Raw genomic sequence first — 72,089 nt, forward strand, 5'->3', positions numbered from 1 at the left:
GACTGGCTTCTCCTGCAGGAAAGGTGCCTGGCATCCTGAGTCTAAGCACCTGGAAGTATGCTCAGGAAACAGCAAGAGCTCCATCAATTAGGGGGGAATCTCAGATGAATAAAGGGTGCTGGGATTTTGAATTGGAGACTGAAGATTTTAAAAGCACAGTGACAGGTAAGGCAGAAGTCATGCTGTGACTCCCTGAGGAGAGAGGAGAGGGGAGAAAATAGGGCCAGTAGGAGGGAGCTGAGTTGGAGCTTGAACCCCCACCAGGATGAGGGCCAGGGCCAGCCAGGGGCAGGCAAGAGGCAAGCAGAGAAGCCAGGAGGCTGTGCAGCATCTTTGTCTTCTTGGAATCTCCCTGCCCTGCTCTGGGACCAGCTCCTGCCTTTTGGGATTCTCTTGTTTTGCTCACATTCTGTGTTCCAGGATCCCACCTCCCAGCTGGGGCCACCAGTTTCCAAAACTTGGTGGCATCAGGTTCCCCTGCTAAACCCCGCCCCGCGCAGAGAAACCCTCCCCTGTCACCTTCTGCACCACTGCCTCTTCTACTTGCAGCGCCACGGGATAATGACCTCTGAATTGCACGACCAGGACCCTGCGGGATAATGACCTCCGAATTGCACGACCAGGACCCTGATGCTGCGGTCAGGAGGGTTCAGCCTGGAGACTCAGCACTCGCAGAGATCTTTAATCAGCCCTGTTTGGCCGCAGGAAACTTCTGGGGAGGCGTCCTGGGTGACCTGCGACTCTGCCAGGATAGGACCTACTCAGGAATGGGTCACTATTCCCTCCTCCTGCCGCTGGGCTCGCCTTGGTGACCCACCCAGTTTGAGCTTCAGCATCTCCCCACACGCCAAGTGGAGCTGTTGTGCACTGCATTCTCAGGGAAACCGAAAGAAAAAACGAATGTCCAAAATCTACAGGAAGAGGCTGGGGCTGGGGAAGGACACAAAACCTAGAACTCTGGGCTTTCCTGCTTCCAGAAAGAAAGGCAGAATGAAAGGATGGGATTTTAAGGGAGGAAAGTCCTGTAAGTGTGAGCTCCTGCCTGACAGGAAGGAGGGATTCAGCTGGATGGATGTGTCTGTTTCTCTTACAGGCTGTTGGTGGGAATGTAAATTAGCTCCATCAGTATGGGAATGGTAGGGAGGTTCCTCAGAAACTAAAATAGGACTACCGTTATGATTCAGTTATATGCTCTTCTCCGTGTGTATGTGAAGGAATCAAAGTCAGCATAGTACAGAGACAGCTGCATCCCCATGTTTACCCCAGCACTGTTCACAAAAGCCCAGTTATGGAATGAGTCTAGGTGCCTGTTAGCAGTTGAATGGATAAAGACAATATTACACACACACACACACACACACACACACACACACACACATATATTCATATATATGCATATATATGGCTGAGTTTATTCAATCATAAAGAACAAAATAAGTTAATTTGCAGGAAAATGGATAAAACTGGTGATCATCATTTTTAGCAAAATAAATTAATCTCAGAAAAACAATATCTCACTTTTTTCTCTCCTATGTGGAATGTAGGTGGCAATAAAAACAGACATAAAAGTAGGGACTAATAGAGAAGGGGTATAGGACCAGAGGTAGTGCATGGGGTGACAAGAGAATTTAAGAAGTAGGGTGGATCTGGTGAAAATATGAATATGCTTGTATGAAATTGCAACAGAGAAACCCATTTTTTTTGGTATGATTTCTATTCACTCATAATATTTTTTGGTATGCTTTCTATCCACTCATAATTGTTTTAAAAATGTTTTTAAAAACTGTTGGTTCTAGCTCCTCCCCCACTAATTAGTACTAGTCCAGGACCCTCATAGGGAACACAAGTGTCCTAACTCTTAGCAACTGAGCTCTTTTCCAACTTCTGGTGCTCAGGCTGTGGTGCTGGTATATAATCAGCTCTACCCTTCTCTAGCAATGTGAGAGAAACAGATACTGAGTCAAATGGCTCAGGACATAACTTGTGTTCATCAGGAGGTACAGAGGCAAGGACCACTTTAAGCAAGTTGATTTAGTAGTTCATGTCATCCAAGAGCCACACTCTTCCCTGTCCCTCTTTGTATCAGCTTCATCTTCAGGCTGGAAGCAATTGGAAATATTTCATGTTGACATGTTGTTGTCCCCAGGAAGAGAACAGACGAAATGACTTCCTCTGAAGCAGGGAACCTTTCCCAGAAGCTTGTCCATGAGCAGATCACCCCACCTGTTTCAAATTAATGAAAATTAGTGTTCTCTCCTGAGGGCCAGAATTAGGGTGAGGCAAGACAGATGTTTACCACCAAACATTTAGGAGGCACACTTTCTTAAAATTTCTTAAAATTTTAAGGAGGCCCCAACTCTAGGTCCTCCTTATTTTTTTTTTTTCCTAATAACATATTTATTCCCAGGCACATGCTTGTAATCCCAGCAGCTAGGGATGTAGAGTTCAAAGCCAGCCTCAGCCACCTAGTGATGCCCTGCCTCAAAATAAAAAAATAAAAAGGGCTAGGGATGTGGCTCAGTGGTTAAGCACCCTTGGCTAAAATCCCCAGAACCCAAACATAAATAAATAAATAATTATCAAATAACACCTTTTAAATATATAACATGCATATCATAAAATTGATAAGAGAAGTATTCTGAGACATCCTGAATTAAGTTACTAGCAAGGTGGAGGAAAGGAAAGGTAAGAGTTTAATTGATAGTTTCAAGTTTAACCAAGAAAGAAAAGTAAAACTGCCTCACATTCCTTTCCCATATTTTCAAGATTAGCCATCATGATGAATTCCATGCTGCTTACAGACTCAACCAACCAAGAAACTACGGAAACCTGTCGGTACAGATTCTCTTCTGCTCCCAGGTCTCTGTGTACTTCATGTTGTCATGTTCCTCTCCTCTCTAGCCAATGTTGGGATAATGAAAGTCATCTGTTGCTGAGGTCCAGCCCCGGTGGGGGAGTGAGGGTCCAGGATGGTCCTGAAGGAGGAGTGGCATCAGGGAAAGAAGAGGAGTCTGGACGACAGGTTGCAAGTTAGGAGCAACCTCCAGAAGACATCTCCCTGCCCCTGGAGGGGCCTTTATTTTTATACCTTTTTTGCAGGTGTTTTTTTCAGGTAGATAAAGGATAACTTCAAAGCCTGAAACTCTCTTGATATACATAATTTTCCAGAATTACAATCTTTTCTGACATGCATTGATTACCTAAGATATTGAGTGCATTGTTCAAAGTATTTTTTCTGTAACCTTAGTCAATCATGATTAAGCTTTTAGGTTTTCACCTGAATCACTAGGTGCTAGGGGATGCAACTAGACTACACGACTCCTGACCAATATTCACTTCTAACTTTAAAGCATACCTATAATTATTTTATTAACCTTTAACTTTAAAGCATACTTATGATTATTGGTAAGCTTTCTTACTTCTAAAGTAAAATCCCAGTAAAACACACTTAAAGTAGTGAAAGTCTATTATTTAAAAGCCTACTACTCTGAAGTGCCTCTAAAATATATCTATGTTAATTTTACATTATTCTATTTTAACTTCCAAGGTAATTCCCCCTTTTTTTCATGTGACCTATTCAGCTGCTTTCTTAAAGAACTTCCTGGATCCTTGGTCAAAGCACACCAATTCTTATGTCTTTGTAATCTTTAAGTAAAGGGCAGGCTTTACACCTCAACCCATTTGTCATTTATATTAACTATGTGTTTTCCATTTTCATCATAAATTTCTGCGTAAAGCAAAGGAGGGTCTATTGGTTGGGGAATGTATTTTTATTAGCCTCTTGTCCTTGAGGGGATACCATAAGCTACATACGTTGGTCCTTGTACTGTTGGCACAGCAATATGTTTTTCTGTAGCTAGACTATTGTACAGGTTGTGGCTTTAGGATGGGGTTGGGGGGGGGGGCTAGTGTAAATTGTTAACCATGGGATAAATATTTCTTATTGTTTAAGCTTGAGGAATAATACCATTGTTTGTATCCTGAGAGACATTGAAATGCACCTCATGGCATGTCTCAATTGTATCCTTAGTCTCATTCTGGGAATTTTCCTGCAGTCTCAGGCAATACATCCTTTTATTATTGATTAACGTATGCCCTGTTATCCATATCATGAGTATCACAAACAAAACACTTAACATTCCTAATGGTTCCAGTTTCCAGATGGTACGGCCTTGCCTCAGCATCCCCTATGCTGTGACCCTGTCAGACATCGTGTGCAGGAACGCCTTCACCAATCTGTGCCTACTGTTCTCTGGATTTTTATTATAAAATATCCTTAGATCCAGTGGACATTTTTCCAGATGCTACTTAGCAATGCTGCTGGTGACTTAGGGAATTTTCCCTAGGACCAAGCTAACAACCTGCACAGCTATATAAAACCACTTATTTCAGGGATGTCACCATCTCAAAATTTTGGTTTAACAATATTTGTCCCTTTAAAGCATACAATTCAGGATATTCATAAAGATGTACAACTTTCACCACTGTCTAACTCCAGAATATTTTCATTACTTCAAAAGCAAATGGGCTACTCATTTCCCTCCTGCATTTCCCCCAAGCCCTAGAACCACTACTCCATGTTTTTTTTTCTCAATGCATTTGCCTACTGAGAACATGTCATGTAAGGAGTCATGATGTGGTATTTTACCACAGCTTTGAGTTGTCGACCTTCTCATGTGCTTTTTAGCTTATTATCTATCTTTCTCTAAGACATGCCCATTCAAATGCTTTTGCCTAGTTTTAAAATGGTTTAGGACTCATTTTACTTTTGAGTTTTTTGACATCAGGTTTTAACTACACGGGTTCTGGTTATTTCCTCATCTCTGTGGTGAATTCTAAATTTTCCCAGAGTTAAAATTCTTATCCACTCTGTAACATGTCAGGTGACTTACTGGACCACCTCTGTGAGACAGAGACTGATGGACCCATCTCCCCCCAACTCATGCACTTGGGAAGCCTCTTCCTAGAGTCTGAGTCTCTTTCCTATCACCTTTACCTGTTAAGGTGACTGCTTCTTTCATGTGTCTTATTCAAGGTCCTTTAATCAGAATTGATAAACCTAGACTTGATTGATTAAACACAGACCCTTTCTCAGGGCTGATCAGTTCTACGGATTGAAGACACCCTCCATTTGTGTTTGTACCTCATTTGTTTCTTTTCATAGAGTGACATGTTCTAACATTGGCCCTGAAGATCAATGATGGCCTGATGATTGAACTGTTTAGGTGCCTCAGCACCATTGAAACTGAGTACCAAGACTTAGTTCATCTTCAATACCACAGACGGTTTTTATTATAAAGGAAAGAGGTTCATTTTGGCTCACAGTTCTGGTCCAGGGTCAAGGGTCTTTACCTGGCAATGGCCTACTTAAGGGTAGAGTCCCAGTGCAATGCAAAGTATCCATGGTAAGAATCGAGGAGCACACTAGACACATGGCCAAACCAGCTTTTATATCGGACCCACTCTGAACCCATTAACCCTAAGTTAACTTGGTTTAATGGATTAATAACTTTGTTTATTAGGTTGGAGCCTAATCACCTATTAAGTGTCCCACCTTGTCCCATTGCTTAATATCTTACAATGAGGATTACATTTCAACATGAATCCCAGAGGGCACAGATAAACCCTACTCAAACCCTTGAGTACCATTAGGAATATTTGTATTTCTGTTAACATAGGAGACAGTAAAAAATAGAAGGTAGTGTTTCCCTTGGGACTGAGCAATGATTTCCCCCATTTCTTCATGGAATTTTTACCACTTATGCCCTCTTATGGCAGTATACTAGCAAATTAAATCTTAAATTGTTGACAATGTACCACTATCCAGAGGGGAAAGGAGTATGGGACTACTTTAAGCAGCTTGATATGTGTGTAATAGGTATTCCCTAGGGAAAAGGGAGACAGAATAAATATTTTGAAAAATGATCACTGAAATGTCCAAATTTGATAAAACTATAATCCTATTGATCCCCAAGCACAGGAAACAGGATGAAATATATCCTAAGACATGTCATAATACAATTGCTCAAAACCAAAATTAAAAAGTGACCTAGTAATGCATGACTGGTTTAATGTTAGAAGGTTAAGCAATGTAATTCATCATATTACCAATCTGGAAGAAAATATGATCATCTTGAAGATACAGAAATAGCATTTGACAAAATTGTACATCCATTCTTATTTTAAAACCCTCATCAAACTAGAAATAGAAGGAAATTTCATCAACCTGATAAAGAGCATCTACTAAAAAACAATAGCTAACATCATAAATAATTTATAAGACTGAGTGCTATGCTGTAGGCTCTACCCAGTGCAATCAAGCAAAAAAAAAAAAAAAGAAAGAAAGAAAGAGAAAAGGTGGTGGGGGTTATAGGAGGAGACTTTTAAATTGGAAATAAAGATGATAATATGTCTTTATTAGCTGGAGATAAAATTATATAGGAAATCAAAAGTAATCTCTTTTGAAAAGCTATTACTAAGTGACTTCAACAAGTTTACAAGGTTGAAATACAAAAAACACCGTATTTCTATATGCTAGCAACAAATACTCAGAAATTGAAATAAAAAATAACACCATTCATAACAGTATCAAAAAGCAGGATATCCTTAGGAATAAACCTGACTAACAATGTACAACACACACACACACACACACACACACACACACGTATATATATATTTTAAAAACTACAAAATGACACTCTGATAAAGTAAAAAACATGCTAAAAAATGGAAAAACATGTCTGCAGTGGAGTGAGATAAGGAGAAATGGAAAAAAGAATTGCAAAATAGGACTATTTTGAGTGTGATGAATGTGCTCATTTTCTTGATGGTGGTGATGGTTTTACTGAGTATATAATGTTCACAATTCATTAAGTTGTGTATTTTCAAGGGGAAGATGGCCAGCATCTCATTGGAGGATTCTTCTGCCCAGAGGAATCCAAGTCACCCTAAATAGCCACTCCAAATTTTAATATCTTAAATAATTAAGCCACCCTAAATATTAATATGTCCAATAATTAACAAATAAGAAAACACAAACACTCAGAAATATATTTACAAAAACAAAGCCTCTGATAGATCTAGTCCACATGAGTTCTTGAACTGGACAAAGACCAAATGGCTCCGGTATTTTCTTTAAGGGGGTATATTAAACGTAGGGGTAAGGTTTCAAGGGCAGAGTCTTGCTTCGTGATGTCTTGTGGTCAGCAGATTGATTGACATCTTGGCTGCGTGAGATCTTAGGCAGAGCTGGAGGGGGAGGTTCACCTGCATCAGGCCATCAGTCCCTGAGGGGGTGCTACAGGGAGTTTGCAATGCCAGACCTATCCCCTCAGGAGGTTGGTGTGTGCAACAGTCCACACACAGCCCATGACAGCTTGGGACAGTATATATCAAATATATGAAGTTTATCACATCAATTATACCTCAATAAGAATGAAACAATATATTTTTAAAATTAGGGGAGTAAAAGAATTAAAAAAAAAAAAAAAAAAAAACCTTGCAGGTACAAGCTGTGAAGTTCTGTAGATTTATTTTTTGCCAAGTCCACTTTGCAAAGCCTGTTCCTTGAAATGAATGTGGTCCTGGGGGGAACATGATCTAGCTTAAATTTTGAGTAAGAGCTATTTTGTGAATGGCTTCTTTAACAGGTCAGGAACTGTGAGTCCAAAATAGGAACCAGGAGCGGACACTGTGCAGCTCAGTTCATAAAAAAGCAGGCAGCAGTTAGTAGCGTCAATGGTAGTGTATGTGGGAGCGAAAATCAGTACAACATTTTGGAGACCAGCTTGGAAAGAAGCTTCAAAATATGCCCAACTTTAATCTCAACAGTACCATTTTCAGAGATTTTTTTTTTTTTAAATACAAAGGATATGAGAAAATATTTAGGACGTTCATAATACTCTAGTATATAATACCAATAATTGTAATTATCCAAGTTGTCCACAAGTTCATTAAGTAGATGATGGCAAGTGAGGAGGAAGGGACAGGAAAGTGGGAGGAGCCCTGAGGAGACCAAGGAGGCCCACTGCTTCCTGTTGTCTTTTCTTACTTCCTGCAGCAGTGACTTCAAACTCATTCCAACAATTTGGTTAAAACAGAATGTGTTGCTATGAAGTTCTAGGTGTGCAGACACATGCCTCACCCGTGGGTATCAAAAAGGCATAGCAGAAACGGGCACTAATGTGGCATGCAGAAAAAAAAAATCCTGAGAATAAAGAAGATGCAGAGAGAAAATTCAAACAAGTGGCTGAGGCATATGAGGAATTTTTCAGATGCTAAAAATGGGACACATATGTCAAATGTGGCAAAGAAGGAGGTGGTGGAAGTCATTTTCACAGTCTATTTGAATTTGACTTCACAATCCAGAATCAAGATGATGGTTTCAGCAATATTTTGGTGGAAGGGACCCATTGTCATTATAATCGTTTGAAGACCATTTGAGGATTTTGGGGGCTCCAAACCAGGAGCAAAGTTGTGGTTGTTTTTTCTTTTTTCTTTCTTTTTTTTTTTTTTTTGTGCTTTTGGGGAATTAACATCATTTGGACATGGATTTTCTTGGCTTCAACTTTTCTTCTAAGATAGAAATGACAGAAAAATCACCCCCAAAGAAAATTTTCCAGAATGGTGAAGAAAGGGTCAAAGTTAGAAAAGACTGTCAAAGTTCTTAATGATGGATGGTAAGAAGTAGCCACTATGCTTAGTTAACAAATAATCCAAATGCATGCATTTAATAGAAATGTTAAACTATCACAAGCATCCTTTGAGGACTAACAGGAACTTGTTCTTTAGACTATATTACAGGCCAGTGGCTTGCTAACAGAGGAGGCAGTCTCAGAACCCTCCTGCCCCACACTCATAGGAATTTCTAGGGGAAGCTTGCTTCAGAAGCCTGCAACCTGTGTGGTCCCCTTGATTTGACACTCTGCGGTCCACATCTTGAGAGATGGGGGGACCTTTGGAGGTGGGGCCTAGTGGAGGAAGTTAAACCATGGGTGATGTGTCTTGGAAGGGAATATTCAGGACACGAGCCACCTCCTCCTTTGATTCCAGGCCACAGTGAGTGAGCATCTTTGCTCCATCACTTACTGCCACCATGATGAACTGTCCTGACACAGGCCCAAGAGCAACCAAAGAGGCCAACCAAACCTGAAACCTCTGAAACTGTGACCCACGATAAGCGGTTCCTCTTTTATGTTGATTATCACAAGTACTTTGTCACAGTAATGGGAAGCTAACTATCGTTGGTCACAACTGTACAGCCCCAGAGAAAAGGCAGAGTATGAAATAGTCAGAATCTGCAAAAAATTCTATAAGGCTGGAGTGAAGGATTGATATGGAGAAATGGCAAAGGGGGATAGGAGAAAAGGTTAAATCAGGAACTACCTGGTGAGCTTTTCAAAAGGAGCTTAATCTTTATCCTAAAAGCAATGGAAAACTATTGATTCTGCTCACCAGAAGGAGGTCCCCCTCCAACCCCACTCCCCGAGCAGGAATGTAGCTGGGCCACTTATCCTAGGCTTTTTTGCAATCACCTGTGACATTTGTGTCAACTCTTCATTGCTTGTGGCAAATATCTGACCAGAATGACCAGGAGAAGGAGATTTCCTTTTGGCTCACAGTTGCAGAGTCTCCTTCCATGGTTGGCCAGCTCCAGGGCTCTGGACCAGGGATGAGTCAGAGTATCCAACACCATGAAAAGAATCACCTTTAGTGTGTTCATGATTTTGAAATAAAGATATGCAGAGAAATCGGAATCTCATACATTGCTGGTAGGAATGTTACATGGTTGGTGGTTCTTCAAAAAGTTAAACCATGCCTGTAATCCCACCAGCTCAGGAGGCTGAGGCAGGAGGATTGAGAGTTCAAAGCCAGTCTCAGCAAATGCAAGCTCTAAGCAACTCTGTGAGACCCTGTCTCTAAATAAAATACAAAATAGGTCTGAGGATGTGGTTCATTGTTTGAGTGCCCCTGAGTTCAATCCCCAGTGCCCCCCCAAAAAAATGTTAAAAAGAATTACCTTATGACCAACAATTTCATTCCTAAATCTGTATATGCACAAAACAGTGTATATAGGTATTCAAGCAAATTCACATACATGCACTTTCATAGCAGCACTATTAAAAACAACCACAAGGGGGCAAAAATCCAAATTCCTACCACTGGATGAGTGAAGAAAACAATTGCATCATATTCCAGGTACTGGAATATTATTCAGTCATAAAAAGGATTAAAATACAGATACATGCTACTAAATGACTCAACCTAGAACATATCACACTAAATGAAGAAGCCAGACACAAAAGGTAATATATTTCATGATTCAATTTACATGAAATATGCAGAACAGGTAAATTCATGGACACAAAAAGGAGATTCATGGTTGTCAGTGGCTGGAGGGAGAAAGGGATAAAGATTTACTGCTTAGTGGATATGGGTTTTTCTTTGAGGCAATGAAAAATTTGGGTGACATAGTAAAACTCATGTTTGCACATTATCTTTGCACAACGTATTTTGATGGCATTGGACTGTGTAAATGCAAGTGTCGTAGGGATAAAAATATCTAAAAGGAATAATAGAGTTGTTGATATTCAGCCACTTAAAAAACACACATTACAGAGGTCTTATATGTACAAATTATTTATTATTGCACTATAAATAGCATGAACACATGCAGTACATAATCATAAGCCTTGGCGAGTTTAAGGCCTAGTCATAACTAAGAATACAGACAATTAATAAATAAATAATGCAACTACCATGGGCAGTTATTGTGAAAGTTCAAAGATGTATATCTGATTATGGAGAATAGGAAAATGTCTTGAAGATGGTGACATTTGAACTGTTTTTTAACTTTGAGGGCTGAATGTCATTTAACTATTGGGGTAGGAGGTAGGGCAATGCAATACCATGAGGCAAGGTGTCCTGGCTGCAAGAGGATCACAGAGTAGTTCAAAGTTATACAACCATCCAATCTGGTTGTCATAAACACTATATTAATTGGGAACCCACGTAAAAAAAGCAGGGGTCAAAGGACCATGACTCTATCCCCTTGTATCCCCAGTGTCTAATTTAGTGCTTAGCATATACCAGGTGAATGGTGAAAGCCAAAGAAAGATAAAATTAAAGTGTGCATTAAAGTTTTTTTGTTTAAACTAGAATAGTAGTAATAGTAGACCAGCATTTATTACTACTGTGGCATTCAGGCTAAGGCAGGTGGAATTGCATTCCATGTGGAATGACTGGGAAATGTGTTTGGGGCCATCTGGGGAAAGTTTGCAAGCTATGCTATGGCATTTGTACTGCACTCATCCTAATACAACAGGGAATCAGGACAGCCTATTGGCCATGACCTGGTTCTATGGTACAAACGAGTGGGCAGTATGGGGACAGCTGAGTGTGCTGCATCATGAGATCACACTGGTAAGTTGTTTAGAAGGCTTAGGACCCTGTTCAGCTAAAGGCCCATCCTTATAAACTGTAGAGGAAACTTGGGGACACGGAAAGAGAACAACTCTCCATGCAGAGGAAGTACAACTCTTAGGGAGATGAGAACCTGCCACAGAACAGAACAGTGTTGGTTTGGTTATGCCTGATGAAGAAAAGGAAGGGGTGGTCAGCACGGAACGTTGGTATACATGCTGAGCAGTCTGCCACAATGACTATGCCCGTGGCTGCCGCAGCCTCAGTGCCTTCTTCATTCACCTCCACGACACTCTTGTGCACAACCTTGGACAGACACAGGTCTGTCTCAGTTGACATGGCAGAGAAGTCAGCCTGGCCCTCTTGAAAGACTTCGACCATTCCCAAACGCTGAAGCACAGACTTCATTTCATAATCCTCCTGCAGTTTAAATTTTGGAAGCAGAACTTCCACTTCAGTATTCTGCAAAGAGGCTGCCTCGGTCCAGGCTATGAATTTCTCAAAAGTAAGGTTATTTTCCACCTGAAAGACCAGAATCACAGGTTCATAGTCAGACTATGGTGGGTATCGACGGACACACAGACATTTGCATGAACATTCCATGTTGACTGTCCACACAGGATGGGCAGCTCCTTCAGCTGCCCGGAAGCTTGTGAGGGCTCTGACCTGTCCACCACCCCACGTGCTATCCCATATGTAACTTCCCTGCAGGAAGACTGTGGCTTCCCCTCCTTATCCATCCACTGTAGATGTTTCATTCTGACAAGTGTCCACGCCCAGTGGATGGTGCTTATCTAGTGGTATTTGTTGGTTTGAACGAGGCTTAGTTCTTCATCATAGTTAGGGAGCTGGAGAGAGGGAGAGCCCATGGAGGCCACTCTGCGCACAGAGATCTCTTAGGGTATCACAGTGCACTACCCCCCTATTGAGAGGATGGTGACTTTCTCAATATAGGGATCATACCACAAGGAAGCAAGAAGAGGGATGGGCCATTTTAAGCTGATGAATTGGAGATCTGGTGAAAAGGCGCGCAGGATATAACTGGAATCCTCCCACAGAAATTCTGAGTGCAAAGGACTGCAGCCCCTCCTGACTCACCAAGCTGAGATCCATACCATCGTCCGGGAGCAGAATGATCATGCTCAGCTCCTTGCCGGCATAGGGCAGCTCCAACACCTGTGTCTGCACCTCATTCACGTAGCCGATCTTAAAATAGGCTTCCTGACACATCATCTGCACAGGTCTTTCCTCCTTCTGAGAGGAATGAACAGATGAGCACAAATTTAAAATAGTACAAAAAGAGACAAGAAAATTCAACCCTGCTGTGGTCCAGCGCTGCTAGAAAGTAATAAATAGTTATCTGAAACATGCCTTATAAAGGGGAGGGCTTAATGCATACAAATTTCCTCATTGCATTAAATTATATTTTAAGGTATTATCAAATTTGGCAGACTACTCTCATTTCTACTTTAATTGAAGTTATACCTCACAGTCAACAAAGGCCTTTGCCACTCATTTTTAATAGTAGAAAGCAACAGATGCTGAATTAATAATGATAAGTTAGTACTAACAACAATTCAAATGAAAGTTTATTTTAATTTTTAAAATAATTGATTAAAAGGCTGGAATGGCTGGGTGTGGTGGTGCACGCCTGAAATCCCAGAGGCTCGAGAGGCTGAGGCAGGAGGATCATGAGTTCAAAGCCAGCCTCAGCAATGGTGAGGCACTAAGCAACTCAGTGAGACTCTGTCTTTAAATAAAGCACAAAATAGGGTTTGGGATGTGGCTCAAGGATTGAGTGTCCCTGAGTTCAATCCTTGGTACCAAAAAAATTAAAAATAAAAATAAATAAAAGGCTGGGTTGTAGCATGGTGATTCAGGGTTTGCTTAACATGCACAAGTCCTGGGGTTGATCAACAGCACTTCGAATATCACAAAAACAAAACCACGATTATAGAAATGTGACATCGTATTTCCTCTTTGTACCTTGCCTTATGTGTGAGATATATATGTGTATATAATATAATATTTTATATATATATATATATCACATTGTAAGAAAGGTAAATAGGGAGCCTACATCCTGGGAACAAATCTTTACTCCTCACACTTCAGATAGAGCCCTAATATCCAGAGTATACAAAGAACTCAAAAAATTAGACAATAAGATAACAAATAACCCAATCAACAAATGGGCCAAGGATCTGAACAGACACTTCTCAGAGGAGGATATACAATCAATCAACAAGTACATGAAAAAATGCTCACCATCCCTAGCAGTCAGAGAAATGCAAATCAAAACCACCCTAAGATATCATCTCACTCCAGTAAGATTGGCAGCCATTATGAAGTCAAACAACAACAAGTGCTGGTGAGGATGTGGGGAAAAGGGTACACTTGTACATTGCTTGTGGGACTGCAAATTGGTGCGGCCAATTTGGAAAGCAGTATGGAGATTCCTGGGAAAGCTGGGAATGGAACCACCATTTGACCCAGCTATTGCCCTTCTCGGACTATTCCCTGAAGTCCTTAAAAGAGCATACTACAGGGATACTACCACATCGATGTTCATAGCAGCACAATTCACAATAGCTAAACTGTGGAACCAACCCAGATGCCCTTCAATAGATGAATGGATTAAAAAAATGTGGCGTTTATACACAATGGAGTATTACTCAGCACTAAAAAATGACAAAATCATGGAATTTGCAGGGAAATGGATGGCATTAGAGCAGATTATGCTAAGTGAAGCTAGCCAATCCCTAAAAAACAAATGACAAATGTCTTCTTTGATATAATGAGAGCAACTAAAAACAGAGCAGGGAGGAAGAGCATGAGAAAAAGATTAACATTAAACAGGGATGAGAGGTGGGAGGGAAAGGGAGAGAGAAGGGAAATTGCATGAAAATGGAAGGTGACCCTCATTGTTCTACAAAATTACATGTAAGAGGATGTGAGGGGAAAGGGAAAAAAAAAACAAGGAGAGAAATGAATTACAGTAGATGGGGTAGAGAGAGAAGATGGGAGGGGAGGGGAGGGGGGATAGTAGAGGATAGGAAAGGTAGCAGAATACAACAGTCACTAGTATGGCAATATGTAAAAACGTGGATGTGTAACCGATGTGATTCTGCAATCTGTATTTGGGGTAAAAATGGGAGTTCATAACCCACTTGAATCAAATGTATGAAATATGATATGTCAAGAGCTTTGTAATGTTTTGAATAACCAATAAAATATATATATATATATCACTTTGTTCTGCTTTCCATCTAGGTAACTTGTGTCTACAGAAATTCTTTGTTTCCAGAATGAGGTTAAACCAATATATGCATGAGACTTAATCAAAAGCAGTTAAAGGTAATAAGATGCAAATCATAATAGATAGGAAATTATTTATTCATATGAATTTTTCTAATAAATTAAAAATTCATTCAGATAGATGTTAAGTTTGAAATTATTTTTAACCACTTATACCTTATGAAGTTAACCTTTTCTATTGAATTTTTTCATCAGATAAGCATGATTTTTTTTTAAGTTTTTCCTTACCTGGTTTATTTTAAAAGGCATTTCACACGTGCATGATTTGATAAATGGCTCATTCCATGTTCCTTTGAAGTAGATGGCATTGACAAGAACCAGCCTGGCCTGCTTATCAATAGAGTTCATTGGTAGCAAGTCTGGAATTTTACCTTTCAAAACAAGCACAAACTCTGTCAGTTGCTTTTTCTGAATCCGTGGTGAATTAAGCATGAGAACTATGTCTTGGAGATCCAAATATTCTGTTTTCAAACGTGCTGAGTTTGGATGATATGTATAAAAGTCAAAAATCTCAGTTATGACAGACACTAGAAGAGCCACCAAGTTGAAGATGGCGAATGACTTCTAAGTCACTGGAGGAAAGCAGGTTGGGACAAAGCAGAAACTTGACACCAGATTGGAGAAGACAAGTAGGAAAGGAGAGAGGGGCTGGGTAGGAGCTGATGTTACCTGCTGTGGGTAAGAGCAGTGTCAGGTCTAAAGCCCTGTGGTCAGGCCCAGTTCTAACACTGTACAGCTACCTAGCAAGATTCCTGGGGCAGCCGGAATGGATGGCTCCACACAAGGGGCACAGGAGGAGTTTCTGGAAACAACTGGAAGAGATATTATGATTGCATCCTCCTGGTATCCCTGGAACAGACAATGATTTGGGTAGGTGAAGGTACTTCCTTCTTACCCTGGATATCAAAGGGTATGTTTCCAAGAAATAAGAGTATTACCTGCTAATTTGCTGCCTCAAAAGGGCACAAGACATAAAGATTCCAAAAAGAAATAGTGGAAATAATTACCTCTATTTTTTACTATCTCATTTGTTAGCAGCAATAGGGATGTTCCTAGTGGTACATAGGTGTCTGACAACAAACATCAAACCATCATTGATCTTGAGCACCAAGGTTAGAATGTGTAGTTTTTACTCTACTCGGAGAGTGTTTTCAGTGTGTGGAATTGATCTGTGCTGGGAGAGGCTCCATAGTTGACTAATAAAGTCGAGGCTTCTCAGTCTAATGAAGGGCACTTAAGTGAGAGAGAGGAAAGAAGCAGTAGAAGTCAGGTTCACATGTAAAAGTGGGAGGAATGCAGTCCAAACGGACCCCAGGAAGAGGAGGGCCAAGGGCATGACTTGGAGAAGAGCTGGCCACTGATCTTCTCCCAGAGAGGACAGTCAGCTGCCATGTGAAGATTACAGGACAGTGACAGTATGTTCTAATGTAAAGTATTACTCGGGAAATCTGGTCTATGAGGGTTTTTTTTTTTTTTTTTTTTTTTTTTTTTACACTTTTATCAGTCACTTTCATCCTAGGAGAACAGACAGCATTGACCCTCTGGTTTTGAAAACCTGAGCATTCATCAGGTCTTCTGTGAGCCATTAAGGTTCACACACACCATGAGGCTCACCAGGCAACCTTCTTCTGACCTCCTGCAACACCAGTGACATTAGCAGTAAGGAGAAGAGGAAGAGGAGAGAGGCGAGGAGGAGAGAGTTGGGGTGGGAGGGGGGTAAATTAACTCATAATTCTGACCTTTTGTCTCTTTTGAGACCCAGGTGTTTATATGCTTCCTGGACTTCTCTGCAGCTTTGGCAAAGGACAGCAGCTCCAGCTTCGAATGGTAGAACTGAAGACAGGACTCCTTAAATGTCTTTGGAGAGAAAAGTGTGCAGTGAGGCCATGTTGTTCAATAAAAAATGTCAGTGAACTTCAAAACATTCTGAATGATATATATATATATATATATATATATATATATATATATATATATATTAATTAAAAAGAACAGGAATATCTCTTAAACCTAATGAAATTTTAAGCTACTAGTTGATAAAATATTGAGGTTTGTAAGGAGGTATGTCCTATTCCCTGAATAACCACAGATGAATAATGAAATGCAATAAAATTTTAGATGTGGCATAATTTGAAATAATATAAGGTATGATTATAGAATTTGGGTCTTTATAAAAAATAAAGTTTGCCATGTATTTCTCAAGTTATCTAGGGTTCTGTTCCTTTTTTTTTTTTTTGGAGTCCTGGGGATTGAGCCCAGGGCCTTCAGCATGCTAGGCAAATGCTCCATCAAGCAGCTATGTCCTAAGACCTTTTTCCATTTTATTTTTAAGACAAGGGTCCTATTAGGAGGCCAAGCTGTTCTCAATCTCACCAGCCTCCTGCCTCAGGCTCCCAAGTGTGCCATCCTGCCTGGTCTCTAGGGTCTCTCTTAGGGTTGTATATCACCAGGTATTTTAAATACAACTTTTATTGTTCTGCTGATTCAACTTACTGAGAGGAAATCACAGGTCTTCTCTCCAAAGAGCCTGTTGGCTATTCTAAGCAAGTACTTTGAGCCAGGCTTGTTCACTTGGGTGAGAAGCATCTGGAAGCCCTTATGGATGTCTTCCTCTGTGTTTAAAGACATTGCCTGTGAAGGAAAGCAAGAAAACTCTCTGAATTTTGGTCTCAATAAGCAATTTTTTTTTTCTCAAATACTCCATAAAATTCATCTTTTGATGGGAAGTTGTTCACATTGAGAAGTGACACTGGTGGGGTAGGTGGAGATAAGGGCCAGGAAACTGGTGAGTAAAAGATACGGGTTTTGTACTTGCACAGAGCTCTCTGCATAGTTTATAGATGAGCATTAGGAAAAAATTAAAAGGGGCAAGAGAGGTTCAGAAAAGGGACTATTCTTAAGTCCTGCATCCCAGGGAGAGCATAAATGTGTCAGAAATAGAAAAAACTTGCCTCCGTAATTCATCACACAAAAAAATATGCAGTTAAAAACACTAAAAATCCAAGAAAAAATTGGACAGGAATGCAATTATAACAATAATCTTTGAAAATAAATGAAAGTGTAAAATAATTGATATGATTAATAAGAACAAAGAATTCCTTTTTTTTACAATTTTACTTATACATTTATTTGTATTTTTAAAGATTTATTTATTTACTGCTGTGCTGGGAATTGAATCCAGGACCTCACCCATGCCAGGCAATTGCTCTACCACTGAACCACATCCCCAGCTAGAATACATGAGTTCTTAAACAGTACCCTTGAGAGATAATACAAGATTCTTTAATACTTCAAAACAATTGTCACATACTAGGCCATGAAAAGTTTCAATTGACTCTAAAATTACAAATTACACAGTTGACACAGTTTATATTCAAGGAGCTCAATGTAGTAAACTTAAAGTCAATAGCACTACAAATAAAATATCAACAATGTGGAATTTTAACCTACTAAGTAATTATTGAAAACACTTTCTAAAGAAATAACTCCTCTATGTAACAGCCAAATAACAAGTTGTTTATTCTAAATAAGTAATTCTCTTCTAAATAAATGATTCTAAAGAGTTATTTAAGTTAATATCCTAAATATATGACAGATGATTTAGAAAATAATAAAAACAAATATTATATTACCAGACCAAAGAATTTGACCAAAGATATTAAAACAGCATTGTTTTCATATTACTAAGGAAATAATGAAATAACAAAACTTCCAATTCATGATGTTAGAAAAGGTGCTGAAAAATTTCCCCTAAGTAATTTAGGGGAAAATATAAAATAGATAATGAGCCTAAGAACTGGTTCTTTCAAAGAAAGCACAAGTATCCACATAAAACAGACATAAGCTATTGAAAAAGATAAAGAAAAAAATTTTAAAAAATTACCCACAAGGAAATTATAAATGAAAAAGAAATTACACAGAAATGGATACAGAGGAAATGTTAAAATAATGAAAACCTAGATTATTTTCATCAAAGTGTAAATTATGAATCACCACATAAAAGCCCAGAGATATGAACATGGGGAAAGCTTGGTCAATGGGCATTGAGTTACCATTAGGAACAAGAGGTTCTGGTAGCTGAAGCACAGTAGGTGACTATAGTGAGAAGAATGTGCTATGAAATTAAAAGAAAGAATGTTCTATGCTTTCACTTCAAAGAAGTGATAAGCATTTGAGGTAACAGATCTGCTTACCCTGATTTGAACATTACACAATGTAACATTACACAAATTAAAACATCACACAGTTACCCCACAAATGGGTAAAATTTTCATGTTTCTGTGTATCATTTAAAAATACATTTTAATTTTAAAAATCCCCCCCCCAAAGTGTAAACATACAAAGAAGAAACAATGAAAGATAAAATTTTTAAATGGCTTAGATGATCTTTGGAAATAATTTTTTTTCTAATATTCAACAGCTATATTTCTCATATACTACATACACACTGTCTTATAGAAAAAGATAAAAAGCAATTAAATTCATTTCATAAAGTTTATAGATTATTGAGAAGAAAATATGTCAAGAAACAGAACAAATGCCACTGAATTGTAGGTTTAAAAATTATTTAGGTGGCAAATTATGTGTGTATTTTATTACAATTGAAAACTGAAAGCTGAAAGCGATTTGACCTGAGACTGTGATATCACTATTATAGTAACAGCTAATTCATGTTGAACATTTGCTTTAGATGAATCATCTCAATGAGTCCTCCCATTAATTGAAGAATATTTGTGAACATGAAGATACCATTGATCATCAAGTGTAAAATTTAAAGCCAAAAAGAGGACATGAAACTAGAAGAAAATACTTCACATTCTCAGATGGCTGTCTCCTCAAAGTGAGTCCACAGGGACTTTTTCTTTTCTAGTTTTCTTTTTTAAGACTTTCATAATGGTGGTAAGGATGTGGGGGTGGGGGGAAGGTACACTCATATATTGCTGGTGGGACTGCAAATTGGTGCAACCACTCTGGAAAGCAGTATGCAGATTCCTCAGAAAACTTGGAATGGAACCACCATTTGATCCAGTTATCCCACTCCATGGTCTATACCCAGTTATTCCACTCCATGGTCTATACCCAAAGCACTTAAAGTCAGCATACTGCAGTGATGCAGCCACATCAATGTTTAAAGCAGTCCAATTCACCATAGCTGAGCTATGAAACCAACCTAGATGACATTTGACAGATGAATGGATAAAGAAAAGGTGGTATATATACACAATGGAATATTACTCAGCCATAGAAAAGAATGATTTTATGATTATTGCCAGTAAATGGATGGATCTGGAGATTACCATGCTAAGTGAAATAAGCCAATCACCAAAAAACAAAGCCTAAATGTTCTCTCTGATATGTGGATGCTCACACACAAAGAGGGGGAGAGGGAAGAACAGAAGTTCAGTGGAGTAGACAAAGGGGAATGAAAGGAAGGGAGAAGGGATGGGAATAGGAACGACAGTAGAATAAACTGGACATAAATTTCCTATGTTCATATATGAATACACAAATCATTTACAACCACAAGAATGGGATCCTCGTTACAATAAGTTATACTCCATGTATGTATATTATGTCAAAATACACTCTACAGTTGTGTATATCCACAAAGAACAAATAACAAAAAGAAAAAAGAGTTTTATAATAGCTGTTTACCACTTATAACACAAAGGAAAACCAAGAACCTTTAAGAAGATTTCTGCAGCCTTATAGTTTCCCTGCTGGTTATAAGCAGCTACGTGTCACAAGCACTTGGTTATTATTCATTTGAACCCTGGAGGCATGTGGATCTCCTATGTCACATCTGGTAAAGTCACTGGCAATAGTTCCCATTTTGTAATAAACACTACATCATGGTTTTCTATAGTCACCCTTGTGTGCAGTGGCCACCAGAACATCCTGCTCCTATCCTACTGTGACTTAATGCCCATTGACCATTGGTTCTTATTTCTTCACTTTCATTGGCAATTCCTAATTCACACTTTGTTGGGAAGCATCTCTCAGTGGGTGTAAAACCTAGAAAAAGATCCCAAGACATAAGCAGAAAGACCTTCCTCTATGCATAAACCTTCACTCCTTCATCAGAACAGCAGAATTATTAAAATGAGCAGTCATTACTGAGAAGGGCTCTCCAGGAAACAGAAAGTCACACTGCGTCATCAGCACCCAAAAGTGTGAGCAAGGGTAGAGCTCAACAATGACACAAGCTTTTAGGCTTTTTCTCAAGCACCTGTGTCTTACTACCCCCATCCCAACCCCCCATCCCCCTAACCCCACCAGGCAAAACCTTCAGAGGCAGGAACTGGTTCTTAATCATTTCCAGATGTTCACTGAATGCTTGTTCAACTAAACTACTCCTGGTTTCATGGTCTGTGCATGTGATAAAGTGCATGTTGGGCACATGCTTTACCGCAGAGCTACTCCCCCAGATCTGAGCTTCATTTTCTAAACAAACTGCCAGGCAAAGTTCTGAGAAAGTTCTGAGAAATTCTTCAGATTATTAATTGGGGAAATTATTCATGCCTGCCGACAAAAATAAAAATGTCACGGGAGGAGACTTCTCGTCTCTCTCCCCTCCTTCCTCTGCACCCCCTCCCTGACATGGTCCAGGCTCACCCCTCCTTCCTCACCAGTTCTGGAAAAACTGAAGGAAGAGACAGGAGACAACCCTGGCAGACTAGTTCCTCCTCCTGGGTGACAGGAAAGCTTACCTGAGCCATCTGGACCTTGGTGTTCCCCTTTGCCCCCAGGAGCACCATGGCCAGGGCAGAGGAGATGCTCAGGGGAGAAAAAAACACATTTTGTGAAGGTCTGTCTTGACACAGCATCTTTAAAACCTGGATGGCAAAGGTGCCATTTGCTTTTGAAAGAGAATCCATGATGCAGGGTCTGGGGGCAAAGAAGACAGAGAAACACAATGAAATGGGGCTCAGAACACTGTGTGTGGTCTCTGCTTGACTTTCATTTATCTTATGAATTCAGAAACTTCAATTATTAGTGCCAGCAACAGACATGAGGGTAGATTATGCACGTGAGGAAGGGGCTGGTCCCTGTAGAATAGCACACTGGCAAGCAAGGGAGAGCAGAAAAGCATGCAGGAAGAACAGCAGGTGACAGGTCAAAGCAAGAGCAGGGAGGTGGTAGGTGTGAAGCCAGAGGAGGTGGAGTGAAAACACCAGTTGGCAGCTCTATGCAGTAAGGCCCTCCCTCACCAGGGGCTGGCCTTAAACCTTGGGAAACCTCCCTGACTCCTTCCCATCTCTCCAAGGTCTCCCTAAACCTATTGTCCAGGACTGCCTTCAGACCCCTCCCAAATCTTTCTACCCCCACTCCATTTCTCCAGCCCCTGTGACCCTGTGCCTAGTCCAGATCACCTGGATCCTCTCCAGAGCCTCTGACCTCCCTGCCCCTGAGCTCTCCATTGCAATAGCCCCTGTTCAATAAAATGCAATTCAAGTGGGCTGGGGAGCCTCAGGACATGGGCTCAGAATGTCAGGACCCCAGATGGACACACAGCATCCTGAGAGAGAAGTGCTCTCTTGATCCTATGAGCTCTCCGTTAAAGCTCCAGTGGCCCTAGGGATAAGCTCAAAAATGCCTTTTCTAAATGGCTTCCCATCTGCCTGGCCCCATCCCCTGCTCCAGCCTCCCACCTCTCACAGCCTCCACCTCTACCCTCCCTGATCCCCCCATCACCTCTGAGCCTTGGCAAACATTGATAACCAACTTAAAAAGCTCCCTATCCCATCTCTGTCACCAGGTTCAAATCACTCACCTTTCCTTCCTAGGCTCAGCACCAGGAGACCTCTGACGTCTATTCTAGGTCTCCCTCCTCCCTGACTCTGACTCATCCCTCCTTATTGTAGTTCCTTGCCTCATCCATTGTTGGACCCCCAAGACTGGCTGCTCTCTGCAGGAAAGGTGCCTGGCATCCTGAGTCTAAGCACCTGGAAGTATGCTCAGGAAACAGCAAGAGCTCCATCAATTAGGGGGAAAATCTCAGATAAATAAAGGGTGCTAGGATTTTGAACTGGAGACTGGGGATTTTAAAAGCACAGAGAAACAGATATTTTAGTATATGAAATGCAAAAAAAAAAAAAAAAAGTATTATATGAATCCGGAAAAGGAATTGCTGTTTCACTTATTTTTGTAATTTTCTAAAAATGAAAGCTACACATCTCAAATCAAGATGACAATAAATTGATTTCCCAATAATTTGAGGGAAAAAAAAAAAAAAAAGCACAGAGAAGAGGTAAGGCAGAAGTCAGGCTGTGACTCCCTGAGGGGAGAGGAGGGGTGAGAAAATAGGGCCAGTAGGGGGAGCTGTGTTGGGGCATGGACACCCACCGTGGTGAGGTCCAGGGCCAGCAGGGTCAGGCAAGAGGCAAGCAGAGAAGCCAGGAGGCTGTGTCTTTGCCTTATTGACATCATGCTGCCTTTCTCTGGGACCTGCCCTCAGCAAGGTGACAGCTGTGATTGCCCACGAAGGTGTTTCTGTAAACCCAGAGATGGTACTGCTTTCTGGGGTTCTCTTGTTTACTCTGCTCAATCCCCTGTCCTGGGATCCCACCTTCCAGGGGTGGCCTCAGGTTTCCAAAACTTGTCTCTCCTGGTCCCCTGCCCTCACTACCAGCCTCAGCACCGCAGCTGCCTCAGGTCTCAGTGCTGCTAGCCTGGTGCGGACTTCCACAGGCGGGACCAGGCAGGCGCCTGCAGCTGTGTGTCTCTCAGGTTCAGCTGGGGCCTCAGCAGGAGGAGAGACCATTTATCCTTCCGGTTTTCCTGCGGGAGTTTCTGTCTTCCAATCTGCAGCTCCAGAGAAGGCGCCCCGGATGACCTGGGTGAACGCCAGGCTAGGATCTGCTCTCGCCCAGGGATGGGTCACTAACGCCCCTTGCCCTTCTGTCACTCACCGGTAAGCACTGGAACACCACGCCAGACGCCAGGAGTTGGGGCTGGAGTTGCGCACTTCATGCTCTTTACAAGATTCTGAAACCGAAAGTGCTCTGAACCCGACAACAAAAGGCTGACTGCAAGGCTGACTGCAAGGCTGACTGCAAGGGGCATTGGCTGGGAAAACACAACTGGAGCTGGGGCAGGGCAGAGAACCTAGAACTCTGGGCTTTCCTGCTTCAGAAAGCAAAGGCAGAATGTTTTTAGGGGAGGAAAGTCCAGTAAGTGTATCGTTCATACAGACCAAATTGGATGGGCTCTGCTGAAGAATGAAATGCTAAAGACCATAAAATTATTTCTTACACAAGAAGACATGGATAATCTTATAAATAAAGCAAAGAAATATTTTCTTCAAACTGAGGATGCTAAAGGCACACTTTGACTGATGCCTGAATTCAAAGAGAACATGGGTTAGAGTCATTATATCACTTTTGCATGACAGAGTATCCAGGCCTGGTTCTCTTTTCCCCATTTCATGTGCATATTCTATGTTAATGCATTTAGAAGCAAAATTCAAGTCTGACTGACTTCAAACCTATGAATTAAGTGTAGTGGAGGATGATTTCATCAGTTTTGATGAAGATGTTGATGAGCATTTCCCAATTAGTAATGTTCATCTGGTAACTGAAGAAGAGGAATCAGCTAAATATATGCAGTATACCAGGTGGTTCTTCCAGTACTTGGATACAATATTCTATATCAAAAGAATCAATTTGAGCAGTGGTACCATGAAATACTTAGCAGAGATGGACTACAAACATGTAGGTTTAACGTACCTACTCTGAAAATGAAGATACAGAATGCTATAGACAGATTTTGAAACATGCCCATCACCTCTCATACCAATGGATGGGAGATTATGATGCTAAAATGGAAGCTTCTCACATCAATGAGTCAACTTGATCTCTTTTGATCTTCAGGCTTCACGTTATGCCACAGTTTGAGGGAAACAATGAAACATGATGTTTAAAACCTGATATCCTTAATATAATCACATATAGGTCACTCTGAGGGAAAGGGAGCTAAAATTTTTGGAGTATGTATTGATGTCACTTTTAAATTTCACAACATCCCGAGAAGCTGGAATCTGATGCTTTAAAGTTCCAGGAGACATATAGCAAATAAGTGTCAGAGTCTGAATTAAGATGTATGTGAAAGTCTATGTTCTTTCTATTTTAGGGTGCTTCAGTGAACTTTTCTATGTTATAAAAGTTCCAATTTTTTTAAACAATTAGGAATGTATATCACTGTAAGTTAACACTTAAGAAAAAAATTGTGAAATAGAATTCATATCATCTACCTTCTTCCTTAGAATGGAGATGAAACTAGGTTGCAATGAAATCATTCGTGGTTGAAGAGAAACATAGATGAAGCATTTGCTAATTAATAATGTCATTCATTCCTCTTTTGAAATTATTGCTCATAACTATATATAAAGAAATTATCCATCTTTATGATAGCTAGTCCTTTATGAGATAATCTTTGATAAGGTTTAAATAAATATTTTCATATAATTTTCATATATTAGTGTATATTGACCCCTAACTTTTTGGGTTATTATTTGAAACACACTTTAGAGTCAGATCTGTGCTCAGATACAGCTCTGATAATTTACCAGTGACTTTGCATATGTTATGGAATCTTTTTGAGAATCAAGACAATTTTATCTTCATAAGTGATAAGTAAGAGGATTATTTCTACTTTTTCTGTTGCTATGAGAAGAAAACATTCTGCCCATTGGAAAAACTTAATATTTGTTGGTTTCACTGTCCCATATGATGAAACATTCATTATATCAGTTAAGTTGTATATATGTAGGGCACTAGGGATATAGCTCAGTTGGTAGAGTGCTTGCCTCAAATGCATAAGGCCCTGGGTTCAATTCCCAGTACCCCCCCACACCCCACACACATTTTTTTTGGGGAGGCTAGGGGATGACTGATATGTATTAATTGGAAAGAGAAGTATCTGAGCATCCTTTCATTGCATCATATCATGATGAAATCTAAAAAGCAGTATGGAATATTATATATCAATAACATGGCACTTTTATCTACATAAGTAAGTCTAACTATTTAGGAAGTGTTAGCATAAGAAAATAAAATTTAAAAGAATGAAAAAAAAATACTGTGTGCCTTGCTAAAAATTTGCTTGAGTCAGAATTTTTATATATATTAAAAGAAATTAAAAATAATTTCAAGGACTAGCATTAAATAACTACTGTAAGTAAAATGATATATACCAAATTGATGACAAACATGTAGTTATTAAAAATGGTGATTAAGGATTTAGTAACATTAGATAATATTGCTCCATAAGAGCAGAATACAGGTATTACAAATACAGTAAGGTGCTGAATTCAAGTATTACAAGTGAGAGGTGTTGGCATGGTGATTGAGAGCACAAATATTGGAAACAAACTCTCCTAGTTTGAACCCTGCGTCTGCATTGGGAAAGTTATTTAAGTTTCTGTACTTCAGTTTCAATATTCACAATAGCTATGTTAATATAGACATTACTTACTACATAGGATTTTTGTGAGGATTTCCTGAAAATTAACTAATATACTAATATGTAAAGTAGTTTTAAGAAGTGCCTGGCACTTATTATTAAATAAATTTCTTCAGGTGCAATTTTCAAAGAGAAAAAACATTAGAAAATGTTTTATTAAGATTATGGAGTGTTTGATTTTTCTTAAATACTAAATAGTTACTGTTGTTGGCATTATATAATTTTTCAATAAATAAGTCTCAAAACAAAAAATTGGATATTATATTATCATTTCTTTTTAAATTGCCTTCACACTTTCAGTGTTTATTGAGAATTAAGTAATAGTTTTCAGGTAGTAAAATTTTTTTATTAGAAAAAATGTTTTAACTTTATTTTATAACATAAGTTATATCCTATAAATGTAATTAGAAAATGAGTTATATAAATTACTAAAATCTTAGTTTTCTTGTAATGTTGAGTAGCTATTAGAAAAAATGAAAGGAATGAAATTTGCTCTTTATTTTCTTTGCCTCTAGATGGCACTGTAATCTTAGACATCTTATTTATTTATTTATTTATTTATTTAGTAAATACTTCAGCCATGCATGAAGAAAGGATCGCTAAATTTATTTCAAGTCATTATAAAGTATATTCAGATATTATTCATGTGAGAAATAATTTATGTACCAATAATATTTGCCTTGATAATTTTTGTTCTGCAGTTTAGGGACTTTATTTTGGACCAACTAATTACCTGTCACCCAGTTTTTTAAACTTTTTATGGGGTTCAGATCTTCATAAGCACAACCATTGGTTTAGTTTTAGTTTCCAAGGTTTAGTGAAAAATGAATAATAGTTCTCCTGGATAGTAAAAGGAAACAATTTTTAATTCTTTTTATCAAGATAAAAACACCTGAATGTTTTATCAGTTGTAATAAACTAAAGGTTACCTGTAACTTTTGAGCCAACTGTCATGTGCTGAGTGTTATGCCAGTGTCTCTCATTTTATTCTTACACCCACCCTATGGGGAGGTAGCATCCCCCACCATCTTTCTGTAGATTATAAACTTATCTGAGTGGTTTACTGATCTATTTAAGGTCAAAGAAGATAGTATATAATTGAATTTGATTATGTTTCCTAGATCAGTACTAATTCATCTACCCAATATTTGCCTTCTGAAGACAATTTTTTTAGATAATAAGTTCATTTCTGACAGCTTAATATTGCCTGCTATTAGTTAATAGGCATATTGGAGTGTGACTTGAGAGAAACAAGATTCCTTTTGAGATTCTATGACTAAAATAGACGTAAAAGACATCCTTCAGGAAATTTCCAAATCATTTTGCAATATTTTGCAAAATATGTTGGGATTTGTATTGTAATGAAGTTCAAAATAATTATAGGTCCTAGGAAATTATTTTAGATGAAAAACCTAGTCCAATGTTAAATGTCACTAGAAAAGCCCAGTGAGAAAGTTGCTGAATTCTCTTTTAGTCATCTCATCAATCTTTCTGTTTAAAGCTGATGATGCTAATTTGTATGTATTAGTAATGTTTGCTGATTTACTCTGTTAGGAGAAACAGCTAGGATCTCATACTCAGGCATATCAGTAGACAGCAGTATCTAACTCGAGATCACTTTGTTTTCTTGAATGTATTTTTCCACTTACTGTGTATTTATGGCAAATGATTTTGGTGTCCAGTCTATGTGATAATACTGTATTTCCTTTAAAACTAAATTTAATTTTTAAAAGGAAAAATTAATTGAAATGTATTCAGTAAATAAAAGTGAAAATATAGCAGTAATTATGACAGTAATATGAGAACCATTAAAGGTGTTTTTTGTTTCTTTTTTTAAATTTATTTTTTATTAGTTCTAATCAGTTATACATGACAGCAGAAAACTTTTCAATTCATTGTACACAAATGGAGTACAACTTTTCATTTCTCTCTACACGATGTAGAGCAGATTCTCATCATGTAGACTCTACATGATGCAGAGTCACACCACATGTGCAGTCATACATTACCTAGGGTAATGATGCTTCTATCATTCCACCATCTTTCCTACCCCCCATGCCTCCTCCCCTTCATCCCTTTCCTTGGCCCAATCAGAGGTAGTAGTGATCTTATATGCATATCCAAATTCCTTCATTCTCTCCCCACCCCACCCTCCATTATGGATCAGCATCCACTTATCAGAGAGAACATTTGGCCTTTGTTTTGTTGGGACTGGCTTACTTCGCTTAGCATGATATTCTCCAACTTCATCCATTTTCCTGCAAAAGCCATAATTTTATTGTCTTTTAATGCTGAGTAATATTCCATTTTGTATATATACCACATTTTCTTTATCCATTCATCTATTGAAGGGCATCTAAGTTGCTTTCACAGTTTAGCTATTGTGAATTGAGCTGCTATAAACATTGACATGGCTGTGTCACTGGAGTATGCTGTTTTTAAGTCCTTTGGGTATAAACTGAGGAGTGGGATAGCTGAATCAAATAGTGGTTCCATTCCAAGTTTTCTGAGGAATCTCCATATTGCTTTCCAGATTGGCTGCACCAATTTGCAGTCCCATCAGCAATGTATGAGTGTACCTTTTCACTCACATCCTCACCAACACTTATTGTTGTTTGTATTCTTGATAACTGCCATTCTGACTGGAGTAAGATGAAATCTTAGAGTAGTTTTGACTTGAATTTCTCAATTACTAGAGATATTGAATTTTTTCATTTATTTGTTGATCAATTGTGTATCTTCTTCTGAGAGGTGTCTATTCAGATACTTGGCCATTTATTAATTGGGCTATTTGGGTTTTTTTTGTGTGTGTGTGTGTTTAGCTTTTTGAGTTCTTTATATACCCTAGAAATTAGTGCTCTATCTGATGTGTAAATGGTAAAAATTTGCTCCCAAGATGTAGGCTTTCTATTCACCTAATTGTTTCTTTTGCTGAGAAGAAGCTTTTTAGTTTGAATCCATCCTATTTATTGATTCTTGATTTTGTTTCTTGTGCTTTAGGAGTCTTGTTAAGGAAGTCAGGGCCTAATCTGATGAGATAAAGATTTGGGCCTACTTTTTCCTCTATTAGGCACAGGGTCTCTGGTCTAATTCCTAGGTTCTTGATCCATTTTGAGTTGAGTTTTGTGCATGGTGAGAGATAGTGGTTTAGTTTCATTTTGATGTATATGGATTTCCAGTTCTCCCAGTACCATTTGTTGAGGAGGCTATCTTTTCTGCAATGTATGTTTTTGGTGCCTTTGTCTAGTATCAGATAAATGTATTTATGTGGGTTTGTCATGTCTTCTATTCTGTACCATTACAATGCTGTTTTCTCTGTAGTATAGTTTAAAGTCTGGTATTGTGATGCCTCCTGCTTCACTCTTCTTGCTAAAGATTGCTTTGGCTATCCTGCATTTCTTTTTTTTCCAAATGAATTCATGCTTGCTTTTCCTATTTTTATAAGGAATAACATTGGGATTTTAATTGGAATCACATTGAATCTGTATAGGACTTTGAGTAGTGGCCATTTTGACAATATTAATTCTACTTATCCAAGAGCATGGGAGATCTTTCCATATTCTAAGGTCTTCTTCTATTTCTTCTTTATTGGAGAATGATTAAAGTTTCAGAAATACTGGTGTAGTTGAGAATCCTTGAACTCAGAAACAGATGCCAACACTGCTTTGGTAAGTGATTTTAGTAACCTACTGAATTTTTCTTTGTTAAGTTTCCATTTTGTCAGTAAAAGGTAATGTTATGTAAAACAAATTATAAAAAATATACAAATTCAAGATACTATGAACAGAGGTAGTAGTGATCATATATACATATACTATGAATAGAGGTACTAGTGATCATCTTAACATGTTATTAATAAAGAATTTATTTTAAAAAATCTTGTGAAAAACTAAGAATAGTGTCTGGCACTTAGTAAATTCTCAGTAAGTTTCAGCAAGTGTTCTTATAGTTAATAATACCTTTCTGTGCTCTCTTATAAAATTCATACAATATTTAATGACTTTCCATTGGCAGAAACATAAGAGGAAACAAGGAGCACACTAGATACGTGGCCAAACCAGCTTTTACATCAGACCCACTCTCAAGATAATCCATGGACCCAGAATTGTCTTAGTTTGAATGGAGTAAGGATTTTGTTCATTAGGTTGGAACCTAATGAACCTAGTAAAAGTCTCACCAGGGCCCATTTCTTAATATCTTAAAATGAAATTACATTCAACATTACTTTCGAGGGCACGGATAAACCCCACTCAAGCCCTAGAGGAATATTCATTTTTCTATTCACATAGGAGACAGTAAAAAAAAAAAAAGGTAGTGTTTCCCTTTGGACTGAGCAATTATTTCCCCCATTTCCTCCTGGAATATTTACCACTTCTGCCCTCTTAAGGCAGTATATTAGGTAGGATGCTCTTACATCATTGACAAAGGTACCACTTGATACCCAGAGGGGAAGGCAATATGGGTCTACTTTAAGCAGCTTGAAATGTATGAAGTAGGTACCCCCTAGGGAGAAAGGAGATAGAAGAAATATTTTAAGAAATTATCACTAAAAATGTCCATATTTGGTTAAAAACTATAATGCTATTGGTCCACAAATCTCAACAACCCCCAAAACACAAAAGACACAAAGAGATATACTCCAAGGCACATCATAATTCAATTGTTCAAAACCAAAGGTCCAAAATGATTCAGTAATGCAAGACTGGTTCAATGTTAGAAAAATCAAGCAATATAATTCATAGAATTAACAATCTGAAAGAAAATATGATCATCTTGAAGATACAGAAACAGCACTTGACAAAATTGCATATCCATTCCTGCTCTTAAAAACCTTTATCATCAGTTTGGGGTTGTAGTTCCAGTAAAGAGTTCTTGCCTTGAACATGTGAGACATGGGGTTTGATCCTCAGCAGTACATTATAGATAAATAAAGAAAATAAAGTTATTTAAAAAAGCCCTCATCAAACTAGAAATAGAAGGAAACTTCATCAACCTGGTAAAGAGCATCTATGAAAACAAAATAGCTAATATCATAAATAATGATCAAAGTTGTGCTGTGCTATAGGTGCCACTCTGTGAAATAAAGAGAGAAAAAAAGGAGGGGGGCGGATAAAGTCATTCAAATTGGAAATAAAGAAGAAAATGCTCTTTATTAGCTGGAGATAAAATTGTCTATATAGGAAATCCAGTGAAATCTATTTTGAAAAGCTACTGCTAAGTGATGTTAGCAAGTCAACAAGGTTGAAATACAACAAAAAAATCATATTCCCAGCAACTAACAATCAGAAATTGAAATAAAAATAACACCAATTATAACAGCATCAAAAAAGCAAGATATCCTTGGAAAGAAACCTGAGAAATGATGTGGAATATGGATCTATACATTGAAAACTACAAAATGAAAAATTAAAGAACATGCTACAAAATGGAGAAAAATGTCTGGTTTGTGGGTTGGAAGTTTAAATATTGTTAAGCAGCTGCTCTGTCCACTTTTATGTTTAGATTCAACACAACAGCAACAACAACAACCCATCAGGCATTTTTACCTATGGACAAGCTGAATCTCAAATTCACAGGGAAATTGAAAGGACCAAAAACAGCCTAAACAACTTTGACAATAATAGCTTCAGAGGGATCCAAATGTGGCAGCACCACCTGTGATTCCATCTACTTTTGAGCACAATTCATGAACAAAAAGATCTAATAATTTGGAATTCAGTAAAATTATAAAAGAAGGAGACTGAGACCCCAAAGCGTGCCTCACTTTGGAGCACCCACACTCCTCCCTCTGGGTGCATATCCTGCTCTATGTTTGCTTTCTTTGAATAAATCTCCTTGCTTTCCTAAGTAATTCTCAACTTGTTCGTCTTCTGATGCATCCTGAAATTTCCTTCTGTGGTATAAGTCCAGAGCCTGCCTGAGCTGAGTTGAAGTCGCCTCCCTTCTGGGGTCATCCTCAGGGCTCATCCTGTGACAATTGCATGATTTCTGTAAGTGGGTGGAGTGATGCAAGGAGGGGAGGGAAAAAGGGCTTGAAAAGATGAATGTTTTGAGTGTAGTGAATATGTTCATTATCTTGATGGTGGTGATGTTTTACTGGAGCATATAATGTCAAAATTCATCGAATTGTACATTTAAGTATTATACTTTAATAAAAATGTAATAATATGTTTTAAATATTAGAGGAGGGGATGAAATAAATAAACCTTTCAGTTAAAAGCTTTGCCATTCTCTGGATCTTCTAAAGAAAAGTATTACATGGGAAATCTGGCCTATGAGTTTTTGTTAACACTTGTATCAATAGGACACTTGTGTCCTAGAAGAATAGACAGCATTAATCCTCTGGTTTTGAGAACCTGAGTATTGATCTTATGTGAGCCCATTAAGGTTCACACACACCATTAGGATCAGCCAGGCAACCTTGCTCTGACCTCCTGCAACACAGTGACATTAGCAGTGAGGAGGAGGGGGAGAGAGGAGTGGCTCTTAATTCTGACCTTTCATCTCTTTTGAGACCCAAGTGTCTCAAAAAAAAAGTCCTGGACTTCTCCATAGCTTTGGCAAAGGACAGCATCTCCAGCTCCGCATGGTGGAATTGAAGAGAGGACTCCTTAAATGTCTTTGGAAAGAAAAAGTACAGATGGCCAGGTTGCTCAATAAAATGACAGTGAGCTTCAAAACATTCTGAATGCTAGCTGTATGCTTTTCTTAACATTAAAAACATGATCAGATCTTAAACTACTAGATGTTGAAACATCTAAGTTTCTAAGGAGATATGTCCTGAATAACTGGAGATTAAAAAGGAAATGAAATTTTAGACATGGCCAAATTTGAAATAATCAAGATATGAATAAAGAATTGAGGTCTTTATAAAAAATTTTTACTGTAAGATTTTCAAGATCTCTAGGATTTTGTTCATTTATTGTTTGTTTTTGCAGTATTGGGGATTGAGCCTTGAGCATGCTAGGCAAATGTTGTACCTCTAAGCTATCTCCCAAGGGAGTTTTTATTTTGTTTATGAGACAAGGTCGTTTTGTTTTTGAGACAAAGGTGTCACTAGGTTGCCCAGGCTGGCCTCTAACTCTCCATCCTCCCGTCTCAGCCTCCCAAGTATGCCATCCTGCCTGGGCTTCAGGGTCTTCAGCAATAAATCACCAGGTATTTTAAATATGACTTATTGCTCTACTGATTCAAGTTACTGAGAGGAAATCACAGGTCTTCTCTCCAAAGAACCTATTGGTTGTTGTAAGCAAGTACTGTGAGCCAGGTTTGTTCACTTGGGGAGAAGCATCTGGAAGCCCTTGTGGAGTCTTCCACTGTGTTTAAAGACAGTGCCTGTGAAGGAAAGCAGCAAAACTCTCTGAATTTTTATCTTGGTCTCAAAAAGAATTTGCAAGCAATTTTTTTTTCCTCAAATACTCCATTAAATTATCCTTTGGTAGGAAGGGTAGTAGCACCCCCTTCTCCACAGAAAATCTTAACTAAGCATCTCCAGATATCTTCACCATAATTGATCTTAGGCCTATCAGCAAAAGGATCTCTGCAAAAGAGTTCAATGTAGTTAAGCTTCATATTTCCTGTTGCTCTACCTTACAATAATTAAATTTGACCACACCTGAAAGAGATCAGCACTTTAGGTGCTGAACATCCCTTTACTAGTTTTTCACAAACATTTATACCTAGTATAGTAACCATACACACACACACACACACACACACACACACACACACACACACACGTTTATAAAAGTTTTCAAGGAGGAAGTGTGTTTGCAAATGCCAAGTATGATAAAAAGACAGATACCTTAATAAGGCCTCTGGCCTTGGGCCAGAGCTTCATGGAGACATCTATATTTCAAAGGTAAGAGAAGATGTTACTAATTAGGCTCCATGGTAACAGCTGGCAGGGGGAAGGAAGAAAGAGGAGAAGAAGCTCTCCCCTTCTCAGGGGCTGTCATTGAAGGGTTAACTTGCCCAGAACAGTGAAAGCATGGCTTTTGTGTGAACTGCTCAGACTGTGAACTTCTGAGCCTATCCCCCTACACACTTGGTATAAAGTTCTGAAACTGTCTGAACTTGGGGTTCAGGGGGAGTAATTGTTTTCAGGGAGAGCTATTCCCTCTGAACCTGGTTGCAACCATAAATAAACAATAAATATGCTTCCTGATGCCTTTGGTGTCTTGCTTCCTCTGTTCCTACAACAGAAGTAGTTTCTAATTGAGACATAGTTTATAGATGAGCAATAGAAAAAAATAAAATGGGCAATAGAATTTTAGAAAAGAGACTATTCTTAAGTCCTGCATCCCAGACACACCATAAATGTGTCAGAAATAGAGAAAAACTGGACTCTAAAATCTATCTTTCAAAAAATATGCAGTTAAAACCACTAAAAATTCAAGAATGGACAGGAATGCAATCATAATGATAATCTTTGAGAGTATAAAATGAGCAGCATGATTAATAAGAATAAATCAGTCCTTAAACAGTATGCTACAGAGATAATATATGTATATTAAATGACATTTTATGTTTCAAAAAATAAGAAGAGTTTGAATTAACTTTGAAATACACAAATACACAGTTTATATTTAACAACCTCAGTGTAGAAAAATAAAAATCAACAACACTTGGGTTATTTGTTTTTTTGGTGTTTAGCTTTTTGAGTTCTTTATATACCTTAAAGATTAGTGCTCTATATGATGTGGAAAGGGTAAAGATTTGCTCCCAAGATGTAGGCTGTCTATTCACCTTGCAGACTGTTTCTTTTGCTGAGAAGAAATTTTTTAGTTTGAGTGCATTCATTAATTGATTCTTGATTTTATTTCTTGTGCTTTAGGAGTTTTATTAAGGAAATTGCAGCCTAGTCCCACATGATGGAGATTAGGGCCTACTTTTTCTTCTATTAGATGCAGGGTCTCTGGTTGTCCTTGATCCATTTTGAGTTGAGTTTTGAGCATGGTGAGAGATAGGGGTTTAATTTCATTTTGTTGCACACAGATTTCAGAGCACCATTTGTTGAAGAAACTATCTTTTCTCCAATGCATGTTCTTGGAACCTTTGTCTAATATAAGATAATTGTAATTTTGTGGGTTAGTCTCTGTGTCCTCTATTCTGTACCATTGGTCTACCAAACAAATAACCCAATCAATAAATGGGTCAAGGACCTGAACAGGCACTTCTCAGAAGATTGTGCTTTCATTTATCTTGCAAACTGAGAAACTTTATTAGCGCCTGCAAAAACCATGGGAGTAGATTCTGCATATAGGGGAAGGGTTGGTCCATGTAGAAGAGCACACTGGCAAGGCAAGGAAGAACAGAAAAGCATGCAGGTAGGAATGGAAGGTGACAGGTCAAAGCAAGAGCAGGGAGGTGGTAGGTGAAGCCAGAGGAGGTGGAGTGAAAACACCAGTGGGCAGATTTATGCAGTGAGACCCTCCCTCACCAGTGGCTGGCCTTGAACACTAGGCAACCTCCCCGACTCCTTCCTATTTCTCCCAAGTCTCCCAGACATATTGTCCAGGCCTGCCTTCAGTCCCATCCCAAATCATTCTACCCCTTTACCCATCTCCAGCCCCTGAGACCCTGTGCCTAGTCCAAACTACTTGGCTCCTCTCCAGAGACTCTGACCTCCCTGCCCCTGGGCTCTCCATTGCAATCATTCCTTGCTCACTAAAATGCAAATCAAGTGGGCTGGGGAGCCTCAGAACTCGGGCTTCCCCCATCAGAACCCCAGATGGACAGACACACAGCATCCTGAGAGATGCTCTCTTGATCCTATGGCCCCTCCCTTAAATCTCCAGTGGCCCTGGGGATAAGCTCAAAAATGCCCTAAATGGCTTCCCATCTGCCTGGCCCCACTCCCTGCTCTAGGCTCCCATCTCTCACAGCCTCCATCTCTGCCCTCCCTGATCCTCCAAATCACTTCTGAGCCTTGGTAAACAGTAATCATCAACTTAAAAGAATCCCTACTCCATCCCTGTCACCAGGCTCAAATCACTGTTCTCTCCTAGGCTCAGCACCAGGAGGGCTCTGATGTCCTAGTCTAGAGCTCCCCCTTCCCCCACCCTGATTCATCACTCCTTATTGTAATTCCTTGCCTCATTGATTGTTGGACCCACAACAGGAAAGGAGCCTGGTATCCTGATTCTAAACACCTGCAAGTATGCTCAGAAAACAGCAAGAGCTCCATCAATTAGGGGGAAAATCTCAGATGAATAAAGGGTGTTAGGAATTTGAACTAGAGATTGGGGATTTTAAAAGTGGTAAGAAGAGGTAAGGCAGAAGTTATGCTGTGACTCCCTGAGGAGAGAGAGGAGGTGAGAAAATAGGGCCAGTAGGTGGGAGTGGTGTTGGAGCATGAACACCCACCAGGGTGAGGGCCAGGGCCAGCCAGAGGCAGGCAAGAGGCAAGCAGAGAGGCCAGGAGGCTGTGCAGTGTCTTTGTCTTGTTGTAATCATGCTGTCCTTCTCTGAGGCCAGCCCAATGCAAGGTCCAGCTTCACCACTGACAGCTGTGATTGCCCAAGAAGCTATTTCTGTAAACACAGTGTGGCACCACCTTCTGGGTGTTATGTGCAGGGCAGGCTGAACTAAGTTGTCTGCAGGCAGGCTGAAGGAATGTTAGCTGCAGGATAACCTGGGCACTGAAACCCCCCTCTGTCTGGTCCTTTATCACCTGTTTGCATCAAGGCTGAACACTAAACCCACTCAAGGCTGAACACTTGAGCCCCACCCCTCTGATGCAATAGAAACCCACATCTGACCCCTGCCCCATCTGCCTGAAGGCAGAAGATTACACCCTTAGCAACTACTGTATGATCCAGTCACTCTATGCCAACAAGGCAGCTTGCAGACCCAAAGACCCCATTAGATTTTGGCTATAATAACTCACTCCTGCTAGTCCTCTCTCTTGCTGTCTCTCACTTTCACTCTCTCTCCCTCTCCCTTTCACCCTCTCTCTTGCTCTCTCTTTCTTCTCTTGCTATCATGCTCCCTCTCTCCTCTCCACTCTCTCTCTCTCTCTGCTCTCCTCCCTTTCCCCACACTCTTTCTCTTTCTCTCTTTTCTCCTCTTTTTCTCTGCTGCAATAAAGATCTCTTGGTCGCTCTGAATGTTGTGGTCACTTTCCTTTCATCTGGTGCCGAAACCTGGGAAGAGAGTGAAAACCCACTTTGGGGTCCCTCTTCCTTGGGAAGTGCCACTCACCAGATGACCTGAACCCATTTTATGGACCTCCAGAACCACTGGCCTCCGATTGGTGAGGTTCCCCTTCCTGGTGTCCTAAACCCAATGGTGGTGTCTGGCGGATTTGACTGTTGATCGTCCAGCAAACCTCTTTGCCCACCTGCGGGGAGGAAAGCACCCCACCACAGCCTTCAAGGCCACCGTGGTCCTTAAGGACTCCCTCCTCCCACAGATTCAACTCTTGGGTTCAAAATTATGTCCCTTCCCCTTCCCCAGCATAGGCTTTATACATTATCTTCAAGGGACTGTGTAACCTCCAGGGACACAATAATAGAGAACTAAAAATCACATCCCATCTAGACCTTCACAGTCATGGTGTCCCTCATAAAGTCCTCTCACCTTTAAGACTTGGCCACTAGAGATATGCTTACCCTCTCCTTCCCCACTCCTCTTTCCTCTTCAGCCTCTCCAGGAGGGGTCCCGAAAAGTCTTGGCCAAGGTCTCCCATGGTCTGCCCTCATCCAGAATGGGAGCCTTGACTGTCAGGATTTGGTGACAATCAATCTCTGCAGCTCGTACCTGCCACTAGGCACTCCTGATTTTTGGCTCTAGCAGGGACACCCTTTTTGCCAATAAATCAGTTCCTTCCCCCTCTCTTATACTACATTTGCGTCTCCTTCCTTCTCCCTTATACTATCTTCATGTCTCCTTCCATCTCCCATATATTACCTTTTTGTCTCCTTCCCTCCCCCCTGTACTATGTTTGCAACATGGGTATTGCGTCCTCTTTGCCAGTCGGCTCTCCGATACAATGCCTTTTAGTCTATATGATTAAGTGAATAGGAGGGTTTACAACTGTGGTTAAACAACAACTGTTATTTTTCAATATTGTAAAACCCTCTCCTTGACACCAGACATCAAAACCCCCAAATTATCAAATATAGCACCATGCTTGGCCCACTTATCCCCTAGACAACCAAAGCAAGTGGCCCCCTTTTGGGTTTCTGGATCCCTCTGTTAAGGTCTGTAAACAAGTCAGATTGGCACCTGTTATTTTGCCAGAGAAATGTTAAAGTCTGTAAACAAGTCTGGATGGCGCCTGGCAAAATGCCAGAGGGAGTGGTTTGTAAAGTAACAAAAGCGAGCCATTAAATGTGGAGATTCCTTATTGGTTGACTGCTGTATCTATTTTCTGCTAATTAGATAAGCTATGTAAAATGTATAAATAAAAATCGCTCAGATCCTACAATAAATGGCTCTCACTCCTGCTGTATCAACGTACACAAGTTATTCGTCACCCCCCCGTTATTTTGCTGCAGTTGGACTGCGCCATCCCTCCATTCTAAGGGATTTACAATTACTGTGAGCATTTGAAAAAATGGGTAGAGATAGCTTATATCCAAGTTTTGTTCTTACCCTGATCCAATCCTGCTCTCTATACCTCTTGCAGACCTCTGCAAATTCTTCTAGCTTGCAAACCAGGTCCCCCAACCATCAATCCCCAACCTTATCCTCCTCTGGACTCATCCACTACTTTTGATCTTGCTAATGAACCTCCACCCAATCACCTGGCTGGAATAGGTCCTCACCCTCAATCTTCTGCCCCAGCCTCTGCACTATCATTTCTGCCTCAACAACCTGCTTTCTCTCCTCCAATTACTAGATCAAAAACCCAAACCACAGCCCTTCATCAGACCGTTGCCCCCTTGCTTGAGGTAGCAGGTACTGAAGGTATCCCTCCACCCACTCACTCCTCTCTTTTCCTGTCATTGCCCACACCTGGACCCACCAGGCCCTCTTACCAGCTAACCCAAAGCTCAAATGAGCTGAGGAGAGCCCTCAGACCCCTATCCAAGATCTGGTGAAATTTAAAGTTGCTTTGTCATCACTGAAAACAAGATTAATAAAAATTTAAAGTCCTTTACAGGCTTTTTGGGATATTCACTCCCATCCTCCCCTCTGCTCTACCTGTCCTACTGCTCAAATTCTCTTTGCTAGGGAAAATACCAAACCCCTTTCCCAGTATTCTTTTATATCTCCTTTCTCATTCTCAGGTCCACTCAAGCTGCTCTCATCCCCACCTTCCTGTCTTCCCCCTCCCTACCCAGGCCCACAGAAAAGTCTTAACTGAACTTCTCCAGCAATATTCACCATGGCTGATTTTAGGACTGTCAGCAAAAAAAGTCTCTAAAAAAAGTTTAATGTAGATAAACTTCCTGTTTTCATGTTGTCCTGTTTTACTTGGCCACTGGCTGGAAAAAAATCAGCTCTCCATATGCTAGATAACCCCTTACTAGTTTTTCACAAAAATATGTAAACAAGGTCTCTGGCCTTGATCTGGGGCTTCACAGAGATGTCTACATTTCAAAGATAAGAGGAGTTACTAACTGGGCTCCATGGTAACAGCTGGTGGTGGTAGAAAAGAAAGGGGAAAGAAACTCTTCCCTTCTCAAGTGTCCTTAAGGAGTTAACTTGCCCAGAACAGAGGAAAAGAACAACTGCTTTTATGTGAACTTCTGTAGATGGTGAACTTCTGAGCCCCTCCCCTTACATGCTGGATACAAAATTCTGAAACTACCTGAACTTGGGGTAGTTGATTACAGCAGAAGTCTGCCCTCTGAATCTGGCTGCAACCAAATAAAACTTTCCCTATCTTCAGTGCTATCTTAGGTGCCTTGCCTTGTTCATCCCTACAACAGTATAACATTATATACTTAAACCTTGTTTAGGTTTTGATGAAATGGAAAACAGATGTGATTAACTATATAGTGTAAATAACAAAATTGTTCTTATCAAGATGGAATAATTTGCCTAAGTTCAGATATTTACAAGGATTGTTTCAAAATGTGAATAAAGAAGGGTTAACAGATGGAAAAGAGAAATTAGAAGGTTTTAGGTATGGATTTAATAGAAAGGATAAAAGGTGTTTCTGGATAAGAAAGTCTATATGATTAAGTAAATAATAGGGTTTAAGTAAGTGATAAAGAAGGTCTGTGTACGTTGGCTATATATGTAAGTTTTATGAGCAAGTAATCTTGAAGGAATTAAGGATTATACAACTGTGGTTAAACAACAACTGTTATTTATCAATATTGTAATATGTTATTTCTTTAAGAGCTAAACTTTATTAATATAAAAACATCAATGTAATTGTGGTTCTATTACTGAACCACAGTATATTAAAAATGTTCATATTTTCCAGGTATAAAAGTCTTTAAGGTTCAAACTTTAAAAGAGCATTATATCAAGCTGGTGTTCTCCAAACTAAAGTTGCATGGTAATTTTAGGCTTATAAGAAAAACATATTGGAGATTTACTTATATCATTTAATGTTTTATAACTGGACCTGTTATCAATAAGATTAATATAAAGTTCTAAACACTGGGGTACAATTTAAATGTGATATCATATTGTGTTAGCTAATATTCATGTTACCTTGAAAAAGAATATATGTAAACTTTATAAAATAATATTTAAGAAGCAAAGATCAGCTTCAATACTAGAACACTTTACCTAACATTCCTAAAGAGCCCCGCCTTACCTGAGATAAGGCTCTGCCTCCCATCTTACTACATGTCAGAATGACTCCAAAGTAGGCCAGACTTCGGCAGGTCCACTTTGCTTGTTCTGTCTGCTTTACAGCCCAGTATTCTTATTTCAAGGCTGGTGAGACTGACTTGCTAGATGTTTAAGAACAAAACTTAAAATTAAAGTTAAATTAAAATGGCCAAGAAAACCAATATTTGGCTCTTATCCTCTGAGTCAGTCTGAATACCTGGGAACAGGGAACTTCTCTAAAGAGCTTTGTAACTCTGGGCCACATAGCCTCCCGATCAGGGAGATTAATGAGACCACTGGAGAATGAAAAGCTAATCAGTGCACTTGCTGTGAATAGGAGGGTCATTGGAAGAAGGAGACATCCCTGATGCTTCTAAGGGAAGCCACATGGTCAAGCAAGACCTGGACCCATCCTACTGCAAATGGCACTATCAGAACTAAGAACCTGCATCAAGTTCCTCCATGTGTGACCCCTATGGGAATTCGGCTGACTCTTAACAATAGATAGAAACAAAGTCAGTTTTGGCCAGCTTGATCTTAAACACCTAGCAAAAACAGTTAAACCAAAATACAGTCATTCCTGGGAGTAATGAAGAACAAGAACAGCTAGAAAAGAGGAGACAGCAACTAGGCCAACAGTCTCCATGGGGAATGTTCAGTCAAGTATGGCCTTGGCTCCTCCCCCTCACAGGACCCCTATTAGTCCTCTTTATGTTTCTCCTAATAGGACCATGTCTATTAAATTGCCTACAGAAGTTCCTACAAGATCAGCTACACAAATTCACCAATCAGTCAGTCAATAACTACTTCTTTAAGACTGCCAGCTCCTGATGCCCAAGATGGAGACCTATGACTCATGACCAACTTCTCCAGCTCCAGAGACTCTGCCCCCACCTAAAACACTCCATGACCACTTTTACAGTTTTTACAACCCCTCTTTCACTTCCTAAGAATGAGAACTACTCCTCTGCAGGTCCACTTTGCTTGTTCTGTTTGCTCTACTGTATCCCCACAAGGAAACATCAAACCTAAACTCACCATACATCAGTTGGAGCCACCACCCAGGTGAAGACTGGTAGATCATCTTCACTCACATGCTTAGGCACAAAAAGCTTCACTACCTACTTACTTTGGTTGATACTTTTTCAGGTTGGATAGAAGCCTTCCCCATATCCAGGTAAACTGCTAACACCATTGCCTCCATCCTCATTGAGCAGATCATTCCCAGGTTCAGAGTTCCCACCTCCATACAGTCAGACAATGGGCAGGCTTTCACTTCTCAGGTTATTCAACTAGTCTCCAAAGGCCTTAACATCACTTGGAGGCTCCATTTCGCCTACCAACCCCAATCCTCCGGTAAGGTTGAGAGGCCTAATGGCATTCTCAAGGATCATCTCAAGAAACTTGCTATTGAACTCAGGCTCTCCTGACCCAATCTCCTGCTGTTAGCCCTCACCCAAATTTGGACAGCCCCTAGAGCTCCTTCAGGCTTTAGCCCCTTTGAGCAACTCTGTGGGCACCCTTTCTTAATCAACCAAACTTTCCAATCACATCTCCTCCTCTTGTGTCCTACCTGCCCAATCTCACACTTCTATACAAACTCCTAAGGGAACATAGAGACCGGTGCCTTTCTGTGCCATTCCTTGTGCAGTTTCTGGTCCTAGCATCCCATTTTCCAATGGCAGCCTGGGATTTCCAAAACTTGCCTCTCTTGGTGCCCTGCCACTCCTGGTCCTGTGCAGAGAAGCCCTTACTTGCCACCTTCCACACAGCCCCTATCTCAGATCTCAATGCTGTTAGCCTGGGTGCTGACCTCTGAATCACAGGAACAGGAGCCTGCAGCTGTGCCTCTCTAGGTTCACTCTGGGGTCTCTGCACTCCCAGAGACCTTTTATGGGCCCTGTTTGGCTGTGGGATTTCCAGTCTGCAGGGCACTGCCCCAGGGAGGACATTCAGTGTGACCTGGGTCAAGGCAGGGAAGGATCTCCTCTCTGCCCAGGGATGGGTCACTATCACCTGCTCACTCCACTTTTTTGCCTTTTCCAATGAGCAGAATACACTGGAACACCATGTATTCTGCTCATTGGGAGGCCACTCTTGTTGGGCACCACATGGTGTGTACAAAGATTTGTAAACTGAAAAGTGCTCTGAAACAGACAACCAAAGGCTGACTGCATTGTCCCTTGGGACATTGGCTGGGAAAACACAATGGGGGCTGGGACAGAGCATAGAAGCTAGAACTCTGGGCTTTCGTACTTTCAGAAAGTAAAAGCAGAATGACAGGCTGGGATTTTAGGGGAGGAAAGTCTTATAAGTCTGTATTTTGAGTCCCTGCTTTACACAAAGGAGGGATTCAGTGAGATGGAATGTGTTTGTTCTCCTTATATGCTGTGATATTGAGAATTAAACCTAGGGCCTTATGAATATTAGAAAAGTATTCTGAGCAGTTTTTATTTTATATTCAGTATGTTCTTGCTAAGTTGCCCAGGCTGGCCTCCAACCTGTGATCCTCCTGCCTCAGTCTCCTGAGGAGGTGGGCTCATAGGCATGCACCATCATGCTGAGCACAATTTAAAAAACAATCAACTTAATTCTAACATGAAAATACTATGTTTATGGTCATCTTAATATGATGATCTCAATAGATACAGAAAAACATTAAAAAATTGAACATCGATTTGTAATAATGCACAACCCTCAGAAAACTACTTCCTCAACCCAATAAAGAACATCTACAAAAAGCAAAGCAAAAGACAACAAAAACCCTGCAGCTAACATATTTAATGGTTAAAAGCTGAATAGTTTCAAATCTATAATTAAGACCAAAGCAGGGATTTCTGTTCTCATAACTTCTATTCAGTATTGTACTGGAACTTTTAGTCAATGCAATGAAGCAAGAAAAAAGAAATTAAAGACATCCAATTGTGCAACAAAAACTAAAATTGTCTTTTTTCATGGACAACATGACCATCTATGTAGAAAATTCTAAGAAATATGTAAGAAGCTACTGAAACTAATATTTAACAAAATTTCAGTAAAGGCTACAGTATGCAAAAACATCAACTATATATCACAATCAATAATTAGAAACTGAAAATATTTTTTAAAAATCACTTTCACTAGAATTAGTGTGAAACACTTAGAAATAAATTTGGTGAAATATATATAAGACCTGTACACTGAAAACTACAATTATAGCTCAGAGAAAGGACATAAAACAAAAGAAAAGATGAGAATGTACTCATGGATTGGAAGGTTCAATATTGTTAACATGTCAATTCTCCCTAAATTAATCTATTGATGAATGTAATTCCAATCAAAATCTCATCAGCCTTTTTATAGAAATCTAGAAGCTCATTCTAAAATTTACATGGAAATGCAAAGGACCGAGTATAAATGTATTTAAGCAACTTAGAAAATAAGGAAAAAGTTGAAAGCTTTAAACTACATTATTTTAAGACATTTTAGAGCTCCATTAATCAAGATCATGTGGTAGTAAAATTAAGAAGATATATAGATATTTACAAATGTGTCTATATCATATAGACATGTGGAAGAGAATAGAGAGTCCAGATATAGACCCACACATGTACAATGCATTACTTTAAAACAAATGTGCTAAGACCATTCTATGGAGAAATATATTCTCTTCAACAATTAGCCATCAGACAACTGGACAAGAATATGCAAAAATGTGAATCTCAATGTTTATTCCATTTGTGAATTCACTACAAAAGAAAGCATAGATCCAGGGAACTGGGAATATTGTTCAGTTGGTAGAGTGCTTGCCTCCATGTAAAAGGCCCCTTTTTTCAATCCCCGGGACCAAAAAAAAAAAAAAAAAAAAAAAGTAAAGCATAAATACAAATAAAAGAAAGAAAATTGAGTAACATTCAATTTGTTAAATATATTTTTACCATGGCATAAAGCACAATACATTGGGTTTTATTAAAACAAAACAAACACTCTTTGCTTTTCAAAACCAAGCCATAGGCCAGGGCAAAATATTTGTATGTTATATATTTGAAAAGGGACATTTTTCCTAGTATATAAAACATATTACATAGTAGGAAGACAAACACCCCAAATTTGTGAAGTGGGAAGAAAGATGTGAACAGGTCCTACAAGGAGAAAAAGACAAAGATACCAAAAAATGTTCAACATCATTAGTCATTTAATCCAATGATTAAACTGAAAATGATTGTCCACACAGCTGGTGGAAATGTAAACTAGTACACTAAATACTTTGAAAACAATTTCCTAAAATGTTGAAAAATACACCTTTTAGCTATCTACTAGAAAGAAACGCATATGCCTAACCAAAGATTTGTAGAGAATAGTTCATAAGTTTTACCTGTAATAGCAAAAAATTGAACAGAATTGATTAATAGGTGAGTGAAGGTCAATCAGCAGACAAAGGAATAAACAAACTGATATATCCATGTGGCACAATAATACTCAACAAAAAATAAATAGTTGATTATTGATATATTCAGTAAGAAGGATGCATCACAAAATAAAATATGTTAGTCCATTTCCTGTCGCTATATCATGGCAACACACATTGGGTAACAGTTCTGGGAGTGGGAGGTTCAAGAGCATGCTGCTGGCTTCTGGTGAGGGCCTTTCTGCTGTATCCTAATAGGATTAAGGGCAAGTGAGCAGAGCAGACAGGAAGGATCCTGAATTTACCCTTTTATCAGAAGCCTGCTCCCATACTGATAGCATCTATCCATTCATGAGAGCATAGCCATGGCCTCTTAAAGACCCCACCTCTTAACACTGTTACAAATGTAGTTCAATTTCAATATGACAGCAGGGTTGTTGCCACAGGTTTGTAATCCCAGCAGCTTCAAAGGCTGAGGCAAGTGGATCGCAAATTCAAGACAGCTTCACAAATTTAGCAAAGCCTTAAGCAATTTGATGAGGCTCTAAGCAACGTAGTGAAATCCTGTTTCAAAACAAAAATTAAAAAGGGCTGAGATATGGCTCAGTGATAAAGTACCTTTGGGTTCAATCCCATAACAAAAATAGAAAAAATTAATATGAATGTTGGAATGGACATTCAAATGATAGCATATGGCTGAGTTAAAGAAGCCAGTTCTCCCCGCCCAAAAGAATATCATTGTATGATTTAATCATATAAAATTCCAATAATTGCAAACCAGTCTGCAGTGACAGAAAGATCAATGGCTGCTTGAGGATGGGTCTGGAGAGAAGGATGAAGGGATTATAAAGGGAAATGAAGAAATTTGGGGGCTTGTGTGTATATTCACTATTTTGACTGTAACATTGATTTCTCAGGTGTAAAATGAAACAATGTGTAAAAATGTGTCAAAAATCAGCCAATTTTATGCATTAAATATGTGTAATATCTTATGTGCTAATACACCTCAATAAAGCTGCTCTTAAAATCTCTCTGCATCACTTTTTCTTTGCCATTCCACTGACACTTTCAGTTGAGGCCCCCTCACTATATCTCTCTGCTGCTATACATTTTTGCATTTTATGTTTATATATATGCATATGTGTTATAGGGATCTAGCTTCACTTGACTATATTCACCTTAATATAACCACCATTTTGCTATCAGGTGACCCTGGCATGTATCCCAGACCCTACAGGACAAACTACATCATTAAGGTAGCTGAGCATATGGTGCTGGCCTCTGATGCCTGAATTATTTCTTAAATGATGTTGGGTATTTTAATAGTTTTTGAGAAAAGTCAGGCACAATCCAGTGGTCATGTCCCCTCTTTATCTAGCTTAGCATTTCCCCTTCCTCCTGCCTTTGGGTGCAGGGATTCTCCTGCTCCCCAAATGTGCTCCTGTCCATGAATCCTTAATAAATTGCCTTTAATGCAACCCAGGATCTGTCTACCTCTTTGTTCTCATGGCATCTTCCACCTTTGGTAGCCTGTTGTCATACACCGGGACTGGGTTTTCCTGAAGCACACATATATGCATGCATGTGTATATGGGTGTATCCTTGTATGTATGTGTCTATGTGCTTGCATATATTCTGTATCAGTAGTTCTTGTCCAAGGTGATTTTGCCCCCACACCCTAGGGGAGTCTTGGCAGTTTCTGGACATGTTCTTGGTTGTCATAATTGGTGGCAGATGTGCCACCGACATCTATTGGGTGGAGGTCAGGATTTTGCTCCAAATCCTCAGCATGTTCGACTTTGCCTATAACAAAAGATGATCTGACCCAAAATATCAAAAATTATGCTGTGACTTAGAAACACTTTTCTAGTGAAGCAGAACTGTTGACACCTCTTCCCTAGAATGCTTGTTTCTACTATGTGTACCTCCTGAAACCTGCTGACCCCCTAAGTTCCCTATCAAAAGCCTGTTTCATTTGCATCTTGACCTTATTGAGAGCTATCCTGATTTACATTCTTGACCCTTAGTTGCTTTATCTGGCACCTCCTTTAACACTTATAACATACTTCTTTGAGTTACCATTGTTTTTCCTGTCTGAAAGTTGCAAAGACTGACCATAAGCTCCTTAAGGACAGACCCACTTCTTATTTGTCTTGGTGTCTTTTTTGGATCCTGGTAATTTGCTGAAAATATGAAGCATACCATGAAAAATGCTAAAATAACCCTTGCTGGTTGGTTCATTCTGATCAGGAGAGTTCTCCAGGAGATAGTATTGATCATGGTTGTTATTAGTGAATTTTCTCTCTGAAATAAAGTATCAACTTTTCAATTACAATGTATAAGTGTTAAATTTTTTTTTGATTGCTAGAGATAGTGAGCATTTTTTGTGTACTTGTTATTTGATGGTATGTCCTTCTCTAGTAACCAGAGAAATGCAAATTAAAACCCCCTAAGATACCATCTCACTACAGTAAGAATGGCAGCCATTATGAAGTCAAACAACAACAAGTGCTGGCGAGGATGTGGGAAAAAGAGTACACTTGTACATTGCTGGTGAGACTGCAAATTGGTGCGGCCAATTTGAAAAGCAGTATGGAGATTCCTTGGAAAGCTGGGAATGGATCCACCATTCGACCCAGCTATTCCCCTTCTCGGACTATTCCCCAAAGACCTAAAAAGAGCATACTATAGGGATACAGCTACATCAATGTTCGTAGCAGCACAATTCACAATAGCTAGAATGTGGAACCAACCTAGATGCCCGTCAATAGATAATGGATAAAAAAATGTGGCGTTTATACACAATGGAATATTATTCAGCACTAAAAAATAACAAAATCATGGCATTTGCAGGGAAATGGATGGCATTAAAGCAGATTATGCTAAGTAAAGTTAGCCAATCCCTAAAAACCAAAGGACGAATGTCTTCTTTGATATAAGGAGAGCGACTCAAAACATAGTAGGGAGGAAGAGCATGAGAAGAAGATCACCATTAAGAGGGACAAAAGGTGGGAGGGAATGGGAAAGAGAATTGGAATTGCATGGAAAATGGAAGGAGACCCTCATTGTTATACAAAATTATATAGAAGAGGATGTGAGGGGAAAGGGGGAAAAAAGAGAGAAATGAATTACAGTAGATGGGGTAGAGAGAGAAGATGGGAGGGGAGGGGAGGGGAGGGGAGGGGGGATATCAAGAGGATAGGAAAGGCAGCAGAATATAACAGACACTAGTGTGGCAGTATGTATAAATGTGGATGTATAACTAATGTGATCCTGCAATCTGTACACGTGGTAAAAATAAGAATTCATACCCCACTTGAATCAAATGTATGAAATATGATATGTCAAGATCATTGTAATGTTTTGAGCAACCAATAAAAACAAACAAACAAAAAAAATTTTTTTTGAGACAGGATGTAATTTGCTCTCCAACTCCTATGCTCACGTGATCTTCTTGCCTCAGCTCCCCTACATAGCTGGGACTACATGGTTTTAGGACACCCAATTCAAGAGTGTTTTCATTTAGCCTCTCAATCTGTGCAGATATTTAGAGATCTTTAAATTATCTGTATTTATTGTCATGATGGCTTTTCTAAGACTCTAAATTGTAAAAGATTAGGGACCACAACTAAATTACAGAGCATAGCAATGTGCCCTAATGATTGCTTGAGCCTGCATCTTAAGCTTGCATCTGTTGGTAATAAACAGACGGGGATTTTTGAGGTCCATCAAGTACATTATGATGACTGTGAAATAGTCTCTGTATCTGAAAGTGTCACCCTCTTATGGATTAAGAAAAGCTAACATCTAGGACAGTTGGCAGCCTACATTTACATAATTGTGGCCTCTATAATTTCTTACAGTCCCAGAATTATTCTCCTCACACTGTCTGAGTTTTCTTCTTTCAAAAAACTCCAAATTCTTTCTTAGCAGAGACTAAGGGGAGAGAGTGATAGGTTAAGTCTCTAGTCAGAAACCTCCTAACCATGACTTGCCTCTTCTCAATTACTGTTGCAGAAATGACACTTTACCCCCAAGCTAGACACCTGTCTGACCCTTTGACTCCCATGTCTGCAGATTCCCAGGTGTCTCAACCACCACCCATCCTCACCCCATCACGAAAGATCCCATTTTCTCTGTTGGGCATATGATAACATCCTATTCAACCCCACATTTTGGTCATAGTTCATTTTAGAATTTTAATCTGATTAGATTGCTCTCTCTCTTTTTTAATTTGTTCTAATTGATTATACTTGACAGTAGAATTCGTTTTGACACATCATACATAAATTGAGTATAACTTCTCATTCTTCTGGTTGTACATGATGTAGGCTCACACTGGTTGTGTACTCATATATGCACATAGGTTTTCAGTGTCTGATTCATTCTACTATCCTTCCTTCCCCCATACCCCTCCCCCTCCATTCACTGCCATCTGCCTAATCTGAAGTACCTCTATTCTTCCCCAGCCCCCTTACCCCATTGTGAATTAGCATTCACATATCAGAGAAAACATTCAGCCTTTGGTTTTTGGGGATTGGCTTATTTATTTAGTATATTCTCCTGTTCCATCCATTTACCCACAGATGGAATAATTTTCTTCTTCTTTAAGACTAATATTTCATTGAGTATATATACCACACTTTCCTCATCCAGTCATCTATTGAAGGGTACCTAGGTTCATTCCATAATTTAGCTACTATGAATTGAGCGGTTATAAACATTGATGTAGCTGCATCACTGTAGTATGCTGATTTTAAGACTTTTAGGTATAGACTGAGGAGTATGATAGCTGGATCAATTAATGGTTTTCTGAGGAATATCTATTTTGCTTTCCATAATGGACGCACCAATCAGCAATGTATGAGTGTACCTTTTCCCCCACTTCCTTGCCAACATTTATTGTTGCTTATGTTCTTCATAATTGACATTCTAACTGGAGTGAGATGAAATCTTAGAGTAGTTTTGATTTGATTACTCTAATTGCTAGAGATGTTGAACATTTTTGCATACAGTTGCTGATTGATTGTATTTCTTCTGTGAAATTTCTGTTCAATTCCTTAGACCATTTATTGATGGGGTTATTTTTTTCTTGTTGTTAAGTGTTTTGAGTTCTCTCTATAGCCTGAAGGCTAATGTCGGCTGGGCATGATGTGGCTCAGGGGTTAAGTGCACCTCAGGTCAAACAAAAATCCTGTTAACAGAACAAAACAAATTTAAAAAAAAACATAGAAACCTATGTCCTGGTTTTGCATCCAGTGGATTAAATTTTTATTTTTGAAAACCCTGCAAATAATTCCTCTTAATTATAGACAGCATAATTACACATACATTTTCTTTTAGGACATCAGTCCTTCACAAACCTGCAACCTGCTTAGACTCTCTGCAACTTGTTTAAGCCTTTAGTTTTTGAGCTTTTGGCCTATCTTTCTTCCCATTTTGAAACAACTCAGTTATTTTACTTTAGGACAAACATCATAATTTACATACAAAAATTTTCCTCATTCAAAAACATTCTCTAAAAGACATATCCTCATCCTTTTAACTTTCTTTGTCTCTTTTTCCCCTCAACTTTTTATTTGAAATAAGATAAAAAGTTTGTTCTGCCTTCTTCTTTCTTAAATTTAAATTTACAGGTTGAAACAAACCATATAAATCTTTAAAATTTAGACAACTTACTTCTTTTTAATAAGATACAATACTACATTTTTCAATTTTTCATCAAAATACACATTAGGGTCTTTCTCCCTTTCTCTTTCTTTCTGTATAGAACTGCACATGTTAATTTGAACATTAACTCTTAAAAGCCCTTTTTTAATTGAACCCAAGGGCACTCAACCACTGAGCCATACATCCCAGTACTTTTTATATTTTATTTAGAGACAAGATCTCAGGAAGTTGCTTAGGTCCTTGCTAAATTGCTAAAACTGGCTTTGAACTTGCAATCCTCCTGCCTCAGCTTCCCTAGCCACTTGGATTACAGGTAGGTGCCCTGTACTCGTTAAAGTTTTATTTTTAACTAAATATCCAGGGAAGAGCAAAAGTAAGTTGTTTTCCTACATACCAATCATTTATAAAAATACACTTTATAGATATTTTTTATCAGGAAGCTAAGACTACTTGAATTTATATTTAGCAATTGATTTGTTATTGTTGTAATATATAAATGATTCACATGTCTTATCTCCATTTATAAACTTTTACCTTCTTATATTTACCTAATTTACCCATTTTTTGATTACTCATGAAAACCAAGATATCAGACCAGCATAGTTAACACCTTATTTCTTTGTCAAACCTAAAAGTTGATATTGTACTTAAAACAGAAAGCAATGGACATTCCATCTTAAACACCTAACAGAGAGAAATATAATTCTGAATGGCCAGAAACTTGGGGAAAAATATTAACAATTTTAGACATTTTATTAACTTATTTATTTAAGTTACCGGGGAGTGAACTCAATGGCACTTGGCCACTGAGCCATATCCCCAGCCCTACTTTTTTATTTGAGACAGGATCTCACTGAGATGCTTAGTGCCTTGCTTTTGCTGTGTCTGACTTTGAACACAAAATCCTCCTGCCTCATTCTCTGGAGCCACTGGGATTATAAGTGTGAGCCACTGCTCCTGGCTAATTTTAGGTAAGAATTTTATCTTACCAACAAATTTAAATTAAATCATTTGTGAGAGGTGAGTGTCCCTCTTTACTTACAGTAAATTCTACTTATGAGACAGAATAATATGGTAATATATGCTTTTTGATTTTATAAAATGAGAGTTGAATAAAAATTAGGTTATTTGTTTATATGACTATTGTCATTTGAATATGGAATGTTCCCCAAATACTCATGTGTTTGTTGACTCTGTTTGACCAGTTTGCACCAGATGTATTCATAATGATAGATTTAACAGCACTAAAAAACTTATTTTGTTGTTGTTGTTCTTGATGGAGATTAAGATGCCTTGAATTGGGTAGGGGATTTTTGTACTTAGAAAGCAAGAGCTCTAAGTACCATTCTACATTTTCTTTTCCTTTTTAAAATTATTATTCAAAATATCTCTTTAGTTTTATTCAATAAAACACTTACTATTGTACAATCATCATCTGGTGGTCTAGTTGTTTATAGGATATTTCAATATAAAGGGACCCTGGAAGGTTTTCATAGAGTATAAACTGCCATAATATGATGCAAACTATGCTTCTCTATGATAAATATAATACAGTTGTATTCCATACAGTCTATACAATAATGTAATTTAGTCTAACACAGTTGACCCTAATTTTTGACAATTCCATTGTTTAAAAATAAACATGGGAAAAAAACTCTATATGCATACATGCACCTAGAGCGCTTTAATAACAACTGCTTTTTGTTTTGGATTCTTTACATATATGTTATTCTCATTTGGTATCCTCTTTAACCAGAATCTCATAACTCCTTCATTTTTGTAATAACATTTAATTTCCTTATTTTTCCATATGCTGGCCCTGCTAAAATAGAATATAGCATCTTTCATATGATAGGAACCAACAAAGAAATTTTCCTTTAATGCTCTCTTTACACTTTATGGTAAGTAGCCAGTGGAAAATGCATTTATAGATCATTTCTAAGCAAATTGTGAAGCTAATAACTGACCTGTTTCTGCCCATATGCTATCTCTTTGTTTTATTAGCAATGGGCAAAGTTGCTATTCTGTATTTAGTTGTATCCATACTACAGAGATCATATATGATCAAATTATTTATTACTGCACTAAAGCATGTAGAATATAATCACAAATATTAAAGACTTTAAGGCCTAGTCAAAAGACTAATAATAAAAATGATTAATAAATAAGCAATGCAACTATCATGGGCAGTTATTGTGAAAGTTCAAAGATGTACATCTGATTATGGAGAATGGGAAAACATCTTGAAGAAGATGACATTTGAACAGAATTTATTTTTTAGTTGTAGATGGACACAACATCTTTATTTTATTTATACTAATTTTTATGTGGTGTTGAGGGTTTAACCCAGTGCCTCACACATGCTAGACAAGCTCTCTACCACTGAGACACACCTCCAGACTAAAATTTGTTGTTTCTCTTTAACTAGAATGGTAGTAACAGTATATACCAGCATTTATTATTATTGAGGCATTCAGGCTAAGGCAGCTGTGTGACAAGTTTGAAGTTCCAGGAAAGCAGGAATTGCATGTGGAATGAGTGGGAAATGTGTTTGGGCCCATCTAAGGGAAAGTTTGCAAGCTACCATATGGCCTCTGTACTGCACGCATTCTAAGTAGGGAATCAGGACAGTCTATTGGCCATGACCTAGTTCTGTGGTACAAATGAGTGGGCAGTATGGGGACAGCTGAGTGTGGTGCATCATTAGATCACACTGGCAAGTTGTTCAGAAGGCTTAGGACCCTGCCCTCATTTTTCTACTTGGTGTTCACCTAAAGGCCCATCCTTGTGAACTGTAAAGGGAATTGGGGGACATGGAAAGATGGAAATTCTCCATGGAGGGGAATTACAACCCTTAGGGACATGAGAACCTGCCACAGAACAGAAGAGTGTTGGTTCTGTTATGCCTGATGAAGAAAAGGAAGGGGTGGTCAGCATGGAATGTTGGTGCACATGTTATACAGTCAAAGATTGTGTCAATATCTATAGCTGCTGCAGCCTCAGTGCCTTCTTCATTCACCTCCACGACACTCTTGTGCACAACTTTGGATAGACACAGGTCTGTCTCAGTTGACATTGCAGACAAGTTAGCCTGGCCTTGTTGGAAGGCATCAACCATTCCCAAATGCTGAAGCACAGACTCCATGTTGTAATCCCCCTGCAGTTTAAATCTTGGAAAGAGACCTTTTACTTCAATATTCTGCAAAGAGGCTGCCTTGGTCCATGCTGTGAATTTCTCAAAAGTAAGATTATTTTCCACCTGAAAGACCAGAATCACAAGTTCATATTCAGACTATGGCACATATCTAAGGACACACAGACATTTCCTTGAACATTCCATGTTGGCTGCCCACACAGGATGGGTAGCTCCTTCAGCTCCCCAGAAGCTTATGAGAGCTCTGACTTGTCCACCACCCCACGTGCAATCCCATATGTGATTTCCCTGCAGGAAGACTGTGGCTGCCCCTCCTTATCCATCCACTAGCAAACCATGTTTATTTGTGAAAAGCCTCTAGATGAGTCAGTGGTGCTTTTCTAATGGTATTTATTGGTTTGAAGGAGGCTTAGTTTTAACACAATGAACCATTGCTAGCAAGCAAAAGAGACTGGGAAAAGGAAGGGCTCTCAGTGTGAGCCTCCCCAGGACAGGGACATCTGTCTAAGGTGGAATGTGGCACTGTTTGTGGAAACTCATCCTCACAGTTAGGGACCTGGAGAGAGGGAAAGCCCATGGGAGCTGCTCTGCTCACAGAGACCCTTTAGGTCATCACAGTGCACTGCCATCATTGAGAGGATGGTTGACTCTCTTGCAATAGGGATCATACCACAAGGAAGCAAGGAGGACAGGGCTGGGCCATTTGAGCTGTCTGGTTTGAAATACTGGGAAAGAAGGCACAGGGTGTACCCAATTCTTCCCATGGAAATTCTGAGTTCAAAGGAGTGCAGCCCCTCCCGACTCACCACACTGAGGTCCACGTCCTCATCTGGGAGCAGGATGATCATGCTCAGTGTCTTGCCAGCATAAGGCAGCTCCAACACCTGTGTCTGGGCCTCACTGATGTAGATGAAGTTAAAATTGGCTTTCTGACACATCATCTGCACTGGCCTTTTATCTCTCTGAGAGAAATGACCACAAGAGCACAGCATTTAAAACAGTATGAAAAGGGACAAAAACCTCTCAACTCTTCTGTGGTCCAGCACTGCTATAAATTAATAAATAGTTATCTGAAACATGTCTTATAAATAAGGGGAGGAGCTTAATGCACACAAGCTTCCTTATTGCATCACATTGTATTTTAAGGGATTAGAGAATTTAGCAAAGTATTCTAATATCTATTTTAATTAGTTTTGTCTCATAGTTGACTAAGGCCTTTGCTACTCAGGTTTAATGATACAATACGGTGGATGCTGAATCTATAATAAGTTATGATTAACAATAATTCAAATGCAAGATTTTTTTTAAAAATATTTTTTAGTTGTAGTTGGACACAATACCTTTATTTTATTTTATTTATTTTTATGTGGTCCTGTGAATCAAACCCAGCGACTTGCACATACTACATGACCACTCTAGTACTGAGCCACAGTGGTTTGATGTTTGAATCAGTTCCTAAATTCTGATTTAGAAAGTGTGTTGTCACACTCCCTGTTTGCACCCTGTTTTGTGTCTGACACATATATATATATATAACTTCTTTTTGCTTTCTATGTAAGCAACTTGTGTCTATAGGAAGATGTTTGTGTCCAGAATGAGATGAAACCAATACATGTATGAGACTTCATCAGAAGCAGTTAGAGTGCTAATAGGATGTAAACCATAATACAGAGGAAGTATTACTTATTTGTAGCCTTTTTTTCAATGAGTTTAAATTCATTAAATGAGATAATTTTGAAATTATTAATTAATCACTTATACATTTACAAAGTTAATTTTTTAATTTAATTTCTTCATCAGACTAGCATAATTTTTGAAAGTCTCTCCTTACCTGGTTTATTTTGAAAGGCCTTACTTCTGTGCATGATTTGTCAAATGGCTTGTCCCATGTTCCTTGGAAGTAGATGGCATTGACAAGAAGCAGCTTGACCTGCTCATCAATCGAGTTCATTGGTAACAACTCTGGAATTTTACCTTTCAAGACAAGCACAAAATCTATCAGTTGCCTTTTCTGAATCCTTAGTGAATAATCATGATACGATGTCTTGGAGATCCAAACATTCTGTTTTCAAATGTGCTGAGTTTGGATGATATGTATAAAAGTTAAAAATCTTAGCATGACTGGTATTCATGATGACAGACACTGGAAAAGTCACCAAGTTGAAGACAGTGAAAGACTTCTATGTCACTGGAGGAAAGCAGGTTGGTAAAAAGCAGAAACTTGACACCAGGTTGGAGAAGACAAGCAGCAAAGGAGAGAGGGGCTGGCTGATATTACCTGTTGTAGGTAAGAGCAGAGTCAGGTCTAAGGCCCTGTGGTCAGGCCCAGTTCTAACATTGTATAGCTACCTGACAATATTCCTGGGGCAGATAGAATTGAATAGCTCCAGAGCAGGGACATAAGGTGTTTCTGGAAACTACAGAAGAGATATTATGATTTCATCCTCCTGGCATCTGGAATCCCTGGAACAGATAATGATTTGGGTAGGTGAAGGTATGTCCTTCTTTCCCTGTATATCAAGTGGTATGTTTCCAAGGAACTAAGAGCATCCCTGCTAATTTGCTGCCTCTAGAGGGGACAAGAAGAAAAGATTCCAAGAAGAAATAGTGGAATGCACTACCTCTATTTTTTACTATCTCATTTGTTAGCAGAAATAGGGATGTTCCTAGTGGTGTGTAAGTGCCTGGTTTGTTCAAACATCAAACCATTATTGATCTTGAGGACTAAAGCTAGAACTTGTCACACTCTAAAACAGAAATGAGTATGTTTTAACCTCATAAGCAGGGTGTTTTCAATCGTGGAATGGATCAGCCCCAATAGAGGCTCTATAGTTGACTAAGTCTACTCTTCTCAAGTCTGATGAAGGTCACTTAAATGAGAGATAGAAAAAAAGAAGTAGGAGAAGTCATCTTAACATGTAAAAGTTGGAGAAATGAAGTCCAAACTGACCCCAGGAAAAGGAGAGCCAAGGGCATGACTTGGAAGATCTGGCCATTGATCTGTTCCCATAGATGAGAGTCACCTGCTGTGTGTACAATACAGGCCAGTGACATGTAAAGTATTATATGGGAAATCTGACTCACAAGTTTCTGTTAACACTTGCATCAGCCACTCTGGCCCTGGGAAAACAGACAGCATTAATCCTCTTGTTTTGAAAACCTGAGCACTGATCAGATCTTCTGTGAGCCACTAGGTTCACAGGCACCAAGAGGCTCAGCCGGGCAACCTTGCTCTGATGGTTCTGCAACATGAGTGACATTAGCAGTGAGGAGGAGAGGTAGAGGAGAGAGGAGAGGAGAACAGAGGTGGGGTGGGAGGAGAGGGAAATAACTTATAATTCTGACCTTTTGTCTCTTTTGAGACCCAAGTATTTATATGCTCCCTGGACTTCTCTGTAGCTTCAGCAAAGGACAGCAGCTCCAGCTCCCCATGATAGAACCGAAGACAAGACTCCTTAAATGTCTTTGGAGAGAAATAGTTCAGGTGGCCATGTTGCTCAATAAAATGACAGTGAGCTTCAAATCATTCTGAATGCTACCTTTAGGCTCTTCTTAAAATTAAAAACATGATCAAATCTTAAGCTACTTGTTGGTGAAAAATTTTAGTTTGTAAGTGGATATTTTCTGAGCCCTGAAAAACCAGAGATAATAAATGAAATTTGAGACATTGCCTAAATTGAAATAATATAAGTTATGATTGTAGAATTGGGGTCTTTACTAAAAATAGTTTACTGTGAGTTTCTCAAGTTCTCTAGAATATTGTTGTTCTTTTTTTTTGTTGTTGTTGTTTTTGCTCATTTTTTCAGTACTGGGGATTGAGCCCAGGGCCTTGAGCAGGCTAGGCAAATGCTGTACCACTGGGCTATGTCCCAAGGCAGTTTTTCATTTTGTTTTTGAGACAAGGGTGTCACTAGGTTGCCCAAGCTGGCCACTACCTCTCCATCCTCTTGCTATAGCCTCCCAAATGTGTTATCCTGCCTGGTCTCTAGGGTCTCTCTTCTGGGTTGTATATCACCAGGTATTTTAAATACAACTTTTATTGTTCTGCCGACTCAACTTACTGAGAGGAAATCACAAGTCTTCTCTCCAAAGAGCCTGTTGGCTGTTGTAAGCAAGTAGTTTGACCCAGGGTTGTTCACTTGGGTCAGAAGTGTCTGGAAGCCCTTATGGATGTCTTCCTCTGTGTTTAAAGACATTGCCTAAGAAGGAAAGCAAGAAAACCCTCTCAGTTTTGATCTTGATCTCCACAAGAATTTGCAAGTTTTTTTTCTCAAATACTGCATAAATTTATCCTTTGAGAGGAAGTTGATTGACATTGAGAAGTGACACTGGTGGGATAGGTGGAGAGAGGGGCCAGGAAACTGCTGAGTAAAAAAGATACGGGTTTTGCATGACACAGAGCTCTCTGCATAGTTTATAGATGAACAATAGAAAAAAATGAAAGGGGCAAGAGAGGTTCAGAAAAGGGACTATTGTTAAGTCCTGCATCCCACGGACACCATAAATTTGTCAGAATTAGAGAATAACTTGCCTCTATTTATGAACAAATTAATGCAGTTCAAACATTAAAATAACTTGCCTCTATTTATTTATAAAGAAGATGCAGTTCAAAAAACTAAAAATCCAAACAAAAATTTGGACAGGAATGCAATCATCATCATAATATTTAAAAGGAAATAAGAGTAAAAAATGAGCAATATGATTAATAAGAATAAATCAGTTCTTGAACAGTACCCTGTACTAAAGGACCATTCAACCAAAGGAGAAACTAAAACAAATCAAAACCCAGAAATAAATAAAAATGACAGGAAACACAAATCATATATCAATAATAATCCTGAATGTTAATGGTCTAAACCCATCAATGGAAAGACGTAGATTGGCAGATTGGATTAAAAAGCAAGCCCCAACAATACACTGTCCTCAAGAGATTCACCTTATGGATAAAGATCCACAGGCTGAAGGTGAAAGGATGGGAACAAAAAACTTATCACTCATGGATTGCATAAAGAAGCAGGGGTTTCCATTCTCATTTCAGATAATTATGGCATTTTCCAGTAAATGGATGGAGTTGGATAACATCATGATAGGCAAAACAATCCAATCCCCCAAAAATCAAAGTTTGAATGTTTTCTCTAATATGAAGATGCCAATTCACAATAAGGCAGGGGGCACTAGAGAAGAATAGTGTTACCTTAGGTTATGTAGAGGGAAGTGATGGGAGGGAGGGGATTGGATGTGGGGATAGGAAAGATAGTAGAATAAAACAGACATTATTACTTTATGTATATATGTGACTGCATAACGAATATGATTCTACAACATTTACACTCAGAAAAATGAGAAATTACATCCCATCTATGTATGCTATATCAAAGTGAATAAATGCATTCTACTGTCATGTATAATTAAAACAAATTAAAAATTAATTAAAAAATAAAATACTCAGTACCCTAGAGAAAGATAATATATGTATATTACATCATACTTTATATTTCAATAAAGGTGTCATATTACATCACAAGAAGAGTTTCATTTGACTCTGAAATACACAAATGACACAATTTATATTCAATAACATTAGTGATGGAAATATAAAATCAACAACACTACAAATAAAATACCAACAACATGGAAATTAACCTACTAACTAATTATTAAAAACAATTTCTAAAGAAATAACTCTCCTTAGATGCAAAAATCCTCAATAAAATTCTGGAAAATCGTATACAAAAACATATCAAAAAGATCGTGCACCATGATCAAGTAGGATTCATCCCTGGGATGCAAGGCTGGTTCAATATACAAAAATCAATAAACGTTATTCACCACATCAATAGACTTAAAGATAAGAACCATATGATCATCTGGATAGATGCAGAAAAAGCATTTAACAAAGTACAGCATCCCTTTATGTTCAAAACCTTAGAAAAACTAGGGATAACAGGAACTTACCTCAACATTGTAAAAGCTATATATGCAAAGCCTCAGGCTAGCATCATTCTAAATGGAAAAAAAAAAACTGAAGGCATTCCCTCTAAATTCTGGAACAAGACAGGGATGCCCTCTCTCACCACTTCTATTCAATACAGTTCTCAAAATACTGGCCAGAGCAATTAGACAGACAAAAGAAATTAAAGGCATTAAGATAGGAAAAGAAGAACTTAAATTATCACTATTTGTGGATGATATGATCCTATACCTAGAAGGCACAAAAGGGTCTACAAAGAAACTACTAGAGCTAATAAATGAATTCAGCAAAGTGGCAGGATATAAAATCAACACGCATAAATCAAAAGCATTCTTGTATATCAGTGACAAATCTTCTGAACTGGAAATGAAGAAAGCCACTCCATTCACAATATCCTCAAAAAAAATAAAATACTTGGGAATCAACCTAACAAAAGAGGTGAAAGATTCATACAATGAAAACTACAGAACCCTAAAGAGAGAAATAGAAGAAGATCTTAGAAGATGGAAAAATATACCCTGTTCATGGATAGGCAGAACTAACATCATCAAAATGGTGATTTTACCAAAAGTTCTCTATAGGTTCAATGCAATGCCAATCAAAATCCCAACAGCATTTCTTGTGGAAATAGATAAAGCAATCATGAAATTCATATGAAAAAATAAAAGACCCAGAATAGCAAAAGCAACTCTAAGCAGGAAGTGTGAATCAGGAGGTGCAGCGATACCAGATTTCAAACTGTACTACAAAGCAATAGTAACAAAAACAGCATGGTACTGGTACCAAAACAGGCGGGTGGACCAATGGTATAGAATAGAGGACACAGAAACCAATCCACAAAATTACAATTATCTTATATTCGATGAAGGGGCTAAAAGCATGCAATGGAGGAAGGATAGCATCTTCAACAAATGGTGCTGGGAAAACTGGAAATCCATATGCAACAAAATGAAACTGAATCCCCTCCTCTCGCCATGCACAAAGGTTAACTCAAAGTGGATCAAGGACCTTGATGTCAAATCAGAGACTATGTGTCTGATAGAAGAAAAAGTTGGTTCCGATCTACATATTGTGGGGTTGGGCTCCAAATTCCTTAATAGGACACCCATAGCACAAGAGTTAATAACAAGAATCAACAAATGGGACTTACTTAAACTAAAAAGTTTTTTCTCAGCAAGAGAAACAATAAGAGAGGTAAACAGGGAGCCTACATCATTGAAACAAATTTTTACTCCTCACACTTCAGATAGAGCCCTAATATCCAGAGTATACAAAGAACTCAAAAAATTAATAAGAAAACAAATAACCCAATCAACAAATGGGCCAAAGACCTGAACAGACACTTCTCAGCGGAGGATATACAATCAATCAACAAGTACATGAAAAAATGCTCACCATCTCTAACAGTCAGAGAAATGCAAATCAAAACTACCCTAAGATACCATCTCACTCCAGTAAGATTGGCAGCCATTATGAAGTCAAACAACAACAAGTGCTGGAGAAGATGTGGGGAAAAGGGTACACTTGTACATTGCTGGTGGGACTGCAAATTGGTGCCGCCAATATGGAAAGCAGTATGGAGATTCCTGGGAAAGCTGGGAATGGAACCACCATTTGACCCAGCTATTGCCCTTCTCGGACTATTCCCTGAAGACCTTAAAAGAGTGTACTACAAGGATACTGCCACATCGATGTTCATAGTAGCACAATTCACAATAGCTAGACTGTGGAACCAACCCTGATGCCCCTCAATAGATGAATGAATAAAAAAACTGTGGCATTTATACACAATGGAGTACTACACAGCACTAAGAAATGACAAAATCATGGAATTTTCAGGGAAATGGATGGCATTAGAGCAGATTATGCTAAGTGAAGCTAGCCAATCCCTAAAAAACAAATGCCAAATGTCTTCTTTGCTATAATGAGAGCAACTAAGAACAGAGCAGGGAGGAAGAGCAGGAGGAAAAGATTAACATTAAACAGAGTCATGAGGTGGGAGGGAAAGGGAGAGAAAAGGGAAATTGCATGGAAATGGAAAGAGACCCTCATTGTTATACAAAATTACATATAAGAGGTTGTGAGGGGAATGGGAAAAAAATAAGGAGAGAAATGAATTACAGTAGATGGGGTAGAGAGAGAAGATGGGAGGGGAGGGGAGGGGGGATAGTAGAGGATAGGAAAGGTAGCAGAATACAACAGTTACTATTATGGCATTATGTAAAAATGTGGATGTGTAACCAATGTGATTCTGCAACCTTTGTAATGTTTTGAATAACCAATAAAAAAAGAAATAACTATCCTATGTATCAATCAAATAACTAACATCTTGTCTATTTTCATCTTTAGGATTACTCAGCACTAGCTTTTGACATTGTATAAATAAGTGACAGAACTGCACAATTTTGGGACGCAATCTTAAATGACAGTATTGAAAAAAGCTACAAAACTAATTTTTCTAGAATTTGTAAAATTACTTCCATTTCCCAAATAATAAATTTAACAACGTTTATTTTCTCAGTCTTCCAGTTGGTCAACACACCTGATTGCTTTGGTAAATATTAGCCAGAAAATAACAAGAAAAGGCTAATCACCTGGTAAAGATGTACAACCAAATTGCCAAATCTTTGTATCAGCTGAATTGCCCTCTACTGGACTATATAAGGCATTCAGCTAAGAGGTCAGTGAGACTTGGTTTGACAAGTTAATTCAACAGAAAATAATGTAAACATCTTATATTCCACACAAACTGAAGTTTCCTGAATAAGTTAAAAACAAAAAGAGAAACCTTTTAGTAAATTAATTTTTACCATGAAAGAAATTGGCACAATGTCAATTGCAATCATTTTGAAAAGTGGTAATACAGGTTTATGTAGTTTTAGTCTTTTCAACCTTGGAGGCAGATCTGGAACAACAGTAGTAACAGGCAGGAGCAACAGGCATAATGTAATGGCAATCTTTCAGTAATATTTGTGTATTAACATACTCATATTTTTGTTAGTCTATTCACTCTACAGATATCTTCTTATGCATAAACATGAGTCACAGTGGACACATGCTAAGTAGCTCATATCTGTTAAGTCTCTTTTCACAACAAGCATTAGATCTTCTTGGAACCGTTTCCTCTGTGAAACACCATTTTGAGTAGCAGTTGTTTTTCCTCTGTGGCTCATGTCCAGGCCTGAGATTTGCAGTACTGTAGGACCAGTTTACCATCACTGCCCAAACATCCCTCATCTGGGGGAGGAGCAAAGGACTGATTCCCATAATGAACACTGTTCCAAGGCCACAAGTTTAAGGAACGTCTTGATGAAGTGAATGAGTCCTTGCATGGTTAAGGTTCTCTCTACAACTCACATTTTGTTTTCATGATAGGGGTGCCCCACAGCATTTAGTAGGATGTCCATTTTTACATTGGTGCCAATTTTATATATTGTCAGGCTCTTCTCCCTGACAAGACTGAATCTGAAGGAGGGGGCTCTGGAGTGGCTGTATCTGGGGAGACATCTGTAAGTCCTTCATGCCAGAAGCAGCAGTTGAAGAGAGCTTCCACACAGATGTTGACAATTCTCAATAAGGTAAACACTAAAAATGTTTCCCCTCTTCTAAAGAACGATTCTCAACAATTATTTAATTTAGAAAATAATATGAATGTTGTATTACTACACCATATAATTTGATAAAAAATAACTTAGCACAATCAATTATCTTAATATTACAAAGGAAATAATGATATAACAAAACTCTCAACGCACAATTTTAGAAAAGGGTGAGAAAAAATCCTGAGGAGTTTAGAGAAAAACACAAATGCCAATGAGTCCAAGACTTGATCCTTTCAAAAAAATCATACATATCTACCCAACATAGACAGACATCAGCAATTGTAAGAGAAAATTTACAAATACAAGAAAGTTATAAATGAAAAAGAGATTACACAGTAAACCCTGCAAGCATGGCCCACACATCTCACTGGAGGAAACTGCTCAGCTCTCTCCCTCCCTTCCTCCTGTACCCCCTCCCTGAAATGGTCCAGGCTCACCCCTCCTTCCTCAAATGTTCTGGAAAAACTCAAGGAGGAGATAGGAGACAAACCTTGCAGACCAGTCCCTCTTTATCGGTGATAGGAAAGCTTACCTGAGCCATCTGGACCTTGGTGTTCCCCTTTGCCCCCAGGAGCACCATGGCCAAGGCAGAGGAGATGCTCAGGGGAGAAAAAAACACATTTTGTGAAGGTCTGTCTTGACACAGCATCTTCAAAACCTGGATGGCAAAGGTGCCATTTGCTTTTGAAAGAGAATCCATGATGCAGGGTCTGGGGGCAAAGAAGACAGAGAAACACAATGAAATGGGGCTGAGGACACTGTGTGTGGTCTCTGCTTGGCTTTCATTTTTCTTGTGAATTCAGAAAATTTCTGAGCACCAGCGAAAGCCATGGGAGCAGATTAGATACGTGAGGAAGGGGCTGGTGTCTGTAGAACATCAAACTGTCTAGGAAAGCAAGAGCAGAAAAGCATGCAGAGGAGAACAGAAGTTTACAGGTCAAATCAAGAAGAGTGAGTAGTCAAAGCCAGAGCAAGGAGGTGCTACTTGAAGCCAGAGACAGTGGATTTAAACACCATGGGGCAGCTCTATGCAGTGAGAGCCTCCCTCACCAGAGGAGGGCCTTAGATCTTGGAAAACCTCCCTGACTCCTTCCCATTTCTCAAAGATCCCCCCAAACCCATGTCCAAGCCTGCCTCAGCCCCCTCCCAAGTCATTCTATCCCACTCCACTTCTCCAGCCCCTGTGATCCTGTGCATACTACAAACCACATGCTTCCTCTGCAGAGCCTCTGACCTCCCTGACCTGAGATCCCCAGTACCATCAGCCCCTGCTCACTAAAATGCAAATCAAGTGGGCTGGGGAGCCTCAGAACATAGGCTCCCTCCATCAGGAACCCAGATGGATAGACACACAGAATACTTAAAGGAAAGTGCTATCTTGATACTATGACCTCACCCTTAAGTCTCCAGTGGCCATAGCGAGAATCTCAAAATGTGTTTTGTAAATGGCATCCCACCTGCCTGGCCCCATCCCTTGATGCTGTCCACCTCTGTCACAGCCTCCACCTCTATCCCCCCTGACCCCCCATATTACCTCTGAGCCTTGGCAAAGAGTGATATCCAACTAAAACACAGCCTACTCCATCCCTGTCAGCAGACTCCAATCACTCCCTCCTCCCTCCTTTGCTCAACACCAGGAGACCTCTGATATCCTAGTCTAGAGCTCCCACCTCCCCCCAACCTGACTCATCCCTCCTTATTATAATTCCTTGTCTCATTGATTGTTGGACCCACAAGACTGGCTGCTCTCCTCAGGAAAATTGCCTGGCATCCTGATTCTAAGCACCTGCAAACATGCCCAGGAAACAACAAGAGCTCCATCAAGTAGGGAGAAATCTCAGATAAATAAAGGGTGCTCTGGTTTTGAACTGGATACTAGAGATTTTAAAAGCACAGAGAAAGGTAAGGCTCTATAAGGAGAGAAGAGAGGTGTAAAAATAAGGCCAGTAGGTGGGAGTGGTGTTGGAGCATGAACACCCACTATGTTGAGGTCCAGGGCCAGCCAGGGGCAGCCGAGAGGCAAGCAGAGAAGCCAGGAGGCTGTGCAGCATCTTTGCCTTCTTGAAGTCTCTCTCCCCTTCTCTGAGACCAGCCTAAGTGAGATCCCTCTATACCACTGACCCCCATGATCTCCCAAGAAGCTGTTTCTAAACACAGCAATGACACTGACTTTTTAGATTGTCTTTTCTCATCTCAGCCTCTGGCATCCCTTCTCCCAGTGGTGGCCTGGGGTTTCTAAAACTTGCTTTGGTCCACTGTCACTTCAGCCCCTGCACAGAGAGGTCCTCACCTGCCACCTTCCACACAGTCTCTCCCTCAGGTCTCAGTGCTGCTAGCCTGGACTGACTTCTGAATCACAGGAGGAGGATCTACAGCTGTGCCTCTGGGGCCTCTGCACTCCCAGAGGCCTTTTATCAGGCCTGTTTGGCTGTGGGAATTCCTGCCTTCCAATCAGCAAGTCACTGCCCCAGGGAAGAAATCCAGTGTGAGCTGGGTTATGGCAGGGGATTGGGTCTTCTCCCTGCCCAGAGATAGGTCACTAATCCTCTTGCTCTTGCTCCTCTAGCCTGGCCGCTGTCACCCACTGGTTTCCATTGGAACACCAAGGGAGACACTGGGGTAGACTTGGACAAAGCATGTTTTCTAGAGGATTCTGAAAGTGAAAGCACTCTGAAACTGACAACCAAAGGCAGGCTGCAAAGTCCCCTGGGAAAAATACAGTGGGAACTGGGGAAGGATACAAAATCTACAACTCTGGGCTTCCCTGCTGATACAAAGCAAAGACAGAATGACAGGCTCAGATTTTAAGGAAGGAAAGTCCTATATGTCTGTATTCTGAGCCTCCTGCCTGATGCAAAGGAAGGATTCAGATTTAGGACACCTGTGTTCTCTATGAGGGTGCCAGAATGTATCTGTTTCCCTTATATGCTGTTGGTGGGAATGCAAATTAGCTCCACCACTATGGAAAATGGTAAGGAGTTTCTTCAGGAACTAAAGGTAGTGCTACCTACCACATGATCCAGTTATACCACTCTTCTCTGTGTACCTGTGAAGGAATCAAAGTCAGCATAGTACAGACACAGCTGCATACCCATGTTTGTCCCAGCACTTGTCACAAAAGCCAAGTTATGGAATCAGCCTAGGTGCCTATTAGCATATAAATTTATCAAAAGAAAAATGTAGTAAGTATATGTATACAGCAGAGTTTTATTTAGCCATAAAAAGGAAGGAAATGTGATTTGCAGGAAAATGGATGAAACTTGAAAACATCATGTTAAGCAAAATAAATCTCAGAAAAACAAGTATCTCATGTTTTCTTTCATATGTGAAATCTAGAGAATAATAAAAAGTGACATAAAATTTGAAGATGAACTAATTGGGAAGATAACAGAGAGGGAAAAGTACAAGGGGGACAAGAATGTGTTACAGGTAGGGTGGATTCAGTTAGAGTACTTTGCATGCATGTATGAAATTGCTACAATTAAATTATTTTTTGCATAATTACTATGCACTCATAATTATTTAAAAACAAATTTTAAAAAATGTTGTTTCCATGGGCTGTGTATATAATTTAGTGGTAGTGTGCTTGCCTCATATGTGCAAGGTCCTGGGTTAATCCCCAGCACCACAAAAATAAAAATAAAAATTTTGTTTTCCAGTTTCTTCACCACTCATTATTACCAGTCTGGTACTCTCATAGAGAACATAAGTGTCCTAAATCTGAGCAGCTGAGCTCTTTTCCAACTTCTTGTGCTTAGGCTGTGGAACTGGTTTATAAGCAGTCCTACTTCTCATGGGCAATGTGACAGAAACAGAGACTGAATCAAAATGGCTCAGGACCTCAAGTGTGTCCATCAGCCGATAACTGTCTTTTTTCAAATTAATGAAAATTAGTTTTCTCTCCTGAGTGCCTGAATTAGGGTGAGGCAAAACATTTATCAGGCACACTTTCTTAGGTGGTAACCCTACATTTACATGACCCTGAGGATAAGTGCTTTAAAAATTTTTCACTGAAGGTGCCATGCCATTTTGTAAAATAACACCTATATTTTCTGGCACATGCCTATAATCCCAGCAGCTAGGGAGGCAGAGGTAGGAGGATCTAAAGTTAGAACCCAGCCTCAGCCAGTTAGCAAGACCCCGATTCAATTAGAAAATGAAAATGTCTGGGGATGCAGTTCAGTGGTTAGGTGTCTCTGGCTTTATTCCTTGTATACAAAAATAAATAAATGAATAAACAAGCAATTAAACAGATAAATAATGCTTGTTAAAAGGTGAATATGCATACCATAATATTGATAAGAGAAGGAATCTGAGACATTCTAAATACAGTTACCAGCAGGATGGAGGAAAGAAAGATAAAAGTTTAACTGATAGTTTCAAGGTAAACCAAAAAATAAATAAATAAATAACTGCAGTGTATTTCTTTCCCATGTTTTTAAGATCAGCCATCCTGATAAAATTTTATTGTGTTTATAGACTCAACCAACCAAGAGGCTACAGAAACATGTCTCTACTGACTCTCTTCCTATCCCAGGTCATATCCCTCTTCTCTCTATCCATTGTAGATTTAATGAAAGTAATATTTACCTCCTGCTCCCAGGATTTTTATGACAAAATATCCTTAGATCCAATGGACATTTGTAGCTGCTACATGGTAATGCTATTAGAGACTTAGGGAATTTGCCCTAGGACCAGGCTAGCAACGTGCACAGCTTGATAAACTCATGTATTTCAGAGATTTCTCCATCTCAAAATTATGGTTTAACAATATTCACCCCTTTAAATCCTACAATTCAGGATATTCACAGAACTGTACAACTGTCACCACTGAGTCCAGAACATTTGCATCACTTCAAAAACAAATGCGATAATCATTTATAATTATTCTGCATTCCCTCCTCCCTCTTCCCCAAGCTCTGGCAATGACTAATCCATATTTTTCTCTATGTATTTGCCTATTGAGAGCATTTCATATAAGTAATCATACAATATGAGGTATTTTGCTTATTTCCTTCTTTTACTAACCTGATATTTTCAAGGTTTATCCTCGTTGGTTCAAGGTATGGGCATTTATCACTTTTCGTGTTGGAAAAATATCCATAATAATATTGAGTGCATATATGTTCATTTTTAAATTTCATCATTTGGTAGGCAGTGAGTCCTTTCCATCATCTTTCTGTTAAGAATAATGTTGTTTTGAACATTTGTGTAAAATTTTTGTGTAGACATATTTTCTTGAATTTACCTTGAATATAGACCTAAGTATGAAATTTCTTGTTCATATGATAACTCTGCATTTAACTTCCAGTGGAAATACCAAACTAATTTGCAAAACAACTGCACAAATCTAAATGCCCACTAGGAATGAGAGTTTCAATTTCTTCATGATATTGTCTGTTGCTATTCTAATGGGCATGATGAGATGTTTCACTAAAGCTTTCACAATTGTATTTCCCTGAAGCATCATGATATCTAGATTCTTCTCAGGTTCTTATTGGTCTATTAAATATCCTTCTCAAAGAAATGCCCATTCAAATGCTTTTGCCTAGTTTTAATTTGGGTTAGTATTTAATTTACTACTGAGCTTTTGAACACCAAATTTTTAACTACAGGAGTTCTGGTTACTTCCTAATCTCAGGGTGAGTTCTAAATTTTCCCAGGGTTAAAATATTTATCCACTATGTAACATGTCAGATGACTGACTACCATCTCTGTGAGACAGAAACTGATGGACCCATTTTTTCCTGATTCATGCACTTGGGATGCCCTTCCTAGAGTGGGTGTCTCTTTTTCTACCTACCAACTTTACATGTTAAGGAAGCTACTTCTTTCACATTTCCTATTTAAGCTGTCTTAACTGGACTTGAAATAACTATATTTGATAGATTAACTACAGACTGTATCAGGATTGAGCAGTTCTGCAGACTGAAAACACCCTTATTCTGGGTTCAAACTTCATTTGTTTCTTTTTCTAAGAATGACATTGTAGCCCCTGAGATTAATGATGACCTGATATTTGAGCCTTTTAGATACCTCTGCACCAGTTGTACTTTGTACCATGTCTTAGTCCAACTTCTGATGTTAATAACACAATAACAGACTGTGTTTGCTATGAAAAAATAAGGGCAGTTTACTTTGGGTCACATTTCTGATAAGGGATCAAGTGTTCTTATCTGGTTATGACCTACTTGCTGACAGAATCCCAGTGCAATGCAAATATCAGAAAAATAGCCCCATTATAAATGATCCATTCTTTTTTAGCCAAGTTGCAATTGCAATTCAGGGGAGAAAGAATGGTCTTTTCCTCATATGCAAGTACAAAATATATATAATTACAAAATCTAATAATAATATTTCTTATATGTGATGATAAAAATACAACGAGAAAACAAAAATACCTGATAATTAAAATTCTGTAAAATTATAAAAGAAGGAACCTGAAAATCCAATGCATGCCTCACTTTGGAGCACATATACTCCTTCTCTCTTTGGGTTTGTATCCTGCTCTATTGTTTACTTCCTTTGAATAAATCTTCTTGCTTTCCTAAATCATTTTCTACTTGTTTGTCTGCCAGATTTCTGTTCTCATGACTAAAAGGCTCAGGGGTTACTCCAGTTGAACTAGGCTAACTGGGCTGCATGAAATAACCACAAGAGACACAAATACCTTTTTCATTGGGGTCACTGTGCTGGCTCCTGTGACCTTAAGTGTCTACAGGAAGAGAGAGAGTGAGAACACAGGCTGACCCCTTTTATTGAGAAGAAGCTATTCAAATGAGGCCTGGGGACAGGTTTCAGGGGACTGAGTCTATCTTCATGATGTCCACTGTCATCAGATTGACTGACACCTGGGGAGGCCACAGTTAAGGGCACAGTAAGAGAAGGGGACACACAAGGCACTTCCATGGAAGATTCTATCCTAAACAGGGCAAGGGCTTATATTACAAAGGAACAGGTGAGCATAGCTTCACCCATGGGGCTGTAGCAAGACATAGCCATGCATGAGACACTGACTCTTGAACTCAAGAAGGATGGGGAAAACTCTGCCACATTTCTGTGACTGAAGACCTCAGCACCAGCCAGGGAGTGTGACTCAGTCACGTGTGAGGTTGTTCTCCCACATTTGTCTTTGATGGATCCTGAAACTTCTTTCTGTGGTGTAAGTCAAGAACCTGCCTGAGCTGAGTTGAGGTCCCCTCCTACCTGCTGGGGATATTCTTGAGGCTTATCCTGTGACAGTTGCATGATTTCTGAAAGTATGTGAGTGGAGTGATGTACAGAAAGTTAAACAAAGGGATTTCAAAGGAGGAATGTTTTGTGTGTAATAAAATTCTGGTTATCTTGATGGTGGTGATGGTTTTACTGGAGAATACAATGTTGAAATTCATGAGATTATACATTTAAAGGCTTATCATGTCAATTATACTTAATAAAATTTTAAGAACATGTTTTAAAAATTAGGAAAAAAATGAATTAAAAACTTTAAGTTACAAGCTTTGGGGTTCTGTGGGATTTTTTTTTTTTTTTTTTTTGCCAGATCCACTTGCCTGTCTTCTCTAAGTGCTTGGAATGTGTGTCCCCTAAAATGAATGTGGTCTAAGGGGGAACATGGTCTAGCTTGGTACATTTTGAGTGAAAACTGTATTATAAATGGCTTGTTTACCAGGTTGTGAACTGTGAGTCCAAATAAGAGCCAGAGAAGACACTGTGCAGCTCAGTTCATAAAAAATAAGTCAGGCCCCTGTTAGTAGTGTGAATGGTAGTGTCCATGGGAGTGAAAATTGGCACAACATTTTGCAGACCAGCTTGGGAGAAGCTTCAAAATGTACCCAACTTTTATCTCCCCAACACCATTTTCAGCAATATGTTTTTAAAAATAAAAAGGATATGAGAAAATATTTAGGATATTTATTACGGTCTAGTACCTAATACAGATCATTGTAATCATCCAAGCTGTCTATAAGTAATTTATAGATGATGAAAAATAAGGAGGAGCAGAGAGGAAAGCGGAGGAGCCATGAGGAGAGCTAGGAGGTCCACTGCTCCCTTTTGTCCTTCCTGCCGCCTGCGCCAGAGACTTCAAACATGTGCCAACTATTTGTTAAAACAATGTGTTGGTAGGAAGTTCCAGGTGTGCAGAGACATGAGTCACCCAAGGGTATCCAGAAGGCATGTCAGAAACTGGCACTAATGTGTGACATACAGATAAAAACCCTGAGAATAAAGAAGACCCAGAGAGCAAATTCTAACAAGTGACTGAGACACAGGAGGAATTTTTCAGATGCTAAAAATGATACATGTATGTCAAATGTGGCAAAGAAGGACAAGGTGGAAATAATTTTCATAGTCCATTTG

General features: G+C 39.1%; 3 protein-coding genes, 1 non-coding gene and 1 pseudogene across 6 annotated transcripts in view; 2 read left to right on the forward strand and 3 right to left on the reverse strand.

The window, feature by feature from the left end:
- Positions 1-743, reverse strand: part of LOC143400889 (serpin B9-like) — an 11,408-nt gene extending 10,665 nt beyond the window's left edge. The window contains exon 1 of the mRNA XM_076857850.1: positions 520-743. The gene's annotated coding sequence lies outside the window, so the exon portion shown is untranslated. The remainder of the gene's footprint in view (positions 1-519) is intronic.
- Positions 744-10,552: 9,809 nt separating this feature from the next.
- On the reverse strand, positions 10,553-23,723 carry LOC143400890 (serpin B9-like). 2 transcript variants are annotated; one of them, XM_076857851.1, is made up of 7 exons: positions 23,655-23,723; positions 21,453-21,630; positions 17,236-17,373; positions 16,482-16,599; positions 14,971-15,113; positions 12,523-12,678; positions 10,553-11,946 (listed from the first exon to the last, which is right to left on the reverse strand). In XM_076857851.1, exons 2-7 carry the CDS (start codon positions 21,618-21,620, stop codon positions 11,542-11,544), a joined length of 1,128 nt encoding a protein of 375 aa, XP_076713966.1. In that variant the 5' UTR covers positions 21,621-21,630; positions 23,655-23,723; the 3' UTR covers positions 10,553-11,541. The 2 variants fall into 2 exon arrangements, with proteins under 2 accessions (XP_076713966.1, XP_076713967.1); XM_076857852.1 differs by lacking the exon at positions 21,453-21,630 and having other exon boundaries at positions 23,655-23,720.
- LOC143402193 (pseudouridylate synthase PUS7L pseudogene) lies at positions 23,077-24,664 on the forward strand (annotated as a pseudogene).
- Positions 24,665-25,518: 854 nt separating this feature from the next.
- Positions 25,519-25,591, forward strand: Trnal-caa (transfer RNA leucine (anticodon CAA)). Its single transcript has one exon. It is a non-coding gene; the product is annotated as a tRNA-Leu (tRNA).
- A 28,267-nt stretch (positions 25,592-53,858) lies between these two features.
- On the reverse strand, positions 53,859-64,431 carry LOC143400891 (serpin B9-like). Of its 2 annotated transcripts, XM_076857854.1 has the most exons (7): positions 64,231-64,431; positions 64,142-64,148; positions 58,220-58,332; positions 57,504-57,621; positions 55,990-56,132; positions 54,965-55,120; positions 53,859-54,263 (listed from the first exon to the last, which is right to left on the reverse strand). In XM_076857854.1, exons 1-7 carry the CDS (start codon positions 64,429-64,431, stop codon positions 53,859-53,861), a joined length of 1,143 nt encoding a protein of 380 aa, XP_076713969.1. The 2 variants fall into 2 exon arrangements, with proteins under 2 accessions (XP_076713969.1, XP_076713968.1); XM_076857853.1 differs by lacking the exon at positions 64,142-64,148 and having other exon boundaries at positions 58,220-58,357; positions 64,264-64,431.
- Between the last annotated feature and the right edge of the window lie 7,658 nt (positions 64,432-72,089).

The sequence above is a fragment of the Callospermophilus lateralis genome, chromosome 6 (assembly GCF_048772815.1).
Source record: "Callospermophilus lateralis isolate mCalLat2 chromosome 6, mCalLat2.hap1, whole genome shotgun sequence".
NCBI classification, from domain to species: domain Eukaryota; kingdom Metazoa; phylum Chordata; class Mammalia; order Rodentia; family Sciuridae; genus Callospermophilus; species Callospermophilus lateralis.

What these genes read in the sequence shown, in the direction of transcription:
- LOC143400890 (XM_076857851.1), bottom strand. Translation starts at nt 21,620, where the DNA reads ATGGATTCTCTTTCAAAAGCAAATGGCACCTTTGCCATCCAGGTTTTA. An exon ending in CCAAGGTCCAGATGGCTCAG is followed by an intron (nt 17,374 to 21,452) that starts GTAAGCTTTCCT and finishes TTTCCTTCACAG; the next exon opens with GCAATGTCTTTAAACACAGA. An exon ending in TGCCTTTTAAAATAAACCAG is followed by an intron (nt 12,679 to 14,970) that starts GTAAGGAAAAAC and finishes CATTCCTCTCAG; the next exon opens with AAGGAGGAAAGACCTGTGCA.
- LOC143400891 (XM_076857854.1), bottom strand. Translation starts at nt 64,431, where the DNA reads ATGGATTCTCTTTCAAAAGCAAATGGCACCTTTGCCATCCAGGTTTTG. An exon ending in GGCCTTTCAAAATAAACCAG is followed by an intron (nt 55,121 to 55,989) that starts GTAAGGAGAGAC and finishes CATTTCTCTCAG; the next exon opens with AGAGATAAAAGGCCAGTGCA. An exon ending in AGGACGTGGACCTCAGTGTG is followed by an intron (nt 54,264 to 54,964) that starts GTGAGTCGGGAG and finishes CTGGTCTTTCAG; the next exon opens with GTGGAAAATAATCTTACTTT.